Here is a 72,089-nt window from a genome sequence, read left to right on the forward strand (position 1 = left end):
ATGGTTTTGCCACCCTAGTGACTAAAGCATTTTTAGCACAAGGGCTACCAATTGAAAAGGGGGAAGTATGGTCAGATAAATTTGTGTTACCACAAGCTAAGCATTATGATATCGTAATAAAATGTCGGTGACACTATAGCACACCCATACACCGTATTTGCTCGATTATAAGATGACCCCCCCAAAAAAAAGCCTGAATATGAGATGACCCTATAGAAAAAAAGTTTTACCAGTAAATGTTAATTCATGTAAACTATGTAAATTATTTTTTTAAAATAAAAGCTATGATTGAGAAAAATATTTTGCTTTTATTTTCCAACCTGCCCCCCAGTTAAGCCCCAGGCTTGCCAATCTGCCCCAGAAATGCCTCATACCCCCTATATGCCACTGTGCCCCATGATTTGCCTTTTAACCCTCTAAATGCCACTGTGCCCCATGATATGCCTTTTGACTCCCTATGTGCCACTCTGCCTCCAGAAATGCCTTATACCCCTATATGCCACTCTGGCATTTAGGGGGTTAAAAGGCATATTATGGGGCAGAGTGGCATATAGGGAGGTATAAGGCATTTCAGGAGGCAGAGTGGCGTTTAGAGGGTTAAAAGGCATTTCTGGCATTTTCCAGAAATGCCTTATGTCCCCCCATTTAACACTCCCCCCTCCCCAAACTGTCCTCACTGACAGCCAGGGAAGGTCTGCGCGATGGACGCAGACAACTCTGGCTGCTAACCGCACCTCCTTCCGGCTGCAGCAGAAGTTGTCCACGCGGATTGTGTAGATGTCTACATGCTGCCCCGGCTACACACTGGGGAATCAGACGCACCGGTAAGTTGGGGGGGGCATAAGACAGGAGGATCCAGGTCCCCTGCAGCGCTGCGGGGGGTCTGGATCTTAGTCTCATAGTCAGACCTATTTGAGCATTTGCTCTGAAAAAACCTTGTCTTATAATCGAGCAAATACGGTAATATTGGAGTGAGCTTCTCTTTCATTTCTCCCTATATAAGCATTTGACCAACATTGTTGCTTGCCATACACTCCACCCAAAGGAACTATGATTACTGCTGAAATTTAATCCCTTCAATACCCTTTGGACGTACCGGTGCGTCCAAAAAACGCATTCCAAGAATCCCCTATTGACATACCGGTACGCCCAGCCCTTCTTGCAGCGTCAGGGACACATCACTGCCGCTGCACGGGAGATCAGGCTGTCCTTTGACAGCCTGGACTCCCCGCTGACAGCAGAAGCCAGCATCGCCAGCTTTCTGCTGTCTGATCTGATGTAACAGCTTCTGGCATGAAAGCCGGAAAGCTGTTACATTTCAAACTGCCCGATCGTGCGATAGGGCATTCCCTTCCGGGTTGCGTCACTGCTGACGTAACCCCGAAGTTCATCGGAGGACAGGATATCCCCTGCAGGGGATATCCTGTCCTCCGATGAGGCACAGACGCTGCGATCTCTATGCACGTTTGTGAGGACCTGCATAGAGATCACAGTGTGATCGGTGCAGGGGGATCGCTGGAAGGGGAGTGAGAAACCATGTCTCTCACCCCCCTCCCGTCCTGAAACAGAGAAGGAGAAAAAAAAAAACGTTATTCATTTAAAAAAATAATTAAAAAAATCATTAAAATAATAATATAAATAATAAAAAATAATAATGTGAGCTATAAATATATATATATATATATATATATAAAATACAAAAAAATTAAAAAATATATATAAAAAAGATAATAATCATAAAAAAATTTAAAAACCTTACATCCTATTGCCCTAGCATAACATCTACCCAGTATAACCCTCCTGCCCCCTTTCACAACCCCCAAACCCGTTAAGCCATAAAAATTCTACAAAAAATGTACACCTTATAGTATGTTCCCTGGTGCTGGGAAAGTATGGAAAATCTATATAAATTAGGTATTTCTGTAATCAGGACACCTGAGTTGATACATTTGGAGGGGATTTTTCATCACTTTACCTAATTTTGTGAGGATTCAGAGGGAAAATTAAAAAAAATTAGGTGTTTTTTTTCTAATTTTCGCTAGTTTTTACTAAATTTCTCTTTCTAAATTTTCAGCTAATCATCCAACTATGGTATCAGAAGAAAGCTCTATCTCTCCTTGAAAATACAATATATAGTTTACATGGGTACCCTCTTCACAGGAAAAGAGAATAATCGGTGAACCGCAAAAATGGCAAAATTGCTCTGGGACTGAAGGGGTTAAATAGCGTGCTATTCCTTATATTGCTATTTTTACTATATATTTCTTGAATCACAATTCTCTCTTTATGTTTAGTGTATACACACTATTTAAATATTATTATTTTTACAATTTAAAACATATTTTTGAACAGGCAGTATTCCAGTCCCAACAGGGTCTAGAAAGAGGCCCTGGAAACTTTTCCCCAACCAGGGCAAATGACTTACGACATACTAATACATCCCATAGCACACGATCCTTACAATGTATTAGCATGTGCTATGGTCCTTAAGTGGTTAAAAATTTTTGCAGCAATATATTGTTTTCATCAACGCATTCAGTACTTGCTCAAGAAACTGCATAATGGCATACTCTCAGCAACACTTATAACAAGCATAGTGATTTCAGGATGGAGAATTATTTCTAATGCGGTAAATTAATTCACAGAAGATTTAAAAGGTCTGTATAGATTTGGAAAAGAAAAAAAAACATCACCTGGTATTCTGACTTATAGTACCATAGGTGTACATAAAACTGCATTTTTTTTACAGTGTGATGTTTTGATGGAATACTTTACTGCATCTGCACCGACATTTAGTTTATCATGATATTGCATAAAATACATATTGAAAATACTGAATGACCAATGAAGGCTAATGCTGTGAAATATCTGAAACATTCAAAAACCATATCACCAGATTGACAGGTCCGAATAAAAAAACCTGCCAAATAATTTAATTCAACCTGCTGACTAAAGCCACATATGGTTGCTGTCATCTTCTTTTCTGGATTTCTTTTTCCAGTTGGCATTCCATTGTTCCCAACAACTGCACCTTGAGGGAAACAAGTCTCACAGGTTATAATTAAACTAAAGCTATATTTGCATGTGTGTTAACATGGCAAAGGATGGAGGACAGTAAAACTCGTATCTGCAAATGAAGTTTAAGATCATCAGTGGCCAATTAATCTGATATCATGAATATGTTAGGACTTTACTGAACTTTGCAACTGACTTAATGGCACACAGACTGGGACTGGCATTGCCATTTACCTCCAAATAATCATATCACTTATCTAGATCTATAGCAGGGCGTCCAAAATGCGGCCCGCCGGACCTTGAGGTGCGGCCGTGTGAGATCCGCAGGCAGGGCAGCCGGGATCGCAGAATCGCAAGGGCCCAGCTGCTTTCCTGTGGGTTGCTCTCACAGCAGTCAGTGTCTTTTGTACCGCACAGCGGAAGCGGAACTCAGCAGACTCACGTGAATTTATGTCACACCACATGACTCCGCTCCATTCCTGCTTCCGCTGTTCGGCACAAGAGAAGTTGCTCGCAAGCTACACCGTGGGAAGCAGCAGCTAAAAGCAATCACAGTCCTATCATGTTCAGGTCCCTGCATTTACTGGTTGCCTGGGCATGATAGGAGTGTGATTGCTGTTAGCAATTATATATATAAATATATTAATATTGTAATTGTATTTTATTGTTCAATTTAGGTGTGATAACACCACACTTTTATTAAAAGTAAGTAACACACCAACACTGGACAAAAAAATACAACAATATCAATTTATATATGATTGTTAACAGCAATCACACTCCTATCATGCCCAGGCAACCACTACATGCTGGAATTTGTGTGTGCTGTTAATCAAATTTATATATATATATATAAATATTATTTCATTTGTTTGTACAATTTTGGTGTTACTTTTATTGTGTTTTTTTTAAAAAGATGGGGGGTCATTTTCTGTTTCGATCCAGAATTTTCATTTTGGTGCATGCCTAGAATAAATCGAACTATTTAATTTTTACGTATCCAGAGATAAAATGCCCTCCTGAATTTGTAGTCACGTCAGAGGACAAAACTTTCTAGGCCCAGAAATCAGCGAGAGGCATTGTAAAGGATTTTGTGTCATTTACTTTATTTAAATCTACGTGTCTTATTAAAAGCCGATTTTTCTCTCATTGAAAAATGAGTGCGGCCCCCGAACATATACTGATGAAGTGGCCCGCTGCAGGAAAAACTTGGACACCCCTGATCTATAGGATTATGATGTTTGTTTTTTTTTTACATTAAAAATGGTCCTTTTTATTCATTTTCATAATTTAGGTTTCTATCATTTTTTCCAGTTATAGTACATTATTTTTCTCCAAGCACTCACATATTTATATGGCTTTTCATTTAAGCATACTTTACTTTGGAAGAAAATGTCAGGATTTAGAATTCAAACAAGTTCCCGAAACATTAATGTATGTGCAAATGTTTCTTATTTCATGTCTCAATAAAAGCAGTAAAGCTAAAACAAGTGCTACATTCATAAAATTTATTTTACATGACATCTAATGCAAGACTCCACAATTTCAGCATATTTATTACAGCTAAAATACACTTCTATATCTCTATTTTTTTTTTATTTAAACCATGAACTCAAAAAACAGTCATAAAAAAATGACGTTAAACAACTTTGTTGTACAGTATGTTCAAACACAAATGAATTATAAACCAAGTTTAAATTAATTTGAAATGTTTTTATGCGGGTACAGAATATGTTCTAGATCAACATCATGGAATGTTTGGTCACTGGCTAATTATAGAATAAAGCAGATACAAAAGATAGCATGGGAGTTTAGAGAAAAACAAAAGGATTCAATACATATTTTGAAGATACGTATCCAGCCAATATAGAGATTAGTGCTTTTGAGTGCTAGAAAAGCAATGGCCATTTACCCTTCTAGCACTCAAAAGGTTAAAAGATGCTGTAGAAATGTATTTTTGAAAATCATACTTCAGCTAGTAATTTCCTGGTATTAACATGGAGTAATAGGATATGAACATTTAAAACGCAACATTTTACATCTGCACAGACTTTTGCCTTCACTTACAAAATTATTTTATTTTTTATTTTTGTTTTTCCATTTACTAAGTAAACTTATCAGGACCTTTTTTTTTTTCTTCAAGTATCAGTGAATGGGTAGTGTTATTTAAATGAAGGCAGGTTTGGCACTTTAATACTGATGTCACCAATGTTAATGTTCCGCGGGATCTCTGGAAGATTCATGTTCTTTACGGCAGACACTGCCCTCGCTGGAGCTCCTGCTAAACCAGTCTGTGTACAGAATAGAAAGAAAGATCAAATTAATATCCTGTTATCTGCCTGTTGAGTGGCAGAGAACAGTCGGTTTCCTAAAAAGTCACAGCTGCCACATGGTGCCTTACAGCTTGCATGAAATGAATTATTATGACTTAGGGGTTAGACGATTCACAAAAACAGAGAAGCATGAAATGCCAACTTTAATGTCTACAGGATTACAATGCTTCATGTGAGGTGCTGGGACGCAAATAAGGTTTTCTTTTCAAATTGCCTTCTTGGTCTTTCACGCTAGTTTGTGATGGTCTCTCAGGTGAGTAATCCCCTTAGTTCATGTATTCAGGTTTTAATTTAACATTAGGTTTGTGTGTGTATAACAAGTTAGTACACCTGGCCAGGGATATGCTACAAAGGCACTGTAAATCATGAGAAAGGGTTAACTTTTAATTCTTGCGTGTGGTTGCAATGTATTGCACAATATCAGATAAAATTAAGTAATGTTAGGCTAAACAAATATGACATATGTTATGAGTCTGTTTACCTGTAAGTGTCCTGCAAAGAAAAGCCTACAAACACAAACATAAGTTGGATGACCAAAATAAAGATTTTGTTTTTTCATTACAGGTCCTATACCACAAGGTTCATTTTAAAAGTTAAGAAAAATTTGGATTAAATTGGGAATACCCAAGGTTAAGGTATATTTTTCTCCCAAAAGAGTTTTAACAGGATGAACGAAAATCTCCCCTGACGACTCAACCAGGTACACAATATAATTTAAAGGACCTTTAACGCTTACTGTCACCCAATTAGAGCCATCATAGGTTAATGCAGGAAACGCTTATTCCACTTTTTTGGCAAGCTATACTTTTCAGACACATACAGAGGCTGTGGACTTTCCAATGGGTATTGATTTAGCTTTAAATACTGCCATTACTTCATCCAAATTCTGCAAAATGATAACATTTAGTCATTCCCGATCATCAGTTACAAGGAAAAGCATTTAAATAAACAATTTTATTTAAAAGTCATGATTTTATAGGTGTGTTAACCATAAGCACATATTATCCAGAGTATACCAGATACTGAATGTTCAGGATGACAAACTACGGTCCACCATTGTTGAGCAGTGACAAGGTGATGCCTTTTCTTCATGTAACACAAATGAACCAACAGTGGCAATGTTATGACGCTGGCACGAGGAGTCTAAATCTAAAGAGTGCGATATTTCTACTTCAATGAGGTTTAATAAATGAAAAGGATCAGAGAAAGAAAACAAAATGAAGTCTCAAGTATATCCAACTGAGGCCAAACGAGGAGAAAGCTTGTGCAAAACAATTGGTTAATTTCAAGATGTGTAATCACAAGGATAGAAATGCAAGGGAATGAGAAAATATTTTTTATTGAATTCATTTGCCAGCGCCACAAAAATAAAAAAAGGTTCTAAATAAAAAGAGCTATAAGCATAACTTAAAATGGAATATTATGATACTACACATATGTTTCTCTTGCTCCACAGACACTGTTAGAGTTTATTTGAACATTCCTACATGGTGAATGTGTTATACAAACCCACATTAGTATTTTGGTGGATGTCATCACCTACATGAAAGGCCGAATATGTCCATAACATAATTGAGTGGTTTCCATTTCCCTAGACACTACAATAAAAATCTGAATGACGCTGAATTTTGAACTAACCATTTTTTCTCCTGTGATGCCTGTTCCAGCTGAAGATTTGATAAAGTGACAAACACAATGCAATCTGTTTATAATATATGTTATTGGAGTGTAGTTATGGTAATTAAGGAGCAGAAAGGATACCAGGGCAATGCAGCCACTTAATCTCTACTAGTATTTTAAATGCTAGAAATGCTAAAAAAAATATACACACAAAGCGCTAGTGGAGCAGCCAATGCAGTTGCCTTTATGCTGGCTGTACTCACCTACTAGCACAATATGTTTCTAACAAATATGTTGTTTCTAACTGTATTTGCTCGATTATAAGACGACCCCCCCATATTAACTTAGGAAAAAAGAAAAAGCCTGAGTATAAGACGACCCTATAGGAAAAAAGTTTTACCAGTCAATGTTAATTCATGTAAACTATGTAAATTATTTTTTTTAATAAAAGCTATGATTCAGAAAAATATTTTGTTTTTAATTCCTTTTATTTTCCAACCTGCCCCCCAGTTATGCACATCTGCCCTCAGGCTTGTCACTCTGCCCCATAAATGCCTTAAACCCCCTATATGCCACTGTGCCCCATGATACGCCTTTTAACCCTCTAAATCCCACTGTGCCCTATGATATGCCTTTTAACCCTCTATATGCCACTGTGGCCCATGATATGCCTTTTGACCCCCTATGTGCCACTCTGCCTCCAGAAATGAAGAGCCCTGCCGCCTAAATAGCGCGGGGCGACATGTTGTTGTGGGGATAGGAGGTAGGGTTCATGCAAAGGTCAATTATTGATGAGCCCTGCCGCCTAAATAGTGCTAGGCGACAGGTAACTGTGGGGTTAGGTGGTAGGGTTCATGAAAAGGTCAGCTATTGACTTTAAGGTAGGGTTCAAAAGTTCAAGTGGCTGGGTTTAAAAAAAAAAAAAAAAAAATAGCTTGAGTTATATAACTAAAAGATGCGCGCGCCGCTTAGCTGTTTGCCGCCTTTGCCTCGAGGACACCTCGCGCAGCGCAAAAGGCGCGAATCCGCGCTATAAATAGAGGTGTGTGACGGGGCTATTCACCATTGCCACAAGGCGAACTGCTGGCTTTAATACTTACCTGTAAGGGGCTTGTATTGTTAGCTGTGCAGGAGAGCCGCGGGCAGAAGAATGGAGCTGCTGCTGGAAAAACTCCCAAACCCCCCCTCCCTATCTGTATGTTTATTTGTCGTGTGCTTTTATCGGGGTGAAAGTTGTCCCCTTCTTTTGGGGATGAACTGGTGGTATGGTGTCGGCCTTCTGGCTTCTAGGGCGGATGGCTCGGTATATTTATTTATTTATTTATGGTATTTATTTGGTGGTAAACTCTGGGTTTGGGCCAAGAGTTTATTTAATATGTAAGGTGTTAAGCTAAATAAAAGTACACGGCCTGTTCATTCCAAGATTGAGTGTGATGTCTTTATTTCAAAGGTGATACTTGGTTTGATACATTAAATTGTTGCAATATCCCTTACAACTACATGCCTTATACCCCTATATGCCACTCTGGCATTTAGGGGGTTAAAAGGCATATTATGGGGCAGAGTGGCATATAGGGAGGTATAAGGCATTTCAGGAGGCAGAGTGGCGTATAGAGGGTTAAAAGGCATTTCTGGAGGCAGAGTGGCATTAAGGGGGTTAAAAGGCATATCACAGAGCACTCTGCCCACAGAAATGCCTTATGCCCCCCATTTAACACCCCCCCTAAAAAAAAGAGTTCCCGTTGAGGGGAACTCTGATCTCTGACAGCCGGGGAAGGTCTGTGTGATGGACAGAGGCAACCCTCGCGGCTAACCGCACCTCCTTCCGACTGCAGCGAAAGTTCTCTACGCGAATCGCGTAGACGTCTACACGCTGCCCCGGCTACACACCGGGGACTCAGAAGCCCCGGTAAGTTGGGGGGGGGGGAGACAGGAGGATCCAGGTTCCCTGCAGCGCTGCTATTTGAGGTCTGATTATGAGACGACCCCAATTAGAAGACAAGGGGTATTTTAAAGAGCATTTGCTCTAAAAAAAAACTTGTCTTATAATCGAGCAAATACAGTAGTTAGATTTTAGAATTTATTTTAGGACAAATTTTCTATAAATAAAAAAAAACATTAATTACAACTAATAGTATACGTTTTACTTTTCAGGAGGCAGAATGTAAATTTTAGCACACTGTTTGCTAGACTTCTAATATTCCAATCATTGAAATATAAGTTTAAAAATGGGGAAAAAAAACAATGGGCCATAGTTAGTATTATGGCAAATGTGAATTCTTACAGTGAATACGATGAAACTCAATGGAATAGCCATGCAAAGACACAGACAACATACACCAAATACCAGGAACCCTTCATGCCAATTAAAATAGCACCATAGAGAGGGAATTACTTGGCTTTGTCTGGACAAATATAAACACTACTCGGAACAAAAGAATGGTTTTACATTTTCTGTACATATAGTCTTAAATAATGTATTTGAAAGACTAAAAAGGAGAGTCAAGTCAAGGTTTATTAATCTGCTTTCTGTGAGAATAAAGTGTGAGATGGAGAATAAGGAAATGGCCATAGCAGGATTTCTGCACTTATGACTATTTTAACATGCAATTACTTTCTGATTAAAGTTAGAACATTAGGCCAAAACAAAGCAAAAACCAAAAATGTTTATTGGGGGATAATATTAAATGGCCACTAAAAATAAGCCCATTTAAAATAAAAGTTGCTACTCAAATCATTTATTGTACAGGTTTCACTTTATGTCATATGAAGCCAAAACTCTAAACGGAATTTGGAGTTTGCAGATGCTGCACACATTTCTATACACTAATTAATAAAAAAAAAACTGGTAAAGAGAGTGGTAATTAATACATCTATGTATTAGATATAGTAGAAATCACAATAAAACTAGTACAATTTCCACCTTCATTTGATTATACACTAATAGAAAGAATGAAGAAAAAAAAAAAAAAAGCATATACATATACAGAGTGGAAGGTGGAATCTGCCCTGTGGCTACACAGGTAATGTGTACAAATATATATATTTTTGATATATAAATATCAAAAATGGCCGTACAATCTACACCCTACTGTGGTTTGTCCGCACATCTACGGAAAATTTTACTACAATTTGCTATGGACCAACTTGGCTCAAGACTACACCTAAGCCACACGTTATATAAATAAGATGTTCTCAAACTGTGATTCTTGGACCTCTCCATGCGATTCCAAGGAAAACGTAATCTGAATGCATGTGGGTGCACAACGTGCAAACTTTCATGAACAAGCTGCCTCTAAGTCAGTCATGTAACGTTCTAGATGCTTGCTGAATACCGATTTATAAGAGCACTCCAACCTAAAGCATCTGCAAAGATTGTTAAATCATGATGGATCACTAATGTGACTTCTGAAATCTAATAAACCCCTAACCACAGACTCATTTTCCTTTACATGTGTAACCAAACACGGAAACAAGCAATTCAAATAAATAAATGTCACACATCACTAGCCATTCATACTTGGTTAGAAAACAAAATATAAAAACTTACAATGATGGCCAAAACGCAAAGGATGGGATGCTATAAAATCTAGTAAAGCAGTTAATAAAAATAACTAAACAAAGAATAAAATCAGCACTAATAAAAGCTGTGTGGCTGGCAGATATATAGGTTTAAATGGTTCTAGGACGTCTGGCCTAAATATAATATCACTGACATCATTTTGCTTTCCTCTTCTTCATGGGACATAAAGTACATGTGTCAGCAGTACCTGTGTCTACCTGTCCTGTCTGGGAGACTGAAAGATAAAACTCTGTAAGAGAGAAGAATGGAACAAGCTAAAGAGATTTAGTAGAACATTAATAAAATGCCCTTCCTCAGGGTTACTTACAAAGAACAGCCATCGAGAAGAACACAGGCAAATGCACTTCAAACGTCAAATAAAATTATTAAAGGAAGTCGATTCATTGAAGGTATATAAAGGTTTTATATTCTTAAATCTTCTTACTTACCTTGGACTTAAACAAAACTGTTTACTGATTTACTTTGGTGCCAAACTGAAGCAAATATTCTAGTTATATAGTGCCATCGTACTCTGCAGCGTGGTGGAATGGGAAGATACACACATTATATGAAACTTTTATTCACGCACAGATGACGGCGTAGCAAGAGCCAAGCTGCTTAGTTTTACACAAGAAAAAAGTAATTTACGAAGTACAACATGGCGGGGACTATAGCCGGATATTCTGTACAAGTCGCTGGGAAGTTTGTTGAAAACTGTCATGAGCAGAAGACTTATCTATGAAGTCCGATATATGCTGAACTCGACAGCGCTGACAGCAACTCATCAACAGAAGAATAACCCGTGTGTCACCACTAATACACTCTAGTTGCTTTGGGTTTTGGCTAATTAACTCTTCAGCTGAAACTTAATGTTCAGACTCCAATATTTGCACCTAAACTGCTTTACACTCATCCTTCCAGAGCCCTCCTCTGACAATCCGCCATAAGCCAAGTATTATAAACAGAGGATACTGATTTACGGTTTTGATCTTATCATTAACATTACTAAACGAAAAGGGACTCTTCCCACCACATGTAAAACACAACTACTCATCCCAAACAAAACATATCTAAAACATTTGTAATACTATAAGAATGCTCTAGATGATTTACAAAATAGTCTAATGGTTACTTTACTTGTTTAGATGTGTTTCGAAACACTTGCAAATGGGATATTGTCTTGGCCCCATGTGTTTAGGATCCTGAAAAACCGTTTACATTTGGCATTCATTCAAGAACATCTGGAGACAGCAATAATTTAACACTAATGGCCAGGGGGGGAAAGTGCGCAAAGGCTACACATATCATCGCAAATGATGCATTGGTCAGTGTTTTTGGTGTGTTGCCCCAGTTTGTTTGAGAAAATTCTACATTTTTTAAAAACAAAAGCTAGCAATATTTAAATAAAAACAAAAAAAAATTCCCCTCTTCCAAAACCAAAAAAATGAAAACAAAAATATAAAGGCCGTGCTGTACTCCTTCTTCACAAAAGTATGAAGGGGAAAAAAATGACACTGTGTACAAATTAAAAGAAGCAAGATAAATTTGGATATTTAATATTAGATTTTTTTTATTTTTTTTTTAATAATGTATGTATCATAAAACATTTAATAGTAATTATTTCTATGTTTATGAACATTTAAATAACTTTCTAATGTTTAGTAAATTCAACAAAATAAATGGTAAAAAGCCCCGGCAAAAAAGCTAGGATAAGATAGGTTTGTTGCTTGCGCAAAACTTCCACAGTTTCCTTCTGGCTAAAGTGATATCAGAAGAGCTGCTCTACACACATATTACAAAGATGATAATGTTTAAGAAAGGCCATACAACAGAGATTTAGAGTTTGCAAATAAAGTGCAGGATTATAATGTTGGTAGATATCGGCAGGCTTACTCCCATGTAAGTTGCTAATAAAGAATAAAAATAATCACTCCAGCCCATGTCAAAGACATACTAGGAATCCATTTTGAACACATTGAAGTGCACTTTATTGCATGCAAATCGGTGCAGGTATTTTCTAGTTATTGGAGATAAAAGATGAGACTTCAGTCTTATTTCTCTCTTCACCAAGCTACGTCTACTAAAAGCAGGGAGCATAACACGGGATGCTTCTTGCACATGCTCAGTAGAACTCAAATTCTAGCAAACAGGAGCAGCAGTAGTCAATCGCAGGAATGCTATCTGAACTCACATTTCAGTGGTTTCAGCACAGGAGGAAACGAGAAGTCTCATTTTCTAATACCAACAACGAAACAACGTATGCAGTAAAACCGAGTCTGTGCAAAATGGTTTAATTAAAAATATAATTTTGTGGGCTAAACCTGTTCCTTTGACAGAGTCCAGATACCAAATACATCAGAGCAGCAGCAGAAGCTAGAGGCTGAACCAAGTCGCTCTTCTACTAACAGCTGGCCTTTGCTCTGTGCACATACTGAACATACACCTGGTCATGTTTTGCCCAGTTCCTGTCTTTGATGCCTATATGAAGATTTTTTTTTTTTACTTTCTGTATCTGATGGGCAAGCATGGAAAATCGAGGTCATCTGGGGTTTCAATCCAGCCCAGAGAGTTGCACGTGGTGGAGGAGGACAGCAGGACATTATATAAGATGCTGTCGTAAAATTCTTTCCATAGTTAAGATGTATTTAATGCAATGGATTTTTTTCAGATATTTACCCTGGTCTCAGTGGTTGCAAAGATCAAAAAAAGGGACACTAATGGGTGGCCCAGGTCAACTATAGTGACGTTAGGCCAATGTCTCAAGGAAACCACATGCAAGGAGTCAGCAGTTAGTAAAGCCCATAGAGGATTCAGATACTGTTAATGCTGGAGTGGGTGACCATCAATGGCATCAGGGCACATTTTCTCCAGAAACACATAACTTTTTTTCATGCAGCTGTAGGATGTGGAGAATTGTTTCCTAAAATACAGTTTTTTTTATGTCAATGACATAATTCCACAATGCTTGTCCGGCTCCCTGTGATGAGTTATATTATTCATATACAGCTTTTGCTCTTAACATCTACAAATCGTTCAGTCTTTTCAGTTGGTAAAAACAGTCAAAAACAATTGTTCCAACAATCAAGCCACCATCTCTAAATAAAATAAGTTAAAGCAGCATTATAAAATGATTTTACTATCAAGTAATAGAGACAGGCAGTGGGCTACTGTACATATATACCGAAAAAACGTATACTTTGCTTCGGGAATGCGCATGATAAGTCGATGCTGGATTCAACAGGGCGATGATGTGAACTTGCTGAAGAAGGATGTTACATATATTTTATGTCGCGAGCAGTTAAGCAGAGAGGAGTCTTGTTCTGTTCCAGAGAGTCTTACCTCAGACTTTTCCAGTTTTGTTTGGGCGTCAATTTGAGTGACAATTTCATTCATGTTTGTTTCTAGAACCATACCACCCATCACCATTTCCGCAAGGATGTTGTGGACCTTGAGGACGACAAGAGCATATAATAATAATGTTGAGCCAGTAAACAAAAACATTGATTTTCAAGTGGTTTCCAGATGTATAGAGACAGAACAGTCAATACTCAAATTAAAATACTCTTCCAAATGTGTACATATAAACACTTCTGCACCATATGTTACCATGTTCTACTATACATGTATAAAATTCATTTGGCACCTTATAGTATCATTTTATCCAGTGCATGGGGTACGAGCTCCTTGACAATCAAGAGATTTAAAATGTTTTAAGAATAAACTATATGAACTGCAGTTATTATTAAATAATTCACACATTACATAATTGAACCCTTGATCTTCTGACATCAGAAATTTATATTTTGGTTAAAATAGGCAACCTCTTCTTTATAGAGGACTGCTAGACTTCTACAAATGGGGCAGCACATGACATTTTCACAAATGACATGACTTTAACCCCTTAATGACAAAGCCCGTACATGTACGGGCTCAAAATGCATTGTTTTCAATTGGTTTAGGGACCGCCCATTGTCCTTAAGGGGTTAAGCTGCTTTTCGGAGAAAAGTCTATTTTATGATTATAATACAATAGCACATACTACAGAAAAAATACTCCTCTGTAATGAACCAAAGCATGACCTCTAAAAGTATGTAACTAAACTAAAAAAAAAACAGAGGCCAAGGCATATTTTATGACATGTTTGGAGATTCCAGCTTGCGCAGCTGCAAACCTTGGTTGGTGGGCCCCCACCCTGCCTTGTTGCACTACAGCCTGGAGTTAAAATGGATTTTTATTTGGATTTTATGAATGAAGAAAATATAAAAAAAAAATATCTAAAAAAAGGAAGAGTTTTGCGTGGATATGTATTCACTCCTTTTTCTATGAAGCACTTAAATAAGATCAGGTGGAACCAATTACCTTCAGAAGTCACATAATTAAAGTCTACAAAGTATTGACTTTGGGAGGGGGGCTATGCACGCTCCAGTTTTTTGGTTTTTTTTGTCTTATTTCTTGTTTATGTCAAAATAACAAATATTTTGCCAAAGTGGTAGGCATGCTGTGTACATCAAATGATACAAAACCCTAACAAATCCATTTTAATTGCAGGTTGTAATGCAACAAAATAGGAAAAATGCCGGGAGTGATCAATACTTCTGCAGGACACTGTATATACATGATATATATATATATATATATATATATATATATATAATATATATTATATATATATATAATATATATATATATATAATATATATATATATATAATATCAAGGCAGTTAGCAAACTAAACAAGTAAAACAAAACATTACATTTAGCACCAAGTGTGTTGGTTGTTTATAAGGATTAGTGTCCCAATAAACTGTTTAATAACTTTTACTACCACTAATAACATAACCACTGTCTGATTCATTGGACCAAATGGAAATCAAGCGTGTGTAAATGGTTAAGGTTTTTTTCTTTTTTTTTTTTTTTAATAGTAGTTTAAAGAGTTAGTCCAGAAAGGGGATGGAGAGAGTTCATAACACAATTATGTATGCCCTTTCAATAAATACTCTGACTTTTAAAATGCCAATTGTGAAATGTTAGGGGAAAAAAACTGCACTCCAGGGGTTACCCATACACTGAGACTGCAGTTCAACAATTACACCCTAATCCCTAATTCTGGCATTTATCACTGTGCCAGCCAAATGAGAAAGCAATAGGCATTATCAGTTGGACAGGTAACCGATGCACACAGATTGTGTCCATTTACTGAAATCTGTACCTTACACATTAAACCAAATTTTCAAAAATAAAATCTCACACTGGGCTTACCACAAAAACACCCCAAAAAAAGAAATGTAAAACTTTTTTTTTTTTTTTTAATAAGGAATCCCGCCAACTAAAACGAAATGCAATTGTTTATAAATTTGCACAAGGCCGCATATTTGCCGTCATATTCCAGCCAACATAGAACAAGATGTAGTTGCATAAGCTGTTGGGACCTCCAAGGTCACTTCTTCAGATGGAATCTGATTTTCTGGGCCAACACAAAATATGCGAAAATATGTAGCTTTCAGGTATGCCAGTATAAACATATACACACAACTATTATGTACTAACGTTTGCTAAAGGCAGCTGTCTGCTTGGTGCTAAATACAAATGTGCCAAGAAAAATAAGGAGGCTGCAATTAAGAGTTGTGTAATCAAATGTATTGAAATGTCAGCATCTGGACGTCAGGCCCACGATGATAGTGTTGGCATAGGCCAAAATGCATTTTTTCAAAGGGAAGTCCCTTTGTTTTGCACTCATACGCAGACTTTTCATTGCACTTTTAGTTCATTATCCTCTCTGGGATACAAAGTTTCAAATGAACAATAAAACAAAAAATAATAATAAAGAATCAGCAGGAGAGCAAAGAATACAACATTAAACTGCATTCCTACAATCCTGATTAAAATCATCTCTCCTCCATCTGTTCATTCACGCTCAAAAACCGACTCTACCAAACTTGCATGTATTTCACGTCTGTGTGAGGAAGGGCGGCTCGGAAGAAAACAAACAGGAGAGGAAAGAACAGAAAACTTGGTTCTGTAAAAACCAACAAAAATATTGTATTTTAAAATTCCAGAAATGTGTGTTTAATAGATCATGAGACCCATATTCCAGTACAACACAGTAAAGGCACTGAGGAATACCAATGTCATATGGACAATAGTGTGGTCTATACATTTCCATCTATTCTATCGCTGCTGAGAAACATTCTAGCCAGAGGAGCTGAATATTTTTTACGGAGGGAAGTCCATTTAATGAAGAGACCAATATCTATGGTACCCCAAAATATCTAATACTGTAGTTATTATATGTTTGCACCTCCTCTTTTATTATATGGTAAACGGTAAGTCACCACGTACATCTGTTAACACAGGGCTCGACAAATCCCAGGCGCCAGGTCGCATTGAGCATTTTGCCCTGGCGCCTAGGTGTTTGTCAGCCTGTTAAGTCCCTAAAAAATGCCCCCACGTCGCCACAATCATGGTGATCACGGGGACCTGCTGCTGTCTGCCCAGGAGTCTGGGCAGACAGCACAGCCACTCCAAGCCCGCCCCGAGCCTGAGATCACTCCCACGGTGTGATTCTGTAGGCTGAAAACACGATTGCAGGAGAACCTGCAATCGCGTTTTAAGCTGCCACAGGCAGTTTCACGGAAGGGGGTTGACGCAACACCCCCCTGCTGCCTGATCACTCCAAGAGAGCGACAGTGCAGCGTTAACCCCTTCAATGCCGCAATCATGCCATTTCAGGGGTTAATTCCCGTTTTGTATGGGGCTCTGCTGCTGGTGGGCTTCCAGGCAGACCAGCAGCAGCAAAAACGAGCCCCCACAAGCCCTTTGATGACTCCTGTAGGCATGGAAGCCTACAGCAGTCATCAGAGACTCCCCCCTGCAATGGCTGGTCTATAGACCAGCAATTGCGTCCCAGCTGCCAGAAGCAGCTTCAGGGACAGGGGGAGAGGGTTCTTCGGTCTCCACATCAGTGTGGAGACCAGCCCCAACCCTCCCCTGCTGCTTGATCGCTCCCTGAGAGCGACAGTGCAGCGTTAACCCCTTCAACGCCACAATTGTGTATGACACATTCGTGGCATTGCAGGGGTTAACATTTGTTCCCACAAGCTTGTGGGGACTAAATATCAGTCAATGCTGTACTCTAATGGAAAATCAGCATTGAAAGAGTTAAAAATAATCAAAAAAAAAAAACAGCACCTGAAAGTCCAGGGTGCTTCCAGGTCAAAGAAGCCTAGATTCACAACAAATTTGTCAAGCCCTGTGTTAACACATACAACTAAGAAAATGCACCTTAATAAAACAAAACTGCAACAGCGTTTAGTCTTTATTCAATGACGTATAGCCCACTTTCCCGCAGGAAGCACTACTACTTGTATAAAATAGGCATCTCAACAAAACAGGACATTAAGCCTAAGAGTGAAGCTAAGCAGGTGGAGAGTTAGTAAATATACAATCTATTTAGTTTATTTACAAAAAACATATGTTTTCACAGTACCTTGTCTACATGGAAAATTAAATCCAATTCACAGACATTTTCGAAGCACTTGTCCAGGGTTTCCACAAAGACCTGTGGAAATAATATAAATCACAATGAATAATATGAAAAACAAGGATTAAAGGACAGGCATTCACATGAATAAATAAAGACTTCTTTGTTTTTCATTGTTGGAACGTTAATGAAAAGTATATGAAACACATTTGGTTAAGCGAATAATAACATATAAAAAAAAAAAAAAAAAAAAGGAGCAGTCATATCAATATTTGTGGCAAAACAAAAAAGCCCCCTCAGCCCCGCCCCCCCAACTTAACTCCTTAACTAATGTTATCACACAAGTAAACAACTAGAGTCAATGTGAACTTTACTGGCTAACTAGAACTAGAGCGCAAGTTCTTGGTGGAGAAACAAGTAAGTTCTGTAGACACCAGTAACGGTGTGATGCACCACTGAGGTTACAGGTCCCTGGGGATGTCAAGACTTTTCTACTTTTGGCAGGAGCCAGGACGCCTGTATGATGGTTCCCTGGGTTATTCTACAATGTGACAGCGTCACAGAATTTAGCACTAACTTCATGTCTTTTATACCGTACCTATTCTAGGACAAATATGTTCTCCAACTGGTTTATCCGTTTTATTCTTGTTGATGTTAAATCTGTGGGAATTAAATCTCTTGTGGTTGGTATGTTGAGATTGCTGTAGGACACTTTACACACACAATGAGGTTTTTAAAGATGATCCATTAACAAGCAGTGTAACAGAGCAATTGGCAAGAGTATCTTATTGTTGTATAGATGTATGCACAGCTTTTACAAATCTTTGTAGGCAGGGGACGTGACATTTATTAATTTTTTTATCCTGGGATGAAGTTGCTTGCTGCAGGGTTTTCTGTAGGATAGTAGTGTTTTTTGTCTGTAATGAAGCTTGAAGTCCTCTTGGTATTTTTGTAGGACTTCAAGCCGAGTGTTGTACGTGACCACTAATGATGTCTGGTTTTCTTTGTGTTGCTTGTATTATAGAAGGTTTGCCTTGATAATGTAGGTGGCTGCTGAAAGTCCCTCCTGAGGTTTTGGAGATCATCGTTTGGAGATGGTTTTGGCCATCTCAGTTTGTAGTTCTAGAGCAGATGTGGTTATATCTGATGTAATGTTAGTAGATTATAGTGGTTTTGGGTGCCTAGGATGAGGTGGATTGGTCTTTCCGTCGGTTTTCTGCATTGTGATGTCTGGGTGGAGTTGTTTTTGATGCCAACTATAGTGTCCGGGAAGTTTGAGCATGAATATCTCCGTGTCGTAGATAATAAGGCGATATATAATATGATCTGACAGGAGTTTCACTCGGCCCTTGTTTCCTGTATTTCTTTGACAATCAGTAGCACCCTGTGATTATATTGCATATACTATAAGTGATCAGCAGGAAAAAGTTCAAACTGTGTTAGTGTTAGATCTGATTTGGAATCCCATATTAAAAATTATGAAGGATTAAGAAGGGATAAAAACACCGTGCCATGTTATTGTAAAGGTGAAAGTATGTAAATTTTAAATGTACTTTGCAAACTCCTTCTGAACCCATGGTGACATCACACCAAAGGGGCCAGCCAGAGAGAATTAGATCACTCTTTATAATATTTACAAACCCATGCCAACAAATGATTAAAAAAATACTTAGAACTGTCAGATAACATTAACAAGCGCAACAACTATTAATTCCATATGTGAATCATTTATACGTATATTACAGGAGAGGATGTCAGACGCTTTCATCTAGGAACAGATAAAAGGCAAGCCTCATTTAAAAGTGTGTATAATATTAGGACAGCTTAGTGTTTAAACATTAATAAAATGCTGTTGTTGTATTACAGTTCTTATAACAGTCTGCACATTTGGGATTGTATCTTAATTTTGGAGACAAACACAACCAAAAGGTCTCAAATTAAAACTACAGTCTGAATATTCTCTCCATAGAGCAGTAACTTAAATTGGTTGTTCATTTTCTTAATAATTCCTGGTTAAAGTAACTGCCGCCATCGTACAGGCTTTAACGCATCTGGTGGGTGTTTTCTTGCCACCGACTGGCAAGTGGGTAATTAGCGGCAAGAATCAATGGACCACGGAGCTGCAGCTTCTCCCTCAGGTGTTTTTTTTTTTTTTTTTTTTTTTTTTAGAAGAATGCATTAAAGTACATACCAGGTACTTAAATATGCATGCTTCTTTATTGGGGCTACCCATTTAACAGAGGGGTAACAGGGACAAATATGTCCTTTTAAATACAGTTCTAACATATAATTCATACCGTATTTGCTCGATTATAAGACGAGGTTTTTTTCAGAGCAAATGCTCTGAAAAATACCCCTCGTCTTATAATCGAGGTCGCCTTCTAATCAGACCTCAAAATGTCTGCTGTGGCCATGCTACTTACCGGTCTTTGGTCGCGAGCAGCAGGAGAAACAAGAAGCTAGCAGCGTGTCACATAACTCTGCCTCCCCCCTCCTTCCTCTGGGGGCGGGGCCAGAGAAGTTGCATGCACAGCCGGGCCCCTGCAGAAGTCTTCGAGTGGGAGATCTGCAGTTCAGGTAAGGGGGTGGGGGAGGGTTTTTGTGATTAATGTGTGAAGTATGTGTGATTAATGGAATGAATGAGTATTTAAATGTTTGTGAATGAGTGTGTGTTAGTATGGATGTGTAAGGGTGGTGGTGGTGGTGGTAGCATGGCATAGGGAGGCTGTACTCACACCCCTATCATCCTCAGGTTCCAGCATGTACTGGCTGCCTTGGCTTGATAGGAGTGTGATTGCTGTTACCAGATATATATATATATATATATATATATATATATATATATATATATATATATATATATATATATATATATATATATATATATATATATATATATATATATATATCTCCAGAAATGCATTTTAACCCCCTATATGCCACTCTGCCCCATGATATGCCTTTTAACCCCCTATATGCCACTCTGGCATATAGGGGATTAAAGGCATATCATGGGGCAGAGTGGCATATAGGAGGGTATAAGACATTTCTGGGGGCAGAGTGGCAACCCTGGGGGCAGATGTGCATAACTGGGGGGGCAGGTTGGCAAATAAAAGGAAATAAAAAATATATATATTTTTCTCAATCATAGCTTTTATTAAATATGAAAATATTGTTTACATGAATTAATATTTACTAGTAAAACTTTTTTTTCCTATAGGGTAGTCTTATATTCAGGCTTTTTGTTTTTTTCCTAAATTAATATTTAGATTTTGGGGGGTCGTCTTATAATCAGGGTCGTCTTATAATCGAGCAAATACGGTATATAATTTCAAAAATCTATCATAATGGTGAGCTAAAGCTTCTAAATAGCAAAAAAATGGTAAACAGTATAATTACTATAGACTATGCATAAATCCCAAACACCAATGACAGCTGAGTGGACCAAAAACAAAAGTTTTAATCAACAGAGTAAATAAAGCATCCTCACATGCTGTGTTAACATTTTGTTTTTGAGATACCTAATTAAATATTTCCACCAAATGTCAAACTGGCATTTTGAGCATTCACTGAAACTGCCTTCTGCACCGGTGAATATATAGTTATTTATTAAGAGAAGTATTTTAATCACGAAGGGGACGCCTCTTCGCACTAGACATATCATTTTAACAGAAAAGATAGGATTTTTTTTTTAAATTCAAAATGCCAGAAGGAAAGTTAAAAAAATATTAACATACAAGCATTTTTTGCATTGTACATTATTAATATATTTAATGAGTAAATAAATGTAGAAACTCAAATATGAAAATAAATTCAGCTTCTTTAGGAAAAAAAAAAGCAAACTTTTTTTTTTTCAATAGCTGGAATTTTCAGAAAATGTTCCAGGCTTCCTGGCCAATTAGAAATGAGAGGAATCGGTACAAACACAAATACACACACACACACACCAGTTCTTAGGTTGAGAAGCCTTGGCTAGCAAAAAATGTTTACGCAGCGCAGATAAAAATGATGTCTGAAAACAAAGCTATTCAGAAAAAAATTAAGGACAGATGTGTTACTGAAAGGACACAATGTTCTAAAAACTTAATGCAACCAAACCCTTTACCAATAACAATATGGCTTCCAGGAATGTCATGTTGGTTTAAGGAAAAGTATTACTTTTGCCTACCATTTACAAAAGTGAATGGAAATTGTGTGTCATTTTCAACTTTACCCATCTGCGTGAATTTACGTTACACACACAACTGAATCACAATTTTGCTTACGCAAACTCTGCATCAACTCAATAGTACCTGTGAGGTAGGGAAACATCTGGTCCTCTGGTTAAGGTCTGAAGAAGCTTGAAGCTCAAAGTGCTGTTGGGTCCCCAGGGAGGTCCAATATAGATACAATGTCATTAAGCACATCAAAGCACCAGGACCGGTCAAACCACACATTTTTTTTTTTATTATGTTCGCACCTGTTCTGGCTTATGGATTTGAAAATGTGTATTATTGTCAGAGAATAAAGGAAGAGTTCCGCTGCAGCTTCTACCTAACTTTTTCAAAATGAAGAATGCATATTAAAGTACTTTAACATGTTTTATTCTTCAGAATAGCTCCCAGGGAAATTAAACTATCCATTTAACCGATGTTCCTCTCGAAGTTACTATTTGCAACCAAATGACAACGTGATGGATTAGGGGCACAGCCATTCCAATCACAAGTTATCAAGAAATGTTGACTCCCAAGAGTCATGTAAGAAACCCAAGATTGATTTTTACTTCTTAGTACATCTCCAAGTTTTAAGCTTGAATTGCTGATTCTCTAATGTACTTCATCTGTAAAAGTTTCTGTTTCACACATAAATTTTATGTAAATGTTGACTACTTACCACCAAGGCGATATAAAGTATACGCCAGATGGAAGCGATCAGTAAATGTTTGCCATAAAGCATAAATTTTGTGAAGGGGTGTCGAAAGAGCTATTCAAAGTCAAAATACTATTATATTTGATAGCGCATATAAAAACTTAAAATGCTATACTACACATATTTGTAAAATATCATTATACTTCTACTCTGAGTGCACTTATATAGTCTATCCAATTTGAGTTCTTATTTGTGATAATGTCTGTCCCTGTTTTACCAGGAACCTACCTTGAAATATATTTTTTTTATAACATAAGGTATGATTAAAATGCTTCATCTAAGTGCAAGTTAGGAATCAAGGAAAATGTATTGTGCTATAGTTAAAAAGGCTTTAAAGTCATGTTTTAAAATAACAGTGATCCATCATAAAGCCTTTTTGTTTTTTGCCCAGGGTGACAAAATACTAATGTAATCTCCTAGATACTATATGTGGATATATATATATATATATATATATATATATATATACATACACATATTAAATTATTAAGTTCTTCAAAAAGTTGAACTCCATGCAAAGTCATACTTAGGGTTTATGCACTAAAGTAGCGGTTAGCAGGCAGGTTTCCGTTTTCATCACCAACTGAATACATTATGCAGGGCCAGCTCACCTAAGAAAATTTCAGAAACTGAAACTGTTTATATCCCACCCTGTCCAAAGTGAAATACCACTATACTTATTTCCACAGTTAGCAAAACCTATGCTTTGTGCTTGTACTCCATGTATAAGGAATGGGATAACTTGCCAAAGTACTCTATGATTAAAAGGGTAAACAAGTCCAACTATTCCCTATTTTATCCTCATGCCAGCACTATGTTCCTTGCCGATCAGCAATATGTTGTAAAGAAGAGCACCCATGTGTGAAAGGGTGTTCCTAATATAACTGAAACAATGTAGAAGTCTTGCACTGCTAAGGTTCATTATTTATTTGCAAGCATGACACATGTAAATTTAATTGTACGTCAATTAATAAAAGAAATTATACTCACTAAAGTACACCTTTCAATTTAAGAATGTTAAGATGTTTGTAATGATGGAACGCTTTAATAGAATCTATATTCTCCAGAGGATATTTAGCACCATCTACTGGTCACAGTGTGGAAGTGTCCTCAATAAAACGACAACGTCAACAATGATGAATGCATATTAAAGTTTGCATAGTAAGTATTTGACTTCTGCACTCTGAGATTCACACTAATTTTGGCTGAAATCATTGGGAGAGCTTTCTGCACATTTGTGCCGTCTTGTTAGACCCCCAGAAAATCTCATGCGAGCCAGACTTGGAGGATATGCAATTGGTATGCAAGAAGTGTTCAACCAAATGCATCTCTTGCTAATCAAGCAGTTGGTTGTTGGGCAACAGTCCAAATGTACATAGGGGATTCTGATGAACCCCTCTATTTGCATACATGTAAGGTCAAAGACAAAACAACAACTGTATGCATTCATCTGCTCCCGGTAACATGTTTGCAAATACCAGGTTGGGTTTGAAAAGTTACGGAAAACAATAATAGAAATGGCAATCAATACACCCTTCCTGTTAGAAAATATTGCCTCCTAGCGCCAGTCTAAACTGTTACAATCTAGGTTACAAGTCCAGTGCAAATATATACTTACACCTACTGAAACATGCTTACGGCTTTCAACAATAATTCATAAAACACAATTCAGTTCATAAATGATAATTTTGAGTGAGTTTGAGTTAAAGCTGCGTTATACATGGCAATGCACTGGAAATGTAGCTACTTCAGGGAGCTATCAATTGCGCCGTAGCCATTTAAAGGATACACAATGCATTCCTACAACAGGTAAATTATTCCCTCATTGACTGCAGTTGAAAGGACATGATGTATAGCACAGGATCAGTGAGAATATAGAAATATCTAGGCCGGCTCTGCATAAATATTTCATGCCCCTTCTGTCATCCTATGAATATTTCAACGGTTCCAACTAGAGTAAAGCGATATGACAAGCAAAGATCAACAGAAGCTTTGCAAATGCCATTTAACAATATAACTGTTTCAAAAGAATGAGAAACAGCTCATTTAAAAAGTAAAATCTGTGAAACTTCTTTCTCTTGTTAATGAAATAAACTCAAAACTTAACTATATGACCTGACAGCTCAATACAGCACAGGCGGGGAATGTCTGGCATTTCTTATTGTGTCTGAATGATGATTATATATCCTGTCGAGGGAATGAAGCCTGCCTACCTGCCTGCCTGCCCGCCCAACCACCTCCCCAGGTAAAATCGAACATACGCCATATCAGCTTTTGCTCAGCACATTAATGAAGTGTACAACACACTGTTTCCCCCTGTTGCAGAAGCTGCTAACTACGGTGATTCAAAAAGCGTCTGGATAATTATTTTAGAGAAGTAGAACATGCAGGGCAATAAATGATAGAATAAACATTAATTCTTCAATGCTTCTTGATCCAAGAAGAAATCTGATTGCCTTGTGGAGTCGCAGTATTCCCTTAAGTGACAAAATCTCAAAAATAGTTCAATTGGGGTTTTTTTTGATCAAAAGCAGGAAGGATATGTAGAAGGGTTGAACTTGATGGACGTAGGTCTTTTTTCAAACGAAATTACTATGTTACTATATTGCATTGATTGCCTCTAAAGAAGGGACTGTACGGTGATGTGACTCGGGAACAATGATCCACTAAAAGGCATCACAAACATCTATAACCTTTATTCTCTGGACCAAAGCATTGACGATCCATTTTTTGTATATATAACACCATCATCTTCTCCAACACCATACCAATGAACGTTGGCAGAGATAAGATTAGATTTTGTAATATTACTTAAACCAAGCTTGTAATTTATAAGTGTTTCACACCGTCTCATTTAAATGCCTGTCCTTCTATAGCAGATTGAGATTGGTAACTATTATCTATCACAAATGAAGCAAGTACTTTGATCTGTAGAAATAAGTTGCTGTCCTCTATACTTACTTGTATAAGATCCAAGATGCCAAGTTCACTTTCTGAAGAATCCACACAAAAGACAAAATATAAAGTTGCATAATGTCGGTAGATGAGCTTGTTGTCAGATCCACCTATCAACCTACAAAACAATACATGCACGGTCAAATTATTCAGATAGCTTGAGCATATTAAACAGGGACCCACAGGCATTCAGGTTTGACACAAACAGAAGTAGAGCAAATATTCTGCAGGTTTGTAGGCTATATTGTTATTTTGCGCTATAGTACATTCCTGGAAACACTATACCTATAAAGCAAGTAACATTGTATATGTACAAACTACGGCAAAGACACTATATAACTGTAAAGAGCACACTATGGGCACATATCTGAAAATGTCTGAACTACTTCTATAATAACTCTTGAACAATTTTATTTTATTGCCACAGGAAAAAGCTTCTTAAAAGTGTTTTGCGTGATCTGTGTGTGCAAATAGAAATAGCAGATCTGCTAAGGTGTGTATGCCAGAGGAAGCCATTAATGTCTTTGTGGAACAACACCTTTAATAAACAGATTATCAGGAAGCAAGACTCCTTTAAGACCGGTAGCGATGAGGTGGTATAAACACTTATGTCTACTTAAAACTACGTGCCTGAAGGAGTTTTTGCCACTTGCAATATTACTGAATGTTCAAACTCATTTTTTAATGTTTTATTTTAAACGGCTGCCAGAAAGTAGAGAAGAAACACCAACAACCCCGCAGAGTATAACCTGAGCCGTGTCTGTGACCCGCCACGCTCGGCTGCCTCCGCAGGTGTCCATTTCACAAAGATCTGAAGGCGCTTTTGTATTTGAGTACTGAAGCCATCAGCTTCACCCATTTGTGACTGTTAGCCTTCTAGATACTAGAGTCCTCAACCCCAAATGTTCTCAGGTAGACACACTCCACTAGCAAAGCACGATAAACACTTACATGCCACCTTCTAAGAAGTTGCAGACGTTCTCATCCCGTTTGGACACCAAGTGGAACGTTTCTCGTATAATCTGCTGCTGCGTATCTTCACTCTGCGATTGGGGAAAGCGTACACAGAAATATAAAATGCCATTGTGCAAAAATAACATGTTTTTGGGACAAATATTACAGGAAAGATCAACACACCTACTGCACAGCGGCGAATAGCGAGTTGCATTTTGTTTTTTATTCTACTCTTCCTCCAGGTCAAATGTTCTCTACAGTTTCTGTTATCACCCTAACCATTCAGCTCTGTCCTCTGCTTTATGTTCTGCTCCATATTATCCATCAATACACCCTTGTCTTCTTGTTCATCATACCATTAACTTTCTAATTTTCGCTTCTCGTTTCTAATGCTTCCGTCACACATCTTCATTCTTACAATCTGTTCGCTTAGTTCTCCTACCGCTTCTCCTTGTTTACTCTCTTGGCCGTGTTTTTCGATTCATTCGTCGGTAATATAGCTAAACAGCTGAAATGCTGAAACTTACCCTTAAGGTCCACACCAAAAACATCTGAGACATTCATACCTATATCTAATCCTGGTTACGACCCCCCTCTTCTCTAATATAGTTTTTAATCAGTCACAAAGAATTTGGCGAGTCAGGGTCAGGTCCGCATTTCCTATTATCACACCTCAGGACTTAATGTAAGTAGGAACCGAGGTGATATAAAAGTCAGATGTCAAGGTGATCTCCAGAGACGGGTTGATTTCTGTTTGCTGTAAGATGTCAGGAGTTCTTTTAAGAAATATCATTTACACTGTATCTGTGTTCTGAATTTATTTTAGAAAGAGCTTGGTTAGTAAATGTCAGGGTGATACAGGAGACGCGTATCCCCGCTCTTGGCGAAGCGAAGGGTCTGTAAACTCAACGTATATCATGAGGACTAAACCCAGATTGACAATTTTGGGAAAAAAAAAAATCATCCAACACATGCATAAAGAAAAGCCACACAGGTATCAAAGTTACTTTTTCACCAAAATCTGATGACCTAAACAATTAATGCTGCTTTCTAATTGCCAATCACCAAGACCAAACAGAGTCACAGAGAACACAAATAGTGATCGTTTGGCATCAATAAAGACGAGCAGCACAATGCTTTCTGCATGCAGCAGCGAAGACTCACGGAAAGCTTCTATCAGTTGTGACGCGGTCATATCTAACACACATATGAACGCTCCCTTTGTGTGTCATTGAATCATATTATGGTCACGTGAGAAGCAGCAGGCAGACACATGCCAAAGCTAAAGTATCCTTCATAAGGCAGCAACCATATCCGATCAGGGATAAATACTTCAATGTAAATAATTTACAATATCATAAAAACACAAAGGTAATAACAGAAATATATAAATTTAGCCGTAAGAGATGACACCTACTTCTGTGATGAAGATATCAGGAGCAGTATAAACCTGCAAGGTGTCATCAGTGAGTGCTGCTTTATTTTACTGAGCAGACTGATATTGGAAATGCTTTATCTACATTTACAATTAAAACTGGCAATTTAATGCCCAAAGTATAGGAGTGGAAAAGCCACTTGGATGCAGTGACAGATCTGCTTAGGTATAAATAATTCTATACATAATAGAACAGCAGAGATGCTTAGTGAAGATGACATCGCAGACTAAAGGGTTTCTAGCAATAGGACAGTGTGATGTCACTTACATAGTGCTGATAGAACTTGCACAACCGGGGCTTCCCGTGGTTATTGAAGATTAGGATGGCCTTGATCATTATGACGCCGGTACGAAGGCACAAGCATACAGCGAACCGTACACAGACCGGAAGTGCGAGCACCAAGACTGTCGCAGACCAAGTTTTTCTTGTTACCCCCCACCAGCTAACAGCTTCATACGCGGTCACAATTCCGTACAGAGCCTACAGCTGTCTGCTCACCGGACACGTCACGTGAATCACATGACATGGATCTACCCAATAGGAATATTACTGGCAAAAGGAAAAGCATCTGCTGAGTCCACGACTCCTTCCGTCAACATAGGGAGTTCTAAGCACAAGAGACACAAAACTTCACGTTCGGGGCAGACTACGTTATCGTATTCGTTTTCATGGAACAAATGAAGCACATTTCATTAACTATGGTCATTAACGTACATTTTTCATTGAGGTCTTGCGGCCAATAGATTACTAATGTGTTCGGTGCGATGAATAGAATTGTCGTAGACTTGCGTACATACACCATGATCCTGACGTCATTAAAGCGCGACAACAAAGACATTAGTGAGTAAGGTGCAATTGCAGCGGGGTGGTACTAGCCTTTTTTTTTTAAGCCAGAGGTCCAAGTGCTTCCTCATCGATGTGGGGGTCAATATCGTGAAACTCAGTTCGGAGTCACAATGGATCACCAGATCCCGAATCAACTTCTGGGGCCACATTCTCTAAAGGCATCTGTGGCACTTCCTTCTCTTCTAAGCCAAAAGTGCAGCTGGAGAGCCAAATCGTCTTGCCCCCTCAAAATAGGGGAAAGCAGAACTATTAAGGGGGTATGTGGAGGCCAAGGGCAACTCAAAACCATCAAAAAGCCAAAGCTTCTGGGATCTGGCTCCAGGGGGCGGCTTTTTTGGTGCATTGCTGATATTGTATCTTATGAGCTGAATAAATACAAATAAAGTGATAATAGTTAATAGGCACTTGAAAATTAAAGGGGGAGTTTGATGTCTCTGACACTACCTACTAAAGAAGAATGTGTATTAAATACTCTGTGAGTACATTAATACACATTTTTTTTTCAAAGATGAATAAAAACACCCGACACCTGCAGCCCTGTTGTAGCAGATGCCATCATTTGAGGTTCAACATGTCTTGCAACTGATTGGCTGCTTGAATTAGCCAATTAGTGACACGAATACACACCGATTGAAATCAAGAGGGCTCTGGCCACGCATGTTTATGGGCATCCCAATAGACCACAGTATGAATAACAAGATCTGGTAAACCACACACTAAATTGCAAATGCATATGGGATATTCTGCAGAATCACCCCATGCATTTGCAGAAGGACACAGCAAATATCTCAATCGACCACACAGCTATCATATGTATTAAACTGCTGGGGTGTCCCTTTAAAAAGTGCTGTATAAGCCCCAGCATTATACACACTTCAATGAATAAGCTGTGTGATCCCTCCTAGCACATAAATTGAAGACTACGATGCTGCAATACAAAAAAAACCTTGGCGATAAAGTCAATAATCCATCGGCAATGTCAGACACCTTTGCGTCATACTATGCTGAGTTGCATAATTAGATCCTATTGTTCACCAACACAGTCTCCAAGAAATGAATGTTCATTCAATCCAACTTCCCATTTTATGAGATAAATTTAAAAAAAACCCTTTTTGAAACACTGTTTTAATTCACCAGAAATCTAAATCTAAAGCCTCAAGCCGTATACAGTTATACAGTAAAAATGACCTTAACTACAAGAAATTTTCTGAAATCCTTATTCCAAAACTTTTATCCATATTTAATGAATTCACTATTCATGGAATTATGGGCAGATAAAATAAATTAGGGAATTCTTTTTTCTATCCTATGGACAGACTAGCCATTCCATATGCACCATTCTAAACTAAAGTTTTCAGTTTAGACCACTGGGGAAATTTTATGGTGCTATATAAGTCAATAAAAAAGTCCCAAAAAAATCTGTGCTTTTAACTTTGTAATATTTAAGGATACCACTAGATGGCAACAGTAAACCATTGTAATATTACCGTAAATTAATGTGCGTATAGTGTGGTCTATACCTATTTGGAGATTGGGCTTAGGGTGACTTTTTTTTATATATATGTGTTCCATAAGCAGTTAAAAGACAACTCTAAATGAGTGTTTGTTTCTTGAGGACTGACCACTGTGGAATGCATTTGCCATACTTCCTGAAGATTACCTAAATATGATGAGAGAGGGTAAATGCTAATCTTAGCAGAAGAAAATGTGTAGCCGTATATCATTACATTTTGTTATATAGTGCCAGCAGATTCTGTAGCGCTGTATTAAATAAATTAAAATTACAAACAATAAAAAACTGGTACAAAAGAGGAAGAGGGCCCTTGCCTTTGCGAGTTTACAGTTTAGTCTGTGGTTGAAGGGAGGTGAAATAGTAGGAGACGACTGTTCGGATCGGGATGGGGGTATTATTCTTGGTAACTGCTTAAGGAGAGACATAATGATCCAGGATCCAAATGGACATAAATATTTGTTTTTCACCAAATACCCAAGGAGATAATTCTCACATCCTCCTTACTTATTTTCTTGCATGAATGCAATTAAAGATTATGGAACCATTGAAGATGAAAATACTATAGATATATATATATATATATATATATATATATATATATATATATATACATATATACATATATATATATATATATATATATATATATAAAACTATCAAACTTATCAAAGTGAAAACTGAGCAAGAATGCATATCCTGATAATCGGCGAATCTTCTATGTGATAACTGGTAAGTGAGGAGTTCATTGGGAAGTAGGAGATGAAAGGAAGAAGGAGAAAGTATATCTAGGATGTTAACGTTATTCTTTGTATTAAAGAGCTGTTTAAAAATACTACTATTACATATATGGGTTCCTTGAGCAGCTTCTACAACCCCATGGCTAAATTGCTGTGACAAGTGTAAACAAAATGCCTACTAGGACTCTAAGATATTGGATCTAAGGGGGCAGCTGCCAACATGGAGAGGAGCTCACTGGCCAAGGCCAGTCTTGGTGAGAAAGGAGATGGGGCAGAGGGGGTAGCTATGTAGCAGGACTAGGTAAGCTGAAAGAAGAGAATAGGGCTAAACTAGTTAGAGAGGTTTGCTCTGGGATAGTTCAAACCATCATGTTTGCCATTTTGCATAAATATGCTGAGAAGATCTGATCTGATATGATGGAACATTAGTTGTGAAGCTTTTCCAGTAGGGAGGAAGTAAAGGGTTAGGAAGGATAAACAAGTGGTGGTGTAGGGGAAATAATTATAAGTTAAGTAGTGTAATCTTTCCTCAAGACCCCAAATACTGAACAGCTTCTCTCCTACTTGAGTTTGGTGTGTTATATACTGGGTGGACAGATTGCTGTGAGGGTCTAGTGATGATCCATCAGTCGTAGTACACATTGGTACTAATGGCAACATTAATGGCAGTTGGGGGTGCTTAAAAAATGTCAAGCTAAGGCAAGGACTTCCAAGCTACAGTGACTTGCAAAAGTATTCACTTTGCATTTTTTTTAGGGTTTTGTGTCATTTGATTTACACAACATGCCTACCACTTTGAAGATGCAAAATGCTTTTTATTGTGAAGCAATAAGACAAAAAAAACAAAAAAGTTGAGCGTGCAATTACAGCGGCAAGTCTCCCGGGGTATGTTTCTATAAGCATGGTACACTGGGATTTTTGCCCGTTCTTCAAGGCAAAACTGTTCCAGCTCCTTCAAGTTGAATGGTTCCATTAGTGTACAGCAATCTGTAAATCAAACCGCAAATTCTCAATTGGATTGAGGTCTGGGCTTTGGCTAAGCCATTCTAAATTTAAATGTTCCCCTTAAACCACTCAACCACACTGTTTTATCAGTATGCTTAGGGTCATTGTCCTGCTGCCCTAAGTCTTAAATCTCTGGAAGACTAAACCAGGTTTCCCTCAAGAATTTCCCTTAATTTAGCTCCATCCATCATTCTTTCAATCCTGACCAGTTTCCCAGTCCCTGCAGATAAAAAACATCCCCACGGGCATGGTGTTCTGGGGGTATGGTGAGGAGGTGTTGGGTTTGCACCAGACATAGCATTTTCCTTAATGGGCAAAAAGCTCATCTGACCAGAGTACCTTCTTCCATATGTTTGGGGAGTCTTCCACATGCCTTTTGGTGAACGGCAAACATGTTTGCTTATTTTTTTCTGGTCACTCTTCCGTAAAGCCAAGCTCTGTGGAGTGTCCAGCTTGAAGTGGTCCTATGGACAGATACTCCAATCTCCGCTGTGGAGCATTACAGCTCCTTCAGAGTAATCTTTGGTCTCGTTGTTGCCCCTCTAATAAATGCCCTCCATGCCTGGTCCCTGTGTTTTGGTTGGTGGCCGTCTCTTGGCAGGTTTGTTGTGGTGCCATATTCTTTCCATTTCTTAGATTTCAAGATTTCTGATATTTTCTTTATAACCACACCCTGATTTGTACTTCTCTGCAACTTTGTCCCTGACCTGTTTGATGAGCTCCTTGGTCTTCATGGTGCTGTTTGCTTGGTGGGACCACTTGCTTAGTGGTGTTGCAGACTCTGGGGCCTTTCAGAACAGGTGTATACACCAATCAGCCATAACCACTGACAGGTGAAGTGAATAACACTGATAACCTTGTTATTGTCAGGCATCACCCAGAGTCCCACAGACCGCAAGGCGTGGCTGCCCCTTTAAGAGGCCTGGCTGGACTTAAACTTACTGTGTCATCACCTAGTCCTGGTATGGACTGAACCCTGCATCTCCCACCTGGCCTCGTCATCAGGCTTTAAAAGATCAGCCTCACCTCCAGCCCAGTAACTGGGTGTTGTTGTTTTTGCTTCTGGATGGTTATTATATGCCTGATTCCCTGGACTTTGACCTCTGCCTTGATACACCGTTTGTGAACCCTGTCTGCCGGCCCTGACCTCTGCTTACGTTTGACTCTGCTTCTGGATATCCCCTGTCTGTACTGTGTACCTGTTTTGCCCCGTGCACACTCTCACTGCTCTAGTGATTTCTCCATACTGTCACTCTGAGCAGAGTTATTTTGCAATGGTGTGCGCCATCTCCTGCAATTGGGCTCCAGCTCCTGGTAAGTCCTGACAGTTATCATGGCACCTGTCAGTAGGTGGGATATATTATGCAGCAAGTAAACATTTGGTCCTCAAAAAACAAAAACTGTCTGGGCTTCTCACCCTAATAAAGTTGGCAACAAATATATAAACATAATATAACTGTAAGGTTTTGGTTATATGAATTGGCCAAACCATAATTAACCTCACCCCCCACGTCAAGGCACACTCTCAATAGGGTGAGAACCTACTCTCCTCAAAGTTGATGTGTTAGAAGCAGGAAAAATGTTCAAATGTAAGTATCTGTCTCGTCCGGAGGATAACCTTGTGTTTGGGTATGGAACCCAATGGCAGGGACCTAATATAGGTTCAGGTAATCCAAAACATCAAACAGAAAGAGTAGTTAAACCGTAGTCAGGAACAGATCCGAGGTTGAGGTGGGCAGCAGATAGCAAGGTCAAAAGGATAGGCGAGGTCTGGTAACTAGGAAGCCGTATGGAAGGATCAGGGACTGAGAGCAGGAGCATTTACAGGAGTAATAGCGCTGGGGTATCTTCTGCACAAAGGCTTAATAACCTTGCACTGAAGGCATGGTAGAGGGTTTTTATACTTCCTGGTATCCAAGGTATGCCTCCGTTGCCAGGGAACTAGAAGGAGGAGCGTCAGTATGCAGAATTACATAGAGTATGTCAATACCTGGACACAGGTGTCAGTTGCCCTGTAATTTAATTCTTTTGTCTGCCATCTTAGATGATGGAATGCATGCTTCTGCTGGTAGAACGCATGTGTCTGCCATATTGGCTGCTGGAAAGCATGCGTGTGCTGCTCCAGAGAACCTGGGATTGTCGGTTACCAGGAGGCAGTCAGTAAGTACATGCGAGAGAGGAAAATTTGTCCAACATTTTTGATTTGTCCCATCTTCCATCTGAGTTGCCGTGGAACAAGAAATAAACATATAGAAGAAATTGAATTAAAATAGAGTGATTCTCCTCCTCTTAGTGTAGTTAAAATTGTGTGCAACAAACAAATTAATGGACAAATGGGTAAAATTCGGCATGAAAACGAATTAGTACAAAAATGAATGTGCAAGTCTAATTGTAATAAAGTGTATCAGTGTTTCTTTAAAGGCTATTGCTCCTAAGACTGTAGCACATGGAGTATTTATAATGTAGATAAGCTTAGATATACATATATATATCAGTGTATTGATTAGGGGTGTGAAAAGCATTTCACAACTGATTGGATGAGGCTCTGAAGATTATTGTATGTTTTTTCTTTGTGATACCTTGAACCTGTGATTCGCTTGATATGAATTGAAGACAACATTTTTATCTGATGCCCTACAAAAGAGCAGTCTTACTACATGTGCATGCTTCTGAAGGGACGGTCATATAAAGACCCTATGTTCTCTTTAAAGATTTGTGCAGTTTTTGAAACATTTTGAATAGTTCCTTTAAACCTGCCACATACGCTGCGTACACTGTCTCTTGCAATGGTATTTTTTAGCTTTATTATAGCGCTATATAGCTTCCACACTGCTGACTTATTGAAATAAGCAAAATGCAGTTGATTTTGGTGGCAAGGTAAAAATCTGGAATTTCCAGAAAGGTGTCCTTCCTGAAACATACTTTGTAAATGTGTGCTATATGCACATTGCAAGCAATTAAATGTTTAAAAACAAGGACACATTCTGTGCATATTCCTAATTTTTTAGAGGTGGCATCAAGACATGAGAAATGGCCAAATTTAGATTAAAAAAAGAACAAAGCACCAGCGCTTTTTTTAATGCTTACGTACCATACGGCAGATCAGACGAGTGACAGGCACCTAGTTTGGGCCTATCTATGATAATAAAATGTTAAGATTTTTCTAATATTCGTAATAGAAAATACCTTGCAAAGTTTGATATTGTTAAAAACGTTAATTTTAACATAATACAAAATATGTTTGCACGACTATTAACCGTTTTTATGTCAACGGATCTAATGTCCAAATAATAATATAGGTACAGTAATTACAAGAGGTCTGCATGAGAGTGACAAAGTGCTAGTAATGCTTTTTAGAAGGTTATGGGAGAGTGGTCTACAGTCTCCCCTACCCTCGTAATAGAGCAATCCTTATACATGGGGTTTTTTCACTGTAGCGGAAGCACTAGTGTCAAGATGCCCACTATGCATTGTGAAAGACAATAATGGCAAGTTTCTCCTAGAAGGAGAGCTGGGCTGGCGGTACATAATGCAAACTTCAGTCAGAGGGATGATTTTAAGGAGATTGCACCCCACTAAAGATACATTATGCATGTCCAGCTAAACTAAGATGATTTTTTTTTTCACTTAAATGTTTGAAGGACCAACTGATCCTTTATACATAAGAACCTTTCCTCACTAGCTCAACCCATGGCACGTCTACAAGTTGTGCCACACTCTAGAAGCTTGTTAACTCACCCCAGATTTTAAAGCATTTGGAATAGTTAGCTTAGTCCTGATTGAAATCAACAGAGACTGAAGATGTAACTGCTCAAGAGGGTGATGCTTGGTTGATTACCATATCACTGCTGCTTGCCACTCGATGAGCTAATAGCTTTTATTGAACCCAGTAACTACTAAATTCCCTCCACTGTGTATAATATGTCTCATGTCCTGCGTTACAGACTATACCTGTTCAGCAACAGTTTGATTTTCATTTATCACCATTCATACCCTTTCATAATAACACTAAGTATTTAATTTGTTTTCCCCATGTTGTACGTTATAGAGTATTCTCAAATGTTCCTTCAGTTCTCCGACAAAGCAAACAATCAGTGAGTTCAGTGAGAGGTGCCAGTGTTACCTCACAGCAGAACTTGTTTACCACAAGTCAGCTTTTGCGAACGCCACGCACAAACTGTTTCGCTGGCTGCAGAAAACATGCTATGAGGTGGGGCTGGGCCGAGGCCCATGCAACAAATCAGTGTCAGTCAAATGGAGAGCAAAAATAACACGTATCTTCCAAGTTATGAAGTAAACTGATTCCCCGCGTTTTATCTAACAGAATGTTCACAGAGAACAAACAGGGCAATCACGAAGTGAAAGTGAAGAACAACAAAGTCACTGTGATAACGAGAAAAATATTTTCAGTTTTGTCAGTCCTTAGAGAAGAGGTACACTATCCGTTTGTTTAAATTGTTTTAAGCTGACATGGCTTAAATTTGAAATAAAGTAATATTTGGCTTTTTGAATACATGATATCACCGAAAGTCTAGCATAGAATACGCAGATGTTTCATTTATTTTTACACGTGCACAGCTGTTTTCAATAGAGAAAGGCATATAGGGCCTTAACTGGAAAACAGTCTATTTTTGCCCACCGCCTTATTCTCAACTGCCTGCCAATAAAACATGTGGAATCCCTACTTAGAATATGAGCGTGTATACTGCATGGCTGAATTAAAATCATTTTTTCCTTTTTATATATACTGTAGAATATATATATGCCACTCTAGCCCTATTGTAACATGACCAATGAGCATACAAAATATCAAAGGAAAATATGCTGGAAAGAAATCTTTCCTCCATCCTTTGCCAGGTGTGATAGACAGTGGGCTGGTTAAAGAAGCATGCCCTATTTACTGGTAAATTTCCCATTGAGCTTAACCTGCAAGTGTGACAGTTGTGCTCTTTTGGGTTGTATGCATCAGTTTGCATACAGTAAAATGCAACGGAGTCCATGCAGAATGGACTTCAACTTGCGTTCTCTGATTAAGAGATGACTGGCGGCCATCTTACCTCCCCTAGAAGAAGTCTTGCATGTTCAACAAAAGGTGGGACACTTGTGTTAAAGAGAAAAGTCACATGTTTAATACTAAACAAGTTGGCCTTCCTCTTGGGACCAAGAATGCTGCACTTCACTCATAAGCCAATTAGCAGTTTCCCAAAACTACAAAACTAATATTGCTACCCTGGAATAAAGTGCTAACATGATGTCAGCAGATGTATTATGAGATCAGCTGGCTGATATGCTGGTAAAAACGTTGATGAAGGGATCAGGAATTATGCTGTCAATGGTGCCTTCCCTAAAACCCCCTCCCTCCAATAAAAGCCATGATAAAAAAAAAATCAAAAAATATTTTTTTTAAAAAGGTTCCCACTACAAAACACACAGATGAGTTTCAGTGGGCTACAATTCCCATCACCCTCAACCAGAATAACAGCACAGTTCACGGAGGTTATAGATCTCAAAAGCAAGTGTCCCAGAGGTCCAAAGATATAGGCATGCTTGTGGACATATATATATTTACCTATTTGTATGTTTTTTTTAAAGGTATGGCTAAATTGTGTTATATTGTATACTGCCACCTATATGGTCTGCGTGTGCAATCTTTATGTATGTAAAACCACATCTGTTACATACATTTGCAAAGGGAGGTAGGGGTATTTAAGAAGACACTTATTTCTGTTACCATATTTCCCCATGTGTAAGACGCATCTTTTTTAGAAAAGATTTGGGTCTAAAAATTGCGTGCATCTTATACAGTGGCGGTAGATTTTTTTATTTTAATTTTTTTTTAACTAAAAAGGGGACCTGCTGCTTACCTTGATCTGCCGCGGCTGCACAGGAACCCAGTGGAGTCACGTGAATGCACATTGCATCACATGACTCCGCTCAGTTCCTGCTCAAGCAAGGCAGAGGGGAAACAGTGGCCCCCATGGAAGTCGGCGAGTGGCAGCAGACGATCTGCAGTTCAGGTAAGATGGGGGAGTAAATTAATGTATGTATGTATGTGTGTGTATTAGCATGGATCCGTGTGTAGGGGGCACAGGGAGGGGGAACAGGGAGGCTGAAAGTGATGTGCATGTATTGGCTGCCTGAGCATGATGGGAGTTCGATTGCTAACATTTGCTAGCAGCCAACATCAATCACACTCATATCATGCCCAGGCAGCCAGTACAATAACTTTATACAAGGGGAAATACAGTACTTTTTATTAGACTTGGGCGCTGGCCAACTGTTCGTGTTCGTCTTCGTGGGGGAAGAAATCTTCGTATTCCGCGAATATTCACCCGTTCCTGTCTTCTGTTCGGGCGAATATTCGTGTGCGTTCTTCGTTTTAGTTTTTTTCTTTTTTTTTTAGAAGTGGTTAATATGGGGTTAACGCTGTACGGACTACGCAGCAGCTTTGGCGCCAGGAGTTTAAATGTCTGTAAGAGCAACTCTATTGGTCGCCTGCAGGGTCCTCCTCTGCCATCAACCAATGAAGTACACCTGTAGGCGACCAATAGAGTTGCTCTTACAGACATTTAAACTCCTGGCGCCAAAGCTGCTGCATAGTCCGTACAGACTAGCACCTGCTGGCGACCAATAGGGTCGCTCGTACAGACTTTTAAAATCCTTTCCCAGCAACTTGGCCGGCAGAGACCACTGGTCTCCCTGCTGCAACAGTTAAAAGTCTGTACGAATGACCAATAAAGTTGCTTGTACAGACCTTTAACTGTTATAGCAGGGAGACCAGTGGTCTCTGCTGGCCAAGTTAACCCCTGACGATGAACCTACGGATTTTCTTTCCTGTTATCTCCGCGTCATCGCAGGGGTTAACGGGAGCAGAAATCCGTAGGTTCCCCGTCAGGAGTTAAAAAGGCTGTGCAAGTGAGCCTATTGGTCGCCTGCATGGTCTTCCCCTGGCATCAACCAATTGGTTAATGCCAGGGGAGGACCTTGTAGGCGACCAATAGAGTCGTTCGCATGGCCCCTTAACCCCTGACACTGAACCTACGGATTTCCGCTTCCGTCAACCCCTGCGATGCTGTGGAGATAAGGTAGCCTAGATGGGGAAGGGACCAGGAAAATTAGTAGACGAAGACTAACATGAAGATTCTTTAATTCATTCAACTCCTAAGAAAATCCTCACTGAAACCCTATTTGTATATTTGCCCTGAAATCACTTTTTAAAAGTAATACAAGTTGTCCCTACACCTCAAGTTAGCCCTTTTTCTGATGTATTTGTGTTATGCGTCAGAGGTTACATCATAAGAGTTTTGTTAAATTTAGCAGTCGTGATTCTAAACAAATTACCCGTATCAAAGTATTATTAATCTTATTTTTTTTTGCAAATAGCTTTACAGTATAACCATATCTATTCATATGGGTATGTTATATAAACAAGTCAATGAACCTTTTTGAAATTACTATAACCATAGATTTAGATTAAAAAAATATTTTTTTTCTTTAAAGGGGCTAGCAACCATATTAGTTTCTTAGAACATAAGAGAAACAAACGAAGGTGAATTTTCAATGAGACATGGTTCCAATTTACTTACCTACCAGCTGTCTCCTGAACTCATGGGTTTGGACAATTAACCTGGGTAGTCAAGAATGCCTTGTATTTGCACATGAAAATACTATATGGGAAGGAGCCTCAATCTTATTATGGGGAAAAATAGAAGAAAAGAACAGTGCCATGGAATTTTTTTTGTTCTTTAATACATACAGCATACAGTAATACAGACAAGCATTGACAAAAAGACGATTTTATTTCATTGTGGTCCAATAACCCTATTTTATTTGCAGACTTGTGCGATATTTTGGATTCGTTTTTTTTTTTTTTGCTCAAACACCACGTTGGGCTGGTTCTTGATGGCAATGCTAATGAAGTCCTACGCAATTCTTCCCTCTATTGGCTTACATTTATAATAGAGTTCAGCTTGATGAATAACACTGAACCATTCTATTGTTTACCGCAAGACAGTATGATAAGCAGTTAGTGTAATAACACAGCTGGAATACATATACATGATAAATATGCATGTTTCAAAACATTGTATTATCAGTAAAGTAGAACAATATTATAATATTGAAAATAATTGCAATGACACTTGTAATATATAAAACATATATATACACGGGCATACATTTTGTTTGACTTATTTCTGTAATCTAACCATGCCCAGTATTTTCTGTTGTATCTTTTTTCATGTCATAATAGACAAGGTGGATATTTGTACTGATGTTGTTATTGCTGTAATGCTTTATATGTAATAGTACATATATCATGCATCTGCAGTCCCTGCAATCAGCTTTTCTAATCAAACTTTACTAGGTATGCTTCTTTTCCATTTTGGTTTGTAATGTCTGTATCATTCAGAATCACAGAATCCTTTGGTACTGTGTTGCTTGACTTCATTTTCCGGACCATCTGTGGACCTACCATTGGGGTCCCTTCTCTCATATGATTGGGACAGAGGAGCAGGTTTGAGGGCCACATTCTTTGAAGCAGTAATTGCATCAGTAGTAGAGCAGATAGGGCCATTGCATGGGGATGCTGATCAGGGGCTTGAATATACCAACATATCAGGAGAAACCTAACATTTATTTAAAAGGAACAAATACAAGCTTTAATTTTCTGGCTAAACAGTGAAAAATTAAATGTCTGTTTACTGTACAAAAACAAACATTTCTTATGTACAGTAAACACAGATTTCTTTTTTATTGTAATATATTCTTACTTCTACCTATAGAAAATGCATCTGGAAATACACAAAGGCTTCCATTATAGAGCCAAGAGTGCTTAGCCTTCTCTGTATGCAGCAAGTGTCTCACAGCAAGAATGGTTTCTTGGCAGGGACTCTGTGTCACACAGTGGGTGAACAAGAACATAGCCTTTTAAAATGGGGGTTTATTCAGTAAAATCTCCAAACTTGGGTTTAAAAATAGAGAAGGTGAATATTTAAATTACACCTGTCAACATCAACCATAAAACAGATGTAAATATAAATATAAGTGGTATTAGCATGTGGTCTTGAGGAGCAGCGTTCATACAATTAGGTTCCAAGTTACACTTAGAAACCCTGGATAGATTGAAGGACATTAGTTGGTTTCTGTAGCCCATTGCTGAGCCCCTCTAAATACAAACCATACTTATTAATATGCAATTATAAAATGCATATCATAGAATCTTGGTCTGAGAAGAGCGGTGTTATCAGTGTGACATTGCATACATTTTGTTGTACAATTCCTGCATTACTGTGAAAGCAGGCCAAAATACTTTGCACTAAAATATATAGACAAAATGGAATGAATTTGAACTTTTATTGTTGCTTTTGAAAATTCCAAATTCATGTGTTACTTTTTTTTCTAAAAATACACAGAACAAAAATTTACACTTGTTACAAGACCAATAAAAATCTATACATACAAACTTGGGCACATTAAGAGAAGTTGGTTGCTATTTTAAAAAAGGACAAAAAAAATAAAAAAGCCTTTAAAAAATGAGAAAAGGAAAAAACAAACAAACCATAAAACCATTAAAAAAGGGACATTAGAGGGATAGCTTAATGGGTTTATCCAGGTGTGGGAAGTTGTTGTCTTTGATTTACAATGGCCTTCTTGTGAATCCTAGGGGAGGTATATGTACAGTTTGGTCATAGAAGTCCAAAGAGCTAACCGGTTTGACAAAACAGCATTTCAAGATACCACAGTATTTTATATAGCTTCTTCAAGGAAGTGGTTAGTTGTTTTCTTGTGATTGTGCGATGGCCTGTTCAAAGAAAAAAAAGCAAAACTTAAAAGCTGAATAAAAAAGCTTCATACAATTATTATTTGCAAGAAAATACATAATCAACTGAAATCCTATGAAGAAGATTTTTTTAATTTTTTTTTTTTTGTTTTTTTTTTTGTTTTTTTAACCAACCACTACATGTTAGCCAGGTGCGGACACTTTGGAAAATGAAGACTGTTAGAATGCATAGTGACTTTCCAATTGTGATTGTGGTGCCACTCTTAATGAGTGCACTATTAAGGAGCACATTTGGAAGAACAAATTCTCCCATGTTTGGCACTTACATTTTCAGCAAAATCTAACCTCTAGGCAAACCTCCAAGATTTTGCTAAATAAGAAAAAGGACCCTCGTAGAACATCAGTATGTGAACCAAGGACATGCCTGATTCCTTTAAGGTTATGCTTATAAACATTAATGTCTGACTATTTGTCACCCCCCCCCCCAAGACATGGCCTGTGTGCCATTCATTATCCGTTTATATATGGCCCATTAAATTGTAAGGAGCTGCGTAATTTGTTGGTACTTAATGAAAAAGAAAAGTTCTGACTTCTGACAATCTTAAGGGTATAGTAATCTGTTTGTTAAGGGTATAGTAATCGGTTTGTTACTCTGGTTTAACCATTAGCAGTGTTCATCTGAGGACTAAAATGTCCAGTAATGTAGAATGTGCACATTTTGTAACCAATCGGTACAAACAGACTCTGTAAATTGTGTGACTATTTCATGTTACCATACTATAGGGTTTATGTGCCAACTGCTTTTGCGGCCAAACAGAAAACTTGAAAGGTTTTGTTTGCCTTTCCATGATGCAGAGAGCAAGAATTGGAAGTCAGTCATGTTAAATATTTCATTGCAGGATTTCAACAAGTGATAACTGGTTATACCAGGATAAAATGCAACTCGTTGAACTCAAACATCCCTAGAAATTTTTTTTTAAAGAAAATGTCTGTGAAAAATCATATTGCAACTTTTCCAAGTAAAAAAAATAAAAAAAGCTGCCACACAAGAACCAAAGAGGAACTGTTACCCATCAATGTATACTATAAAATAAATGATTGTAAAACTACCTATAGTTGTTTTAATCAGTATAATTGGCTTTTAGTGTAACTTGAATACTGGAGAAGTCGTTTATCCTTCCCTCGCTACAGTCAAAACATCAACCATACAGTCTCTCTTCTATCGACATATTCCCCTTCTGAATGGATCCTAAACTTGCAAAAGCAGAACCCTCTTCTCCTTCTGTACCAGGATGTTTAAATATGTAGAATTTTTAACATCAAATTGTATCTTGTCATTTGTTTATGGTATTATTAATTTTCTCCATACCCCTATTGTTATAATACTACAGAATCTGCACCATATAAATAAAGGTAATGGAGTGAGTGTTTTATTGCAGGAAAGCCAGGATCTTGGACAAAAGGTGGCAAAACTAGCACAAGAATATCCTATTCCCAAATTATCTTCCTTTTCTTCACCCACGCTTATAATACAAAGGCTTTCTAAGCCAAATTAGCTTTCCCTAGAGTAGCGGAATAGTTTAATGTGGAGAGATAATCATGCAAATTCTAATATCACTGTGCTATAGAGGCAGACTTGTAATGCACATCTAATACCTTGAGCAAACATCATTAAATACATTTATTAAATTATACGATTTGGAAAAGGTCCACTTTAGGTTTACTGACCTAAATTTATTTTCAATGGGCTATGAATAGACAATTTTCTGGAGTTTTACCAAGTATTCATTACAAGCCAATGCATCATAATGAAATTTTTTTGCATTTTTTTGTAATTGATTTGTTTATAATGAATATTCTTCACTTCTTTTGCACATAACAATGTGCATTAGTTATATGTTCACAGCATACAAGAGTTACCGCCTCCTTACATTTGCTGCAACAATAAGGATAACATGGCTCGGTTTGTAGTTTATACTTACAAAAGGAGTCCTTTCTCCATACTTGCTCCAAAAGGTCATTTTAACTGTATTTTTGTGCCCTGTCCGTTGATCAAATGTATGGCAGTGGTCAAAAGGAGGGCTGTAAAGATGAAGGCTCACAGCGGTCTCTGTATGGCTTGGGTTTTCCACACGGTGAAGGCCTATGGAGTCTGAGGCATATAGGAAAAGCAATAAACATAAAAGTTTACATTACCTGTCTGTTAACTGTATAGTATAATTGTTAAGATCGAGGAGAACTATTTATGGGTCATAAATACTTTGTTTAAATATTATTACAGCAAGGAATTGAATGGGTGAGTCCTTTCCCTCATCATAAATTGTGCCAGAAGGTCTTGAGATAGGGGTTGTTACACTAGAACTAGAATACCAAGAGGAACAGTAACGCCTGGAGGGAAAAAACCTAAGGTTGTCCTGTTTTGGTAAGGACGGGCCTGCCTATGTCATCTACGCGATCAAATGACCCGTTTAAAGAGAATTATCACCTTTATTAATCTTAGTTTAGCTAAAGATTAATTTATCAGATACTTTGTACTTTGTTTTCCAGCCAGTGTAATTGGTTTGGAAATATTTTAAAAGTTTAATGGAAAAAAGCCAAGATCTGCAACACAATGTAGCCAAACTAGCATTATCTAATCAATTTCCTGTCGTCCTTACAAAGGCTGTCTGAACAACTCAACAGTATGAACTGTATGAAAAAAGGAACACAAACAGATTGAGAACAATATGTTGAGAAGGCTGATGTCGTGATATACACATAACGTAGATTTCTAATACATATATACTGCCTATGTTATGCCTAAATGCCATTATCCAAGTACTATATATAACAAATACATACCTAAAAATAAAAAAGGGGATTAGAGGAAGTCATAGATCACCTTTACAGGGGAAGTACCACAGAAGGGCAAATATTTTTCCTTGGGCATTAGAGTGCTTCGTACCGTAATGTAGGTTAGAGTTGAAGAACCCCCTCCCGATTTCATTATGTTCCAACACGCTAACTTTATCTGCAGACCTGGAGGCTGCCATTGTTGTCAATCATAGTGATTCCGCCTGCTCAAACACCCCACTAAGCTGTTTATGGCAAAGCTAATCAAGTCTTGAGTCTCCAAAGAAACCCTTTCCACCATAGACTTTCATTAGATTAAGGCTGAGCACAAAAGGTAGTATGTATGTTTGTATACTTTTATTTATTAAGCGCTAATTCTTTTGCACAGCGCTTTACAGTTTACATTCTAATAATAATAATATATATATATTATTTACATTTGAATGAAGGAATGATAAAGGAGGCATTTATTAAACTGGCTGTATGTTATTTGTTAATGGTTTCATTTTATAAAGTGAAGATTAAGAGACACCCTGATAGACAGAACATTTGTTATATCAAGTGTTACTATGCAGAGCATGATAACAGATAAATACGGATAAATTACCATTTATGTAGGCGCACTGATTCAGCTTCAGCACGCCTTCTGATTTTTTCGCCATCTCGCCATTCATTTTCTTTTGTGGCCATTCATATAGCGTCTCTTTAAGGCTACCCTGAAGAATCTTCAAGAAGCAGTGGGAGTTGGTGTGGTCATGGATACTGCTGCATGGGGGGGGGAGAGGGAAAACCATGTCAGGTAGAGGACAAACCCTATGCAATGTACAGTAACGCCATGTTTTAACACTGTATTCATTCATTGACTGCATCACAATGTAATGTTGGTAGACATAAAAAAATGGATTTTCAAAGACTGAAACCGTTAAAATTGGACTCTGATTACATTTGTGATTTTCATTAAAATGTCTGTGGAAAATGCCATAAAGACCAAAACAGAACAAACAACCCCTACATGAAGGAATATATAAAGGAGATAAACAGAACTATAATATCAATAACTGTCACATGCTTTTGGTTTCAATCATGATTGCACCAAACACATAAATGCTCTATTTTAGCTTTAGTAAATAAAATACAGTTTTATCCACAGAACATTTAAGTGTTTCACTTTAATTAGGGTTACCGTCACAATTGTGCAAGCTATACGAATGTGTCATTTATAAAGAATTTATAATGGATGGAATTGCAGGTCATCTGATGCAGAAGGATAGGACAAAGTCATGTAAATTAGAGGGCAAAAACACATCACCCTACCCTAAAAGGTTAAAAGAAAATGGAACAGTACGAAATTGCTGCAGACGTTCTGGAATGCACATAATTCTACTAGCCACAGGCAGAGTAGCAAACCTAGACTTTACTACATAACCTTAAGGGATATAAAAGGTGTCCTATTTCATTTGAGAGAACAACTTCACTATCTACTACAATGACCAGACTCAGGACTCATACACTTTATATAGATCTAAAACTAATCACCAAAAGAACTCTGATAGATGGCTATAAGATCTATTATTGGGCTTGGTTTCACAAAGATAACCATACCGACCCGTTAATGTAATACGCCTAGAAGAACAAAACAGATCTCCATCATCTACAATCCCTGATCCAAAATGCTCCAAGTATTGACATCACTGTGTTCCAGTAACTATAATAGCAGGTTAATACCGCGTTTTCTTTACCACTTCTGTGATCTAGAGGACATACTTAATGCAAAAGTGGAGATCCGAGACCTTGTGTTACACAGACTATTATACAGCGGCAACTAGTGTGTAAAGGTTAGTTTTGTTTATCCCAGTACTAAAGGTCATAAACAGCTTTTATATCCATTTCCAAAAGACAGAGGAGAGAAATAACTTAGAGTTTAATATTTCAGCATCCACAGTTTCTTATCGGCCTCTCAGCTGCTTCTCCTCCATTCCCAATCATTGATTACATGTGGAAAAGTTTGGATGAAGATTGCTTCACACAGAATGGGCAATGAACCACAACAAGCTTGCCCAATTAGAATTTGAAGTGGCAGGAACCCAATGTTTTCATACAAGCGTTACGCAAAAATACTTGATTACTTATTAGGACATAAAGTTGGTCTAATCAGCACAAATTGACTGAACATGTGTTAAGGCTGTATGATCTCTATAAATCTGCAAGTGTTACACTTTTTTTTTTTTTTTTTTGTGACGGTAATACTTTTTTCCACTCACTGGTTCATCTGATGAGGTCTCCGAATCTCCACATTATCTGTTACTTTATACGTTTTGTACAAGGAAAACCTATAGCAATGCATAACTAGAACTTACCTGCCATGTCCTTCACCCCAGCACAAGAGCATCAAGTTAAATTTCCCATTTCCTTCATCGACAAGATTCCGAGTGTACCTAAAAACAGCAAGTGTTAGAACAGTGAGCAAAGTATATTGTATTGGAACGATTGTATAGAAACATGAAATATGATAAAGCAATAAGTGAATTAAATTAAGGTTATTGGGGAAAATACTGGTCACATTTTCCTAAATGAAATTTAATGACTGCAATGCCCAAATGCAGACTGTATTTAAAATGTTCTTTATAGTAAAGTTCTTTTCTTCCATAAATAAATTTATATATGGGCTTCTATAAATTGATGTATGACAGCGGCAGCCAACAGGTAGCTCTTGACTCGTTTGGACAATTATCTAAATGTTACCTAGGTACATGGTGAATTAGGATTAAAACCGTTGTGGTTTAACAAAAAAACTGATCTGTTTTTTTAAAAATGTATTCCATTAGAAATAGAGCCAGAACGTTCCATGACAAATATAACAAATATTTGAATCATTTCACTCTACAAGTATTCTGAAAGTTCAAAACACAAAACTAAACAAGATTTGGTTGAAAATACCTCATAATGAGGACTAATACACATTGCCAGCAAAGCATATTTTGTCCTTTTAGCACTGTATTCCATGAGTAACAGAACAAATGAGGCATTGTGAGCTGCATGAGATGACAAACTATGGTTCAACTACAAGTATTTCCTAATTGTCAAGTTCTATGTAGCCGCTCACTTTTTGTATCTCATAGGAAGTACCTTAGAAGTCCCTCTCTTTAATGTATAATATATATTATATATATACACACACAGATCTCAAAACACACTGTCCAGTCTTAACACATACCCAAAAAAATTACATCATAGAATATCTATAACATCATCACATATGAGCCTGTCAATGTGTAAACAATTTCAAAGGTCCATATGGTTCTGGGCACCCTGGTGGTTCTATGTGGAATTGCAATTAAAATACATACATTTACAAATGGCTTTATTAAGAAAGAACCTTTTTTCAAGCATACCTGTAACCTATCTGTAAAAAGTTTGTAAATTTAAACTACATTTTTGAATAATAAATTGCATTGTTCTTAGAACACATTGATTATATATGTAAAAAGAGAAAAAAGCAAAAAACAAAGTGCTAAATGTGGAGCAGGAAGCATGAACACCAACAGAATATTCTTGATGACTGGTCCACATTTAACACAACGTAATACTGTTTTTTTGACATTTTGGTAACAGGTTCTACTGATGGTGTAAAAAGAAAACAGGAACAGGATTTAAGTTGAGTCAGGGCCAAACATAATGAGCTGCAAAGCCTTGGGCTAAAGTAACTTAAAACTGCTTTAAAAACAGACAGTATAATTCCTTAGGTTAGTATTTTTAAGAGCTTAATTTTCTTTCTGTAGGACAAAACCACAAAAAAAACATTGTACAGAGTTACACAGCATTGTGTTCCATACAGCTGCCAATTTAAATACAATTATCAAAGCGATTATCCTCTTGGAATATAAAAAAAAAAAGCTTTTGATAAAGGTCACTTTTTAGCCTGTTCCTACCTAAGGCAGGTAGAGCTTTAGCAGGTACCGGTTGTAAGTGGACAGCACACACACACACACACACACACACACACACACACACACACACACAATGGAATTATGGATGGATGCATTTGGGATTTTCTACTGCAGTTGAAGACTATATACAAATGCAGTCTACAGTGAAACCTATAATTACAAGAATGAATCCAGAAATAAAAAAAACATAACCTTCATCAAGAATAGGCATAGCGTGTACTGATGTGTCGCAGGATTTGTTTTTATATATATTATACACACACACACACACACACACACACAGAAATCCTTTCATTAGAAATACACTATTTTGGTAGGTACCAGGACAGTGGTAGCCCCAAGAAATGGACACATCAGTTCACAGAGTACAGTTAAACCACTGTGGGTGTGAGCCAGAGCCCTGCACTTTGAGTTATATCACTTCAGGATTACTTGGAACAAAAACATGTGCTTTTGGGAAATGAAGTAATGAAAAGGGTCTGAAAAAAACAGGTTAAATCTGGATAAGTAAGCTGTGCAGCCATGCAAGGCAGATCTGGCAGCAACCGGCGGTGTCAAACCCCAGTGACATGTGATTGGCTGCCAGAGACACTCCCACTCCACTCCCACAGAACGCTCTGGAATTCAACAGGTTCTGCGTGGCATTCACCAAAAGCCTCCGGCTCTAGAGAGAACAGCATGGTAAATACAGAGCAGCTGCGGCAAATCACATACATGTGGCCCCTGACACATGCCTGCAGTATGCAGGAGACCGAGTGATTATGTAATAATACCCTTTCATTTGTATGTGCCGCCTGAGAGATAAATCAAACTTGATATAATATAGATACATACATACACACTAAGACTGTATGCACAATATTTACAAAAACATGTCTGCTGTTTACAAACATAATTGGTTACATATTTAGCCCTTGAGGTGCAATAAGATAAGTTAACAATGTTTATTAGGACATGTAATTAGTTGTGGTGTTGTTTTCAAGTGTACTTGACGAAAATAAAATATTTAAAAGGCTTTAATAAAAAACACATATAATGCCCATGATTTAGAGATAGATATATATATATATATATATATGCACCTTAAAAAATATGCAGATCTAGGATGTTTCTTGGTAGAATGTTTACTATTTTGCAGTTTTAAGACGATCATGAAATGCATAGATTAGTTTGTCCATCTTTCAGTTACACCCATTGTCTTCCCATATATATATATATTACACCAGTTACTTATTGTGCCAACTGCTTTAATTTGAGACATTAATGCAAGTCAGGTGTGGGTGAATATCTGATTCCTTATCACAGCTTTCTGTTGGTCATAATGGTCACACATGAACATATGGAAAAAACAATGCAATATACTTAATGTACCCATCAACAAGTCATCTCTCCATTATAAACCAGATGTGGTGCAGACAACTAAGCTAATAGATTTTTTTAGTGCATCACAAAAATATACCATTCTGTTTTTGTCTCTATTGGACTCATTACCTGTACTGATCAAACTTTGCATACTTCATCCACTCCAGTGGATTGCTTTCATACGACTCCACTAGATTCTGAACTTCTTCCACATTAACTTTGTCACTGGAAAAGATCTGGTGTAGGATCTGGATGAGCTCATCCAATGTCTGAGGCTTCAGGACTTCGGTGTGATCCATACTATTAATGTGGCACTAAGCACAAGCTCCTGTGGACGTCAGCAGCTCATTCACACTGGATAACTGCAGACTTGCACTGTTTTCTTCACTATTTATGTTCTCAGACTTGAAAAAAGGGTTGTACCAAATTTCCTAGGGGTGGCAGGGCGGATAACTCCAGTATCAGCCTCTGATCCTTATCCCAGGCAGTGTGGGATGGCAAGTATTACCCTTGGTTTTACATACAATGAAGTTTGCTGACATAAAAGATAACATTCTTTTGTTTCACACCAATGCCATTAACCTCTGCTGCTTGCAGACATCCACATTAAAGATAGGCAATAAAGTACCTTGGCTACCTCTTATAAATGCATAGATCTTTCCCAACTGAGCTTTCAGTATGGGGCTTCCAAGGGGGAAAACCGCTTCCATTGATTTTTTTTGTTATGCAGAATCCCTACAATCCCTACTTCAAGCTGCTTTGTGTAAGTAGTATAATGAGTTATAAAAAAGTGGTGTTTTAGGCAAATAATCATTAGCAGATAGTTTTTTTTATTGTTTTATATGAAGCTTTTGTCAGTTTTAATGGCAGAAGCCAGCTTTGTGTCTCAGGACAATAAAGTGTAATGGAAAGAAAATAATATAGCCAAATTTCACTGGGTTAAATAATTATCACTGGAAATGGTTTTAACAGTACTGTACAAAGGAATGTTTGGGCGTATGACGATACTTGTTTTTAATACTGCATTTAGTTACAAAAATGTTACGTTCCAAAGAGTAGGTGGAATGGCACTTTTAAATAAACTTATGGAAAGGGTCACTCCAGCTATCATATGCACATTCCCATCGAGCCCCCATTTGTATTTTCCTTTTCGTCTGACTCTTTTCTGTGCTTGTCTCGGCCAAACAAGAGATATACCCACCAATACGCATGCAGAGAAAGTGTCCCCATTATTTTCAATGGAAACTCTTTCCTGACACTGATTGGCTGCTGCAGGTAGCCACTCAGTAGTAGGGTAACTGCTTCTTTCTTTTTTTCATTTCTTTAGCATAAACTATCCCTTTAATATAGGATTTTTCATTCTTTGTTCTTGAATTAATTTTCTAATTGTGGATTTATATAAAATGTTTTGCTCAATAAATAAAAATAAATCTTAAAGGTCACAACAGTATGCATCCCACAGTATCACAGTATCACGTATACAACTAAAAGTGTAGGAGCTCCAAAAGTTCTAAAATCTCTGAGTTTAGGTATTGTTGAATGGATTAGGGAGTGGCTGAGTGACAGACAACAGAGGGTTGTAGTCCACGGATTGTATGCAGAGCAAGGTACTTGGACCCATTCTCTTATATTTTTATATTTTTATTAGTGATATTAACAGTCCTTGATGGTATGGTATTGTATGTATTTTTGCTGATGACACAAAGATTTGCAGCAGGGTTGATGCTCCTGGAGGGATAAGCCAAATGGTAAATGATTTAGGTAAACTGGAAAAATGGTCAGATCTGTAGCAACTGGTATCTAATGTAGATAAATGCAAAGTAATGCATCTAGGGTATAAAACCCAAGGACAGAGTATAGAATATTTGATACTGTCCTTACTTTTAACGTGTGAGGAAAGGGATTTAGGGGTAATTATTTCAAAGGATTTAAAGACAGGTAGACAATGCAGTAGAGCATTAGCAGTAGCAGTAGAGGTATTAGCAGTAGAAAGAGGGAAGTGCTCATGCCATTGTACCGATCACTGGTGAGACCTCACTTGGAGTATTGTGTACAGTACTGGAGACCATATCGCCTGGATATAGATATGTTGGAGAGTTCACAGAAGGGCTACTAAAATGGTTCATGGATTACAGGATAAAACTTACCAGGAAAGGTTAAATGATCTTCACATTTATAGCCTGGAAGAAAGACGTGACAGCGGGGATATGATAGAAACATTTAAGTACTTAAAGGGAATCCACATGATAAAGGAAGAGAGTTTATTTAAAAGGAGAAATACCACCACAACAAGAGGACATAGTCTTAAGCTAGTGGGGCAAAGGTTGAAAAGTATCATCAGGATATATTACTTTACTGAAAGGGTAGTGGATGCATGGAATAGCCTTCCAGCAGAAGTGGTAGCTGTTTATACAGTGAAGGTGTTTACGCAAGCATGGGATAGCAATAAGGCTAAGTCATAGCGTACCTAGCAGGGGGGAAGGGCGGTCCCCACCGGGTACCGCCCATCAGGGGGGTGCCACCATGCCACCATCCCTCCAGTGACGGACAGTAATGTCTGTCTCTAGAGGAGCAGGCTCGGTTGGGGAGATCAAAGATCTCCCTCCAACCGGCTTAAAGTCAATCAAGGGAGCAGGAGATATGTTAATGCAGACCTCCGATCCTACTCCCTTGCGATGCATATATCCCGGCGCACAACACTGAAGCCGCGTCCATCGCCTTACGCACTCATTGCCCCGGAAGGACAGGACACAGAAGGAGAAGAGGCAAGAGGAAGAACGAAGAGGGGGAGGGAAAGTGACAGTGGCAGAGAAAAGGTAGGAAACATTCAGTGAGAGTGGATTAGTGTGTGAGAGTGATGGGTGTTATGCTGTAGTTTAGGCTGAATGTTTGTGAATTAGTGTGTGTGTGATAGCATGGATGTGTAAGTGTGTGGGGGGGGTTGCATGGCATAGGGAGGCTGTAATCACATTCCTATCATGCCCAGGTTCCAGCATGTACGGCTCACTGGGCATGATATGAGTGTGATTGCTGTTAGCTATATATATATCTATATATCCAACCACACTTTTATTAAAAGTAAGAAGTAAGTAACACACCAAAATTGGACAGAAAAATTCAATAACAATATTTATATATATATATATATATATATATATATAATTGCTAACGGCAATCACACTCCTATCATGCCCAGGCAGCCAGTACATGCTAGAAACTGGGCATGATAGGAGCGTGATTGCTGTTAACAATCACACTCCTATAATTGTAACTCAGCCAGTACAAGTTGGAATCTGTGTATGCCTGGGCATGATAGGATTGTGATTGCTGTTACCAAATTCTAGTCAGCAATCATAAGCCAAGAATTCAACAGAGTGAGAGCGTCAAGGTCCAAGTCAGAATGGTCAGAGAGCTAGCACATAGACAGACTGCTTAGTTGTAAGTGTGAACACTATCATATCTAAACATCAAGGTTTCCTTCACAGGTGTTACAATATAATCTAGCACTTTAAGTGCTAAGATGGGAGCAGAGCCTTTAAATAGATCATGGACAGAAACTGCCCATCCTACATAGGAGAGGAATCTCAACTTCAGAGCATGGAAGCCAATGCCACCCACTGAGGGGCTGGTCTGGGAGGCTCTGGAGGCCAAGTCTTTGGGTGCAGGGTCTTTATTGCATTTTCACACCTTTATTTAACACCTGACATGCACTAACATTTAAAAGTTTGAGGGCCCCTTAGAAATGTCCTTGTTTAGAAATTGTGTCCAAATAACATGAAATGGATCAGAAATACAGTGCAGACATTGTTAATATTGTAAATGACTATTGTAGCTGGAAACAGCTTATTTTTAATGGAATATCTTCATAGGCGTACAGAGGTCCTTTATCACTCCCATCACTCCTGTGTTCAGGGCCGGCGCCACCTATAGGCAAAGTAAGCGCCCACCTAAGGCGCCTACTTGGATGGGGCACCGGCAGCCGCGAACTGCCGGCCGTGGACATTCATTAGAAGCGCGGTCACTTGATGGGAGGCAGGCAGCCGCACAGGCAGTGCAAGCTGCAGCCCCGAGCCGCCGGCCGTGGTCACTCAGTAAGCGTTTCCGCGGCTCGTGGTCACTATGGGAGGAGTGGGTGTGACAAAAGGGGAGGGGCTTGTGTGTGTGGAGCCAGGGGCGGCGAAATTGTGTTTTGCCTAGGGTGGCAAAAATCCTTGCACCAGCCTGTATTCCAGTGTCACGTTGTGTTAGATAATCCATGTTTAAAAGGCTAATTAATTATTAGAAAACTCCTTTTCATTATGTAACTCTAAACTTTCGAACGGTAGTGTATATTAGAAAAATATTAGCTATATTTATAACAGGGATTAACAAATAACTTCCTGTCACCTAGGGTTGTGCAAGGGTGCGCTGCTAATGGTATAGAAGTACAATGTACACCTTAGTACTAAATTTAATGCTAAGGTGTGTGTTGTACTTTGCATCCAGTGAGGGCCCCCAATGCCAGTTGTGTTTGCTCAGTCCCAGCATTCTGAGCCTTGGGATATGACATAAGTTCTCGGCATTCAGACGCAAGAAGTGTGTGAGGACTGCAAGTGAGCAGAAGAGCTGTCCTGAGTCTACAAGTGGGGAAAAGTGTGTGTAGGTATGTTACTGTGTGTATGTTGAAATGTTACCATGTATGAGTGTGTGTGAGAGAGCACCAAAGTTGTTGATTATAAGACCACCCTAATTATAGGACGACACCCCAAAATTTGAAAATTAATTTAGAAAAAAAGAAAAATCCTGATTAAAAAGTTTTACTAGTAAATATGAATTCACATGTAAAATATTTTTTTTCATATTTAATAAAAACTATGATTGAGAAAAATGCATTTCTTGTTTTATTTCCTTTTATTTGCCAACCTGCCCCCCAGCTTGCCACTCTGCCCCAGATATGTCAGCGGAGGTTGTCTGCGCGCATCGCACAGACGTTCACCGGCTGCCAGAGAGGAGGATCCAGGTCCCCTGCGGTGCTGAAGAATGTAGAAGACCTTAGTGTAACGAGATATACATTTTTAGTGTAAACTTGTGTCTATAATATACCCAAGTTGTGCATTCCTCTCTGACTCAATGCCCTGGTAAAATGGGAAAAAAATAACAATTGGACTTCTTTGGCTTGATTCAATAAGCCATTTAAATCTAGATGTTATTGAAGGGAGGGGAGATTGAATTATAAAATCATCCTCATCAGTATGCATTTCAACTCACATCACACATATCTAAATAAAGAGGGCTAATACATTTATCAGACAAGCATTGAGAGCACGTGTAAGCAGGTCAAAGCAATGCTCTGGGCAGCCGATTAAGATCAGTGTAATTAAAAAATAGGTTCAATTAAATTAGACTATACATAAATGTGTAGAGGTCCCCTTTGCCTTAGTCAGTCGCAGCAAAGAAAGTTTCAGTCAAAAAAGCACCCTTGAAATTCATAATGGATATTTCTAATTTTACAAATGATGTAAAAAATCCATAAATTCCAGGGTAAGCGGAATCATTGTAAATGTTAAAGTGATGTAGACTAATAGAGCAGCCTGCATCAGGTTATTAAATATAAAGTCACATAAAGGCTTTCACCTGGGATAGGAAACGAAGATAGGAAAGCCAATATTCAGAAATAGTTTTGCATTATATTTTTAGATTGCCATAAACCATCAGACTTACTGTGAATGGATGAAAAGACACTACTGAATCTGAACTCTTAACAATAAAGTTTAAACAGGAGAGGTTAGTCTCAGTCTATCTTTAGCCAAAATATAACCATTTGGCTCATCTAATGTGCTGGCTTTTCCTGATCAAGTTAAATGTAATAATAATTATACAGATTAGAATGATTTACAGTATATTCAATTATAATTAGACATATTAGTATGATTTATGTAAAGCAGGGAAGTCTGGAATGAATTTATTTTAATAATTCCTAGTATTTCAAGAGTAACGGTTTAAAACACTTAATTACTGGTACTTGTGTTTTGTGAGAACCTGACTGATTTAATATTGTTGCAATTTTTAGTAAGCTGATTTAATAAATAATTTTTTCAAGTTGTTAGTTCAATTAATACTTGATACATTTCCAGCAGAGATCTCAACAATCTATTTAGACTTGATGAGTTAAGCATATGAAGGGTAGGTAATTAAAAAAAATAGTGTATATATTTTTTTAAAAGATAAACCCTTGCAATGTTGTCATGTTTAATTTAATTTGGCAATAAAAATATCATGTATTTGTTTTATCTTTATACCCAGCAACATTATTTACTTTGACCAGTTTGTGTCTTAAAAATGTAGCTCCTTGTAATGCATACTATATAGGGTGAGCCCACTTGGCGCAGTCCTCCATAGTGTAAATGGGCCAACTAAGAGCAGGTCCAAACAGATTGCCCAAGAGGGTGATCTGCCCTGATTTTGCTGCAGAAGGACTACCTTACTCTGGATCTGCCGTCCTAGTCTTAGTTGGTCTTGGCCAGAATATGTTGCTGTTTCTACCATGAGTAAAAGTAGTTAAGACCTGTCTACATATGTGTAGATGTATCTAACAATCTGACTAAAATGTGTTTATCCATTAGGTGAGGATGCCTCCCATGGATGTCTAGGCGTTTTTGTTAGCAGTCACAATCTAGATTTGCCACGTGCATCAACACCAGTAACACCAAGTTTCATGAAGATGGGTCATTATATTTAGGCTAGTATCTACAGTACAACCTGGGCAGCATCAGATCACAAGAATCTTCTACACTATATTGAACTACAAAGGTTAGAATCAGTTATATGACATAACGTGTGCAAACTATAGCACTTAGTTGGTTGGAATAAGTCTCTTCAGAGGTTTATTCAGGATATGTAATGTTTTATCTCAGTTTCTTTGAAGAAGTGCTGACTAAATAACTATATATATCTATTACATGTTGAAAGAGATGGTTTTGTGCAGAAGTTGAGTAACTTTGGTTAGACTGTATGTTTGATACACATAATATTCACTTTTCAAGGCCAAGAATGATTATTTTATTGCACTGTATAGATATGAATTAGGTGTATGGATTGAAACTTACATGTCTAGGATGAATGCCAAACTCTGGTATAAAATACAATGTTATTTTTAACATTAGGAGGAAATACCAGTGGAAGGTGCATAAAATAGATGCAATTAGAATGGGACATGAAATGAGCATTCTGCTGCATATAGGGTATTCCAGGACGCGGAAGCCACTGTATTTATGTAAAAATGCACAGTAAGAAAAATATAGGTCTCAGGAATGTAAGTCATCTAAGTTTTCGGAAGGTGAATTCGGGCTGTTGTATTCGAATCTAAGAGAAGTTAAATTGGGGTGAATGTATATTTGTTCATCTCATACACATCTGAGAGATTTAACTGGTGGAGGATCATTTACAGGAATGGAAATGGTGGAAGGAATGGAGAGGCCAGTGTAAGGGTGGGCGAGTGGAAAACCGAATGACTTCTTCTTGATTTAGATCAACATGTCAAAAATTATAAATACAGGAATAAGAAGAAAAATTCCCCCATTCTGTCACGCTTGGTCAGTATATCCTTTACTGAGTATATCTGTAGACCACCACACTGTGGGTAGGGGGAAAGGAAAAACAACCATCCTGATTTGGGGGAAGATAGTCCATGTGTCATGTAGTGATGGCTTTTGTAACTTCAAGTGACAGCTAACATAGGATAGATGCAACATGGCCATATCAAGCATGATAACTGACTTTTGATATTGAGCTCTTGGGCACAAATGCAAAGTATACCCAGATAAAATGTTTTATATTTTTGGGTGGATAGAACACTGTACTTTGGCTCAGAATTATTTGTTCTTTATGATATAAAGTCACATAAGCTTTCATGACCTCAGAGTTCTCTTTTTCAAATAAAACTTTACAGCTTTTTCTATGTTGGCTCAATTAAATATATCAACTTAATATTCTACGTTTTGTTCTTGATGTAAAGAAATGATTGTTTTCAGAAATCCAGGAGCAATATGTTTATAGCATATTAAGTTATATTTTTTCAATTTGCAACTGAATAATGTTACTAGTTTCTATCAACGTTCCCTCATTTTACTTTTCATTTATTCTTGTTTGTTATAGCTTCTAATTAAAATTTTCTTACTTATATGTGTCAGCAACATTAACACCTTCTTGTTGTTTTGTGCCCAAAAACCTGATACCTTTTTAAAACATCTATTTTTTTTTTTACTTATTTTTTTGTAACCTTTCTAAGGCATGATTGCGTGAGACTTCGGACCTGGGTGGACCATGAATATCGGTTCTCTAGGACTGGCCCAGATGCAAAGCTGTTCCCTGCATCAAACACCAACATTGACTGCTATCCAGCCTGCTGGATAATTTAAATTAGTTATAATTTAACCCTTTTTTTTTACATATATAAACTTACTGAGGGGAGGGTTAATGACTGTTCTTGGGTCCCTGCACCTGGAATTGTAGGGTAGCAGTGTTCTCGCTATAAAGATAGGAGTGCACACTAATACATAATTTTTTTTAAATGATATATTATATGGATGTGCATAGATGAGGAACCTGACAAATTCCATATCTCACCAGCCAGGTGTAACTAATGCCGGTATTGTAATGGCCTATTATTTTTTTATTCTCTTATTTAATACTATTTACTTGTGATATAGTATTGGAGTATACAGAATTCTTTTTTTAATTGGCTTGGGGAGAGGACTAGTCTTCTCTGCCCCAATCACTATTTAAGATTGTCACGAATGCGCACTACTCCAAGCAGGCACGTGACTTATTTTAGCTGTAAGAGGGTCTAAATCACTATGTCTTCACTAGACCGAAAAATAATGACTAAACGTCCCACTTACACACTGTAATATAAAGATAATGCTGCCACCAAACCTGGTTAAAATGCTCAATTTACATTTAATCTACTGTCCACAAATAGCATATAAAAGATACCTGAACATACAGATTAGCCAAGCTTCTATGCAAACTATGGACTATTAAATAAGTCTGTTCGAGGAAAATGTGGTTCTTACATGAGACAAAGGCAGGAACTTAATCCTGAATGATTTATTATGAAATAAAAGAAATTCACAGTACATATAAAAAAGATATTAACAATGTAATCACATCAACAGACGATTTTATTAGATTTTGGCCCCCAAAATAAGCACACTTTAATTCCCAAGTCCAGGGTACTTTATACCTGTTGCCTGCAGGTCAGATTTCTGGCCGGCCTCTGAGAACGGGTGGAAAGATAGGAGCAGCTATGAGATAGGGCCACCTTTTTGACAACTAGAAAAGGGGTTTTTCCATTTACAGCACCCTACATCAAGAAAAGCTTGATATCTGGAAGTATGGATTTTCTATAAAGGTTATATTGTCAGATTCAGACCTATCAAAATTTCCTCTTTCCGTGAAGACCTTAAATGGTCAGTCTGTGATCTAACACTGCAGACTTTTGGTTATCTCTTAAACGATTGGAGATCCCCCAACCTTGTCTGGTGTCATTCTGCTAGGAAAAATGGGAGCACCTCAAATATAAATACGAGGACCCCCAGATGTTAATCGCTGGATCCATATTTAATCTTTTAAATATAACCTTTAGTAGAAAAGGGGCTCAGTTTCTAGCTCCTTTGTTTCTTGGAGGGCTCTTTGCAGTGCCTTTCTGGCTAGGAGAGGTGTAAAATTTGCCACCTGGGAATGGTTCAGGCAAAAGGACTCCCATAATAACACCAAGATGCTAATTGACTGGAGTAAACCTCATGTATGGTTCATTGCATTTACACTGCATCTCATTTAAATGCCACTCCACCCTCGTACCATCTCTGCCTTAGTGGGTAACCAGTCCATGTATCCACTACACACATATTTCCAATAAACTGTCTACTGAGCCTGACAAAGATGACTTTAGGAAATGGAATTTAACGACATTGGATAGGTAAAACTTTATTTACTACTAATTAGAATGATTTCTAGATGCTATAGAGCTGACAAATCAGGTTATAACACCACAGTGGAAACATTTAAATCAGAGTACAAGCTGTGTCATGGTTTATTTTGACCACACTTGCCTTTTTGTGTATTTCCATAAAAGCCACTCTGGCCATCATTTGAACATTAATGGATATGATAGCTGTGAAATCCCTTTATTTTTATTCGAAATCCCCTTTGCCAACATATGGTGGGGATTCAGCATCTGGAGTTGCTCCTTTTCCTGCCCCCAGCTATTTTCCACGCAGTAGATGTGTTCAGTCGAACATATTTCCTGGCTGGTACTGTCAGTCTGGTCCAGTGCTGGTTTGCAAACATTGCAAGACCCCTTCCCACCCATGCACATCCATAGAAAGTGCTCCCAATTATTTCCCATTGATTTTAAGCAGCAAATTAATGTTGGACCTTTTTAAAGAACACATATTAATGTGATCACAAAATACTTTAATATGCATTCTTCTTTGGTAAGGTCCCTTTAACCCCTTAATAACAAGACTGTTTCTTTCTCATAGTACATTTTAGGACAAAGGCTTCTTTCTCATTTTGTGCAACCACCCACAATTGATTCACGTCGATGTTGTGAAGCCCCCTCTGGGGCATTGCAGGCTTGCCTCAATGAAAAGGCATCCTGGAATGCCCCTCACCAGATGCATCTGGCTCTGGGGCGTTTTTAACGGACCGGCGATCGGATGGTCAGAAAAACTTTTTTTTGTTTGCCTGGATAGCCTCACTTGTGAGGCTTCTTGGAAAACTGTGATGCCGCCGATAAATAACGCTACCACATACATGTACGTGGATTGTTGTTAAGGGGTTAATTACCAAAGCATTCACAATAAATCAGCGGCTGGGCTAACAGCTCTATAGAAGGAGTCCACTATAGTAAGGTAAAACAAAAAATACAGTGTGCCCTATTGCCTTGGAGAAATCAATGACTGTAAGGTAACTTTGGATGTTAGCCAAACAGACATAACATAAACCATCAGACTTAATTCAACTTGAAGCACAGCCACAGCAGATGTAAGGTGTCAATGTACATTTGTTCAGAAACCAATAAGCATTCTTCTTGAAAGTGATTTAACATCTAGCCTTGATACACAAGACTCATGTCTGCTGCCAGAGTTCAGAAAGAAAAAAAAGCTTTCTTTATGTTTACATTGTGGTGAACCATCACCTTCTTTCATTAGAAATAATTTTACAACCTCGTACCATCTAATTAATATTCTTCTTTTAGGTAATTTATAGTTATGATAGATTTACTTTTAATCATATAATTAACTCAAGATTCTGTAGGTGCACAGTTACAGGAGTCAATCTTCTGATAGGGTCCGTTGTTTGGTCACAATTTCACAGTGCAAAGCAGAATCTCCAACCCATTGGCTACTTTTCTAAACAGTCACCCGAAGAATTACATTTTGATGCTGGTGATATAAGGAGATGTTAGCTAACACCTACTCTACAGTTGTTTTGTCACCTTTTACAAGAGTCCACATTCACTCACACTCTCTAAGTGTTTCCCTACCTTTCCTGCTGACCACTTCTGCATGTTCTTTCTCATCTTCTTCATCATCTCCCTTCTATTCTATCTTCAATCTGCTGTCTTCAATCTTCTATCTTCATCTGCATCTTCGCGGACATAACCTGGCAGGAATGCCGTAACTTTGCCCTCACTTGAACTCGGCACAATATGGCAGCATTTGCTGTGACATTCTACCCCCGATCCTCTATTTGGGGGAGAGGACACCACCGGAAGCATTGTCATTTTGATCTTACTTGACCTTGGGACAATATGTTGGTGGTTGCGGTCGGGGGAAAAGAGGGCGTCATCGCATGTGCCGTCATTTTGGTTATGTCCGTGGAGATGCAGATAGAAGATAAGAGAAGAGAAGGGAAGAGAGCATGAGAGATAGAGTGAACAAGAATGAGATGTGAGTGTGATAGAGTAAGTGAGAGTAAATGTGGGCAAGGGCAATGAATTTCATCCCAAATTAAAAATACTCCCCAGTTTGTTTAGCTGAAAAGAATGGACAGGGAACGAAATCCCTTGCCCGATAACAAATGAACTGAAAAATTCATCCAAATAGTTTTTGGCCTATTATAGACCAACAGTGACTTCGACCACATCATCTAACAGAAACCATGTCCTTTTTTCTGCTTTCTGTCGCACATAACTTACATCCCTGGTTGAAAAAATTCGAAGGTCAATACCCTTTCAATTTGTTCTTTAGCTGTTCCTGTAACAGCTTCCTTCAGGCTGTCTTTTAGCTACCAAGACATTACGGGACCTAGCTTTCTCCCTATCTGCACAAGAAGAATTCATATTGCCAAGAGAAATTTGAGTTTTTGGTCAAAGGCAATACCTTTTGATGGGCCAGCATAGAAAAATGTATTTTTTTTTTAAATGTGATTAAAAGATACAGTGATTTGTGCGAGGTCCAATTCCTGTTTATATTCAAAGATGTTCTCAAGGACACCACGTTAAGGGGCTCAAGCTTCATCTTAAGCTCAAGCAACCTTCTCCTGCTTAAAAGAATAGAGATCAAGTCTGTTTCTCCAAGACCATTCTCCACGTATCCAACCTATACAAGAAATGTGCGCCAAAGTTTATTGAGCCGTTTTCCAATTCTTGCCTTTGTTGGTCCTTTGGCTGTTTTCTTGAATATTCATAAACTTTACCCGGTATTTTGTTGCTTATGCCCTGGGCCCTGGGATTCTTTCTACTTAAAGTCTTCAGCTCTTGGTGCTGTTGCAGTCAATGGTGTGGGAATAAAAAGTTGAAGAGAAGTCCAAGCTTTACTGGTTTGGCTGGAATGGTATGGACCAGAAGACAGGACCTTATAGATACCCTTTTCACACTGAAATCAATAGAGTAGCAGTAGCCAATCATGCGATTGGTTGCTGCTTTAATTACTTCAGTGGGATTGCTACTAAATATGTTCTAGGTGTTTACATACTATACAACTTATTTGTATAGTGCTGCTGGTGATCCAAATTGAGTTTCATTTTCTTCCTAATGTTGAGATGTTGCTGCTGTAGATGAAAGATGAGCCCAGAAAATGTCAGGGAGAGAGAATGAGAGATATTGTCGGACCCTGTATCCCTGTGGGCACCAGGCGCACTAACTCGCAGTGGAAAGCATCGGAGGTTGTGGCAGGGTCGCGGGAGACCACAAAGTAGGCTAGATTCTGGGATGTTGTGCATCCTCCTACAGCCATCCATATGGCGGTGCACACATCTAGAGAGAGGGCTCCTATAGCCCTGATGGCTGCTCTGAGGTGACCTCCTACACAGAGGAGCATGAAAAACTAAATGAACTGAGCCTCAGTACTTCCCCCTTAAAGGCACACTGACCTGCGATAACCTACACATACAAAAGGGAGCTAACCTACAGCCCTTTAAATGTCCCACAAACCTTCAGGTCAGTGCTTGTTTGTTCCAGCTTTGGTATCTACTTCTCAGCAGATTCCATTCCCTACTCCTCCCGTTTGTGCTGTTCTTGGCTATCGTGACCTACCTATTGCTGACCCCAGCTTGCTTCCTGGACTACGCTACTTGCCTCTGGCCCCTACTTGAGACTTCCCAAGTACCAACTTTGGCTTACTTCCTGGACCACGCTACCTGCCTCTGCCCCCCACTTGTGCTTTCCAGCTACCGACCTCGGCTTGCTTCCTGGACTACGCTACCTGCCTCTGGCCCCCACTTGTGCTTTCCAGCTACCAACCTCGGCTTGCTTCCTGGACTATGCTACCTGCCTCTGGCTCCTACTTGTGACTTACCGAATACTGACCCTGGCTTGCTTACTGGACTACGCTTCTTGGTTCTTGTCCCTTCTTGTGCTTCTTGGCTCCACTAGTTGAACCCTTATTGTTTAGAAACAGTTTAGAAATAGTTTAAAACAATGTTGGTCTTCACATAACATAATGTATTAGATTCAAATTTGTGTGTTTTTTTTTTCCGTTTCCTGCCCATTTATTTCAGAAGGCATTTTAGATCCGGAAGCACAACTGGTTGTCAGATACCCACATTTACTCTCGCTCTCTTACACTTGTTTTTGTTCACTCTCTAATGCTCCGCTTCCGTGTCTCCAGGGCCGGCCCAAGGCAAAATGCCGCCTGGGGCGAAGTTTAAAATGCCCCCCCCCCATTATCTACCCTTCCTCTCCCTGCCACCCCCCCATTATCTACCCTTCCTCTCCCCGCCCCCCCTATTATCTACCCCCCCCGTACTTACCTTTCAGCAGTCCCGCGGTGAGTCTCCCTGCTTGGTCTTGGTGCCAGCTTGTAATGCTGAGCACCGGAAATGACGTCATCTTCCGGCGCTCAACATTACAAGACGGCACCGAGACCGAGGTGGAGGGCTCGCAGAGGAGAGAGGGGCGCCGAGCGGGTACTGACAACTTGGTAAGATAAAACCACTCTCGCCCTCTCTCTCTCTCTTCTCGGCTTTAAAAAAGAAAAAAAAGGGCTTTTTTGTGCCGCCCCTTCAAAAGTGCCGCCTGGAGCGGTTGCCCCACTCGGCTCCATTGCCAGGCCGGCCCTGCATGTCTCACATTTTCTTGTTCTGCATCTTATTATTCTCGTTTCTCATCTTTTCTATTTTCTTTCTTCATCCGCATCTTCGCGGACCTAACCTTCTGACAAAGTTCCACCAAAATGGTGAAGCTTCTAGTGACTTTCCCTCCCCCGATCCTCCAATGTTGTACATAAAAACATTGACTTTCATGTGCATTTTGGCAAATGACGCATTAATTTTCATTGGCCTGTGCAAAATGTTTGTTCTGTCATCTTAAGAAAATGGTTGGTCTGGAGGCTGCAGCACATACAACTGAAGAGCCATATTTTGTTGATATATCAGAATGTTCAGAGATATAGCAGCCATACTGTACTCACTGAGCTCTTATCAGCATCAATTGGAAATCCTGACCCTTTCAACACTTGCTTGAACTTTACTCACCTTATCTTCAACATACCCATCCAGACAGGAGCCAGTAAAACACACAGACTCATTTATTTTTCTGCTTCTTATGTGTAAGCTGACATTTGGACCATTAGTACATGTGCAAATTGTGCGCTAGGTTTTCTGCATTTGTGGGTCCCCGCTCTCATAGTTACTTAATTATTTACAACTACATAGTTACATAATGTTTCATGTGAGTACACACCTACCCACGATTATCTGGAACTCTGAAGCTTCGCCCTCATGACTGGAAAGACTCCTGGAGATCAGAACACTGCATCAATTACGTCATATGCAATGCAGCATGCAATGCAATTGTATATTTATGGATCCTGCCAATGGTGTCTGATGTCCTATACAGAAGCCACATATTGCAGAAGAGGCTGCAAAGCACAGCCTTATTTTCAGCAATAGATAGCTTCACGTATGGGACAGCTGGCATCAACAGAGCATATGTACCATCCGGCTAATCCGGCTAGGAAAGACAACACTCGAGCCCTGCGAAGAAATAAATTACTGCTGGCTATGAACATTGAGAGAAGCAAGAACAAAGAGAACCCATGAAAAAGTTCAGGTATATTTTCCAGCTCACTGCTTCATCCAACAACTAGCCCACTACCCTACTAACTATACAACTTAACCACAACAAAGTGTGACTTCCCCATTAAATTTAAATAAAGTTAAACAAATGAGGTTACACTGAAATAAAAACCAGGCGAGGGTTAAGATTTACTCATTATCTTGCTCAGTGTTAATGTTTCCCTGTAGACACCGGCTGCTTGCTTTACTGAACCTATTAAATAACCCTTCACCTGTAAAGTGCACATGTGGAATTTTCTGAAAATGCAGCAAGTTCTATCAGTCTAGCAGGTGTTTCATTCAGACATTTATCAGAAACGGATTGTGTTATCCACTTAACCAGAAATGTATACAGTATATACAGCATATACTGGATATATTATAATGTTTTTAAATGGGATCCTTCAAAAAGTTTGCATGATCATACAGGGAAATTTAAACTATTTTCATAACCTTTTAATCATATAGTTACCTTGTAGGTATTCCTAGCATTGACAAACCCAGTATCCTGTGGGGAGTGGTAGTTCTGTCCGTGCATTATGAAAAAGAGCTGGAGCGGGGGCAGGGATAACAGCTGGATAAGGTTGACATGCCCTACCCACACTAATGGTTGGACAGAATGAGGTGCTTAGCAGCTTTGGGGCTAACATTGTTATCAGCTAGTCAAATGGCAGTCACTACCATTGGTAACAAAAAAGTAATGGCTAACTCTTGAGTAGAGAGATATCGGGTGTACCTCCTTGGAGGAACAATCTACATAGTCATGATAGTCTTGTTCCAAATAGGAGCAGATAAATCTACAATAAAGCTAATGGCTAGATGAGACCAACAACAGGAGGGTAGTGGACGTTGCTTTAAATGCCCAAATTGCAGTGTTTCTGGTGATGGTCTCTCCCCCAATTGGAGGATTGAGAGAGAGAGGACATCAGTGAAAGCATTAGCATTTTGTGGAAAGTTCATCTTAGGGCTCTCTCCCAATTGGCGTTTGAACCAGGTTATGTCACCGCGGAGATGCAGACGAAGGTAGAAGATGAAGAAGAAGATGAAGTAGTCGGCAGAAACTGAAGTGATCAGCAGAGAAGGTAGGGAAACATTTAGAGAGCATGAGTGAACAAGAATGAGAGAAAGTCAGAGAGTGAATGTGGGCACTGTGCAACAAATTTCATTCCTGAATTCAAAATGCTGTCAGATTTTTTTCTGAAATGAATGGGCAAGGAAAGATCGTCGCCTGAAAAAAAATGGGCCAAAAATGTGTCTGATTCATTTTTGGCAGATATGCACATAATACGCATGTGCATCAACTGTGCCTAAGTAGGTCCTTCATTATGTATAGTTTGTATGGTGTTATGTGAAATTTTCATTGCACTACATCACCTATAGCTTTGAATGTTGGCTGGCAAAGATTGTGATACGCATTCATCTGCTAGATCTGCAGTTAAAGCTCATTGGTAAAGTGAAAAGAACAATTACTACATACACTCTACCATACCTCACACACATACAATATACACAAACACCATCAGGGCTGGTGCAAGGATTTTTGCCACCCCCTGGCTCCACCCCCACGCTCCACCCCCACAAGCCCCTCCCCTTTTGCCACTTACTGAATGACCGCGGACGGCGGTTCGCGGCTGCTGGCTGCGAGGCTGCTGGCGCCTACTTTGCCTATAGGTGGTCCTGAACACCATCCATGCATCACATGTACATTCAAACACCCAAAGCAAATACATTCTTTTAACTCATTCAGTGGGCACCAAGTGTATTGGGGTGATTAAGGATTTGAAATTAAGTTTGCAATATCCTCTAACTCATTCTGCAACAATATAACTCATTCACATGTGGCCTTAGCCTTACCCCATGATATTAAGAGTATAATCTCAATTTTTGGATGGAACACATTCTATCGATTAATGCTAAATTACACTGTTTTATAGGTATGCTGCAATCTGCAAATCATCTACAAATACAAAACTTTATTTTAATAAAAAATGATGTCACATACTTTTATCTATCATGTTTACACATTCATTGTTTTTTGCACCGTAAACAATCCTTATATCTGAATCATAAATGCTAGGCATATCCTTGTATTTGATGGAGACATTACAGTTGTTACTGAGCATTTAGCAAACGGCCTTCAGACCAAGTTTCTCTGATTACACAGAGTTCATTTAACCATAATCAGTTTCACAATAACAGATATGTTTGCTCACCTGGAACATTTGAACTATGAAGATTTCTGGACAAAAAACAAGAATATCACATTTTAACTACAGAGTGAAATGTATTTAATGCAATTTGGCTAATAGCACGTGTGCTTTGCTAGCAAATGCAGTTATAAGCAAGGATTTGGACAGGTTAATTTAAACCATGCACAATGGGTGGGTTCAGGATAGTTAAAATTCTAGCTTTTTTTTGCCCTCCTCGATATGTTCCCGGGTGGCCTCTCCGAGCCTCAGAGTAAATTGTTGGCTCACGTATTCAGAGCAGCGAAAATTTGTATTTCTAGGAAGGGGAAATCCTTGTCCCCTCCTTCCATTCAAGAAGTCCTCTACTCTCTCACTACGACATGTAACTATGAGAGAGCGGCTCACTTTGCAACAGACGAGACCTGGGAGACTTGGGATCAATTCTATCAAATCCAGTTTTGCCATACCCCTAAAGGTTTCATCTTCGGTTCTCTGCGTACACCATAGTATAAGAAGACCACTGCTACTTTGAAGGTTCTCTTCGCCCGCTGGCAGCTCTCCTCTTGTCTTTTGTTCCTTGTTCTGTACCCTTAACCCTCTTTTCCTTTGTTTAATCCTTGCCCCTCTTCTGGTGTCTTCTGTTGTCTCTTCTTGGCCGACTGTGTTGACGGTGTTCTTTACTGTCTCTGCTACGGTCTCTGTTTTACTCTTTATGTGGTGTTTTTTTTGTTAAATATTTATTTTACTTTCTGTAAACCCAATAAACTTCAAGTAATAAAAAAAACCTTTTTCATAATGTTTATTTGTGTTGTTTTACATGCTGGTGCTATTCAATGTCAGTGTGTTCTAATGCACTCCCTTTCCCTTGATACTTACTCTTCCCCATAAGTCTGACATCAGACATGTATTTTGGACTTTTGATTTACACTCCGATATTGCTGGTTCCTGACCTTTGGCTACTTTTGCTTTTCTGACTGTTCTTCTCCTGTCAACTTGCTATAGCTCCTGGCACATCTGCTAGATCTTTTTACCCATGTCTGCATCTATAGTGGTCATGCGTGTAGCAACAGACATCCGTTCCTGTATTTTATTAGGTGATCTTGTGTATCTTGTGTTTATTAGGTGATCTTGTGTTCTACTATACCTCTGAAGTGGCTATTCTGTCAGCACTTGTCCTGAAACCTTGACCATCCATTCAAGTAATTATGAGATCCTGATTATGAGTCTGCTGCCTTTTCACATTATGCACCTGCTTTGCCTACTGTTAGTGGTTGTACCATATTCTACTAATTATTACTAGGTAGTAGATGTAAGTATGTAAGTATGATATCACCATTTGATATACAGCACCACAATAAGGTTCTGACAGTCTGCTCCATGCAATATGGGGAATTTTAAATAAAATGTTAAATAAAATCCTAAAAAGTGTATATACCGGTATGTTGCGTTAGCATTTTTTCAGCTCCACTGTTTGAATAGGGGGTTTTACTGTGACAGATTGTTTAGCTGTAGTCTTCAAAATAATATACAGGATATGGACAAAAGAATTGGGACACCTGCCCATTACACAGGGACTTTTATGACATTGCATTCTAAATAAATAGACATTAATAAAACTGTACCCATGTTGGAAGCATTTCATTGTCCAAAATTGGTTTGTATGCTGACGCATTAACATTTATGCAAAACAACCCTTTTTTTTCGCGCAAACTGTTTCTTAAAAAATTTATATATTATAAATATAATATTTGTTAATATAATGGTAATTAGCATTAATTAATGATAATTAAAAGTATGCACTGGTGCATTTCAGATTATTTATTGGGATTTTCTTATGTGACAAATGGAATTGATAAAACATCAAAAGAGGCATCATAGATTTCTAAAAATAAATATATACTAAAGAGCTTTAGCAAATTTTTACAGTAAATTTTACTTATTTATGTGTGACTGCCTGAGTCTGTGTGAGACTGCCTGAGTCTCTGAGTGTGTGACACTGCCTGAGTCTGTGTGTGTGACTGCCTGAGTCTGTGTGTGTAAGAGACTGCCTGAGTCTGTGTGTGTGACTGCCTGAGTCTGTGTGTGTGAGAGACTGCCTGAGTCTGTGTGTGTATGAGAGAGACTTCCTGAGTCTGTGTGTGTATGAGAGAGACTGCCTGAGTCTCTGTGTGTGATACTGCATGAGTCTCTGTGTGTGTATATGTGACTGCCTGAGTCTCTGTGTGTGTATGGGACTGCCTGAGTATGTGAGTGTGTGAGAGACTGCCTGAGTCTGTGTATGAGAAAGACTTCCTGAGTCTGTGTGTGTATGAGAGAAACTGCCTGAGTCTCTGTGTGTGAGAGAGACTGCCTGAGTCTCTGTGTGTGAGATTGCATGAATCTCTGTGTATGTATAGAACTGCCTGAGTCTCTGTGTGTGTATGGGACTGCCTGAGTCTGTGTGTGTGTGAGGTTTTTATTTTTTAGTAAGAAAGCTTGGAAGTGCTTACTAAAAAATTTGAATCCCACTACTGTCTATACTGTTATCCCTCCCCAACCAAGCTTCCTCTGAGTCCAGTGGCGGTGTGTTTTACCCCAATCAATCCAACGCTTGGCATTGTACTCGGTGAGGCTTGCATGCAGCTGCTCAACCGTGGAAACTAGACTTGGGCGCCGGCCAAGTTTTTGTGTTCGTCTTTGTGTAAAAAAAAAAAATCTTATTCCACTAATATTTGGCCTTTCCCGGGTTCTTTTCGGACGAATATTAGTGTACGTTTTTTTTTCTTCTTTTTTGCCTTTTTTATAGCAGTGGTTAATACAGGGTTAACACAGTAACAAAATGCAGCAGCTTTGGCGCCATTATTTTAAAAGTAAGTAAGAGCGACTCTATTGGCAGCTGCCTTTCATTGCTTGATGCAAGAGGAGCTCCAATAGAGTCACTCGTATGGACCTTTAACACCTGACGCCGAGACTTGGCCTGTTGAGGTTTTAACTCCTGGCGCCAAAACATGGCCTGGGGAGACTATTGGTCTCCTGGCGTCAGGAGTAAAAGGTCCGTATAAGTGACTCTATTGGTCACTGGCAGGGACCAATAGACTACACGCCTAGGCGATTGATTTTATACACTGTGGCAATGGGTCTGATTGAAACCCCTGAATTGAATTATTAGGAGGTGTGTCGAAATACTTATGTCCATATAGTGTAGAATATACATCTAAATCGAGACCAATAGATTCTGGAGATTTCAAAATGGCATTAGGGTAATATGCAACATTACCTTCTGGACTAAGAGCATGGATGTGAAAAACAGTGTTTAGGCACATCATATTAACCATTTTACAGCCAACCTTGTATAGCATGTTTTGTTGGCAAAATGGACCTAGGAGGCCAACCTCATATCCATGGGCGTCCACAGGATTTTTTCCAGGGGGGGGGGAAATATCCTCCACACCTTTCCCCTCTCCAACCTCAATGCCTCTTTTCCTCCTCCTGCATTGCTCATTTGCTGGCTCAGGAGAGGGGTTTCCTAGTGGGAGGCAAATGTTAGTTACCCATTAATAGGACAATTTTTGTGACCATGGTAGTAGTGGCTAACAGCATGTATCTGTGAAAGATGAGAACTTTAGTTTAAAATACCTGAGGTGGTAAAGATTAGCCACAACTACCCCAATCAACAATTGCTATGGTAAGTCCAATCCACAGCCACCAGCTACTATTCCCATAATAATCAACTAGCAATGTTGCTTGCTCAACATCATGGGAGTTGCAGTCAAGTTAATGTTGTGTAGTGTAGCTCTTTAGTGCACAGCAACCATTCTGCTTTGAACCAACATATGTCGATATTACATTTCTCATGATGTTCAGGCAACCAAACAGAGAATCATGAGATTCCATAGAAGCAGCAGTATCAATCTATAATTAAATAAAATCATTCCAGATGTTGATTACTCGCTTTCTCATGATGCTTCACATACCAGACTGGCTGAGAGTCATGGGAAATGTCTCAACAGCAGGAGTATTAACTAACCCTATCTGCAATACATTAGGGCCGCAACTAACGATTATTTTAATAATCGATTAGTTGGCCTATTA

At 38.5% G+C, this 72,089-nt stretch overlaps 2 protein-coding genes across 3 annotated transcripts; both read right to left on the minus strand.

Moving 5' to 3' along the window:
• Positions 1-4,509: 4,509 nt before the first annotated feature.
• AP3S1 (adaptor related protein complex 3 subunit sigma 1) lies at positions 4,510-28,779 on the minus strand. 2 transcript variants are annotated; one of them, XM_053474238.1, is made up of 7 exons: positions 28,531-28,779; positions 26,825-26,916; positions 25,880-25,991; positions 18,017-18,088; positions 13,870-13,977; positions 10,739-10,780; positions 5,158-5,306 (listed from the first exon to the last, which is right to left on the minus strand). In XM_053474238.1, exons 1-6 carry the CDS (start codon positions 28,597-28,599, stop codon positions 10,745-10,747), a joined length of 489 nt encoding a protein of 162 aa, XP_053330213.1. In that variant the 5' UTR covers positions 28,600-28,779; the 3' UTR covers positions 5,158-5,306; positions 10,739-10,744. The 2 variants fall into 2 exon arrangements, with proteins under 2 accessions (XP_053330206.1, XP_053330213.1); XM_053474231.1 differs by lacking the exon at positions 10,739-10,780 and having other exon boundaries at positions 4,510-5,306; positions 28,531-28,764.
• Positions 28,780-41,585: 12,806 nt separating this feature from the next.
• CDO1 (cysteine dioxygenase type 1) lies at positions 41,586-50,663 on the minus strand. The gene is made up of 5 exons (XM_053474264.1): positions 50,416-50,663; positions 47,335-47,412; positions 45,585-45,742; positions 44,128-44,297; positions 41,586-42,166 (listed from the first exon to the last, which is right to left on the minus strand). Exons 1-5 carry the CDS (start codon positions 50,583-50,585, stop codon positions 42,137-42,139), a joined length of 606 nt encoding a protein of 201 aa, XP_053330239.1. The 5' UTR covers positions 50,586-50,663; the 3' UTR covers positions 41,586-42,136.
• Positions 50,664-72,089: the final 21,426 nt, after the last annotated feature.

The sequence above is a fragment of the Spea bombifrons genome, chromosome 1, assembly GCF_027358695.1.
Source record: "Spea bombifrons isolate aSpeBom1 chromosome 1, aSpeBom1.2.pri, whole genome shotgun sequence".
In the NCBI taxonomy this organism is placed as follows: domain Eukaryota; kingdom Metazoa; phylum Chordata; class Amphibia; order Anura; family Pelobatidae; genus Spea; species Spea bombifrons.

Bases quoted from the DNA above. Each gene is read 5' to 3' on its own strand.
- CDO1 (XM_053474264.1), bottom strand. From the start codon at position 50,585: ATGGATCACACCGAAGTCCTGAAGCCTCAGACATTGGATGAGCTCATC. The intron at 47,413-50,415 runs GTAATGAGTCCA...TGCTGTTTTTAG, and splicing joins GCAAAGTTTGATCAGTACAG to GTACACTCGGAATCTTGTCG. The intron at 45,743-47,334 runs GTAAGTTCTAGT...CCCCCCATGCAG, and splicing joins TGGGGTGAAGGACATGGCAG to CAGTATCCATGACCACACCA.
- AP3S1 (XM_053474231.1), bottom strand. From the start codon at position 28,599: ATGATCAAGGCCATCCTAATCTTCAATAACCACGGGAAGCCCCGGTTG. The intron at 26,917-28,530 runs GTAAGTGACATC...CCCCAATCGCAG, and splicing joins GCAAGTTCTATCAGCACTAT to AGTGAAGATACGCAGCAGCA. The intron at 5,307-13,869 runs GTAAGACTCTCT...TTCTGTACACAG, and splicing joins CAAAACTGGAAAAGTCTGAG to ACTGGTTTAGCAGGAGCTCC.